Source organism: Prunus avium, chromosome 1, assembly GCF_965620075.1.
Source record: "Prunus avium chromosome 1, drPruAviu1.hap1.1, whole genome shotgun sequence".
NCBI lineage: Eukaryota > Viridiplantae > Streptophyta > Magnoliopsida > Rosales > Rosaceae > Prunus > Prunus avium.
The window spans coordinates 10,312,956-10,381,946 of record NC_142284.1 but is presented as its reverse complement, the minus strand read 5'-3'; the positions used below and the strand labels follow the sequence as shown (position 1 = coordinate 10,381,946).

Sequence of the window (68,991 nt, the reverse complement as noted above, 5' to 3'; positions counted from 1 at the left end):
GGCTGTGGCTGGTCAACACAAAAGGTCAGCAGGAGCGGCAGCTAGAGCTGTGGTAGTCTACGGTCATGTTCATACTTGTAACTACCGTAGCTTGCTGCCGACATTTCGAAAAAAGTAAGGACGTACGTTGGCAGATAGACATATTCTCCTGTCGTGTCACAACACTAGCCGTTGCTTGTCAAAACAATCCTAAATGTGGGTCCCATTTTATTTTTTCTATCCTATGCATCCACACACACCCAAATCTAAATTGCATCTTTGGTCCCAAAATGGTTTGATTAGAAATCGTAGATATTTTGGGATCACACTTACAACCCTCGTATTTGCGTTTGGCACAACACAAGAGCATCTAATTTTATGCTTAATGGGATTAACCAAAAAATAAAATGGTAAGTGAATTTCTAATAGCCTGGACAATATTCATGCACGGCCCATTAATATTCCTTTTTGTATCGTGTTGTGTACCATTTAAATGGACTGGGTTTGTGTCGTGCTAGGCCGGTCTGTCCCGTTTGACACTTCTAGACATCAATCATTTTCTTTTTCAAGTACTATGACTAAAAATCTCTATCTTCAGTCTAATGATTTATCTTTTCAATATTAAAAGAGGATTCAAATTTGAATTCACCATAAAAAGCAAAAAGCCGGACATAACGTGAGTTTCAACCTTACTCATTCTCCTGTTTCATAACGGGAAAATAGAGGAAACTGAACTAATTATTTTTTCCTTGACTAAGAAAGATAATTTTTTGGGGGGTATTAAAGAAAAGAAAAGGAAATGTAGTAAAAACATAATTAATAAAATATCTGCCACCAACTGAATTTAATTAAAAATAAAGTTTGCAACTGCCTGCCAAGTGTATGTATGGCCATTGACTCATGCAGCAAGGACAGCCGGATATGGTCATCAAAGCTCTTCTTAATTATACATTTGAAGTTTGAACCGACACCATGGAAATTGGAAGTAGTCTATGGTTGTTAACATATATATATATATATATATATATATATATATATATATATATATATTCTCTCTGAATTTATTTGTTTTATTTTATTTTAGAGCTTAATTTGTCAAAACTCAATATTTTAACAAAACAATAAATTAAAAAGAATAATTAAGGGAGTAGTAAGAACAGGGCACCTCATGTTCTTGGGCAGAGAAATAGTCTTCTCCTCTGTTGCAATCCGCCATCTTTAGCTCTCCTGCAAGATCATGAATCACACCAATCAAAATCATGGGACCAAAATTAAGAACTAGCAAAATAAAGGGTTTAGGGTACACAAAATTTGACATCATAATGGCAATTAAGACATGAAAATTAGAAAAAGAAACAGAGGAGCGGGGGGGCTAACAAGAACAATGCAGAAAGATAGCAGAAACCAAAAATGGGGCAGGAGGAGTTTAGAGTGGGTTAATAATATATATGGTTTGTGAATGGCTTTATATAAAGCCCAAAAAGAGAAAAGAGACTATTGGAGAAGGATAGAAAGGGATCTTGACATTACCTTGGGGAAGAGCAAAGTGAGAGATGCAACAGAAATGAGGACAAGTTGCGCTGCGAAAAGGAACCAAAAGAGAGAGAGAGAGAGAGAGAGAGAATGGGGGTTGAGTGAGAGAGAGGGTAAGATAAGAATGTATTTGTATTTATGCTTGTAAGTTGTATCTTAGTATTTAATTTTGATTTAGAGATGTATTTTTCAAACCAATAGAGTTTATCGACGAGGAGGGGGATACGAACTGGAGACATTTTAAACGCTAATAGAAACTTAAAATATATGGTAAGTAGATAAAAATTAGAAACTATATCTCTCCAATAAGGTCATACAAGATAGCGTGGTTGGCTTGGGGGTGAAGTTCATGGAAGTTGGACAAATTCAAATGGGGTAGGAGAGATTAGGAGACTGCAAATTTTGTGTACTAAAAAAATCATCATAAAATTTAGAAAATAACCAAAATAAAAATTATAGATATGGATAACTATCGGGCTTGTTGGGATATCACCATCGGTTGGTCCTTTCTAAATTTCTAACACACACACAAACTTTACTTACCGACAACCACTCTTGTATTTTATGAGTTTTTGTGTATTTTTTTTTGTTTTAATGCAAATTATGATTCATTGTCAAAAGTCCATAGCCCCAAAAAATAAGCACCAGTTTCTTCAAGAAATTTCAATATTTTAGATATCATAAGTTGTATTTTAAATTCAATTAATACTGCGGTAGTTCGATCGGATCTTTATTGAGTTTTGCGTTTATGTCTAAAACTACGTTATTTGGGCATATGTGAATGGTAAATAATTAAACTCAAAGCTCAAATTGCTTTAATCCTTACGCTTGAAGAAATAAGCACAATGTTCACACACAAGAAAGAAAGAATGAGTAGAAATCTTTATTTCCAGAAGATACCGATAAGGCCGTATATTACTTTACTCATCTGCCAGTTCTTATTTTCTTTTGACGGCAGCTCTGAATCTTTTCCAACACAAAACCCAAAAAAAATAAGGAATAAAATATCTGAACTTGATAGAACTTGTGGATGTTATGAACTCATGGGAAAGTCAAAACCCTCATGAGTTTACGGTTTATTTTTATTTTTGCAATCCATTGGAATTACGGTTTGAAATTGAAGCTAAAACAGTCAACCACTGCCTTTAATTTCTTAAGAAGTAAAAAAAGATCATGTTTACCTAATTTTGATTGTAACCGCAACTACCCTGCATTGTTGTTGGTATATATTAAGCAATTGTTTGTATAAAAAAAAAACACTTTGTCTTCTAATTTTAAACGATATCGAGGGACGGAGAATTCGAACTTCATGACTTCATGTGCAAAATAACCTTAGTCCCGTGCAAATTTATAATTAAACTTGCATATGGCAACCATTAACATATGATTCAAATGACTATTTTTATTAAAAACCTTACGGTTCATTAATAAATATTTCTTTCTTGGACCGTCTTTCCTTTATTTGTACAGTGGAAATTTGCTTTTCTATTTCCTATTCTGTAATTTTGAAAAAAGAAAGACTAGGGACTAAAATGCTAGCCATATAATATTGGGTGTCACTAACTTTTTTTTTTTTGGGTTTTTTGATAGCCCCTAAACCTTAATTTCTCCCAAATTGGCTTGAAGGGAGACTTGATGGCTGAGGTCACCGATTTGAAGCTTGTGTTCACCCAGTGGAATTCTTCGGATCCCAAACCGGTCCACAACGCTGAGGTGCTTGCACACATGAACCAGCAATCCTGACCCGTCTCTCCGACCCGACTCCTATATGGATCTTGTGAAAGCTCACCAGCTGCTTGCTGGCGGCCCATTTTCCATCTGGTGGGGTTGTGAACACTAGTAGAGTGTGGGTCCCCATCCATGGACCCAGTGTTTTTAACATCCACGTGTATGTCCAGCGGGGAGAGTGCATTGCAGTCCGCGTGGCTCACTCTCACAGCTTTGCTGAGCATGGTTGAGTTTGTGGTGGCTTTTAGGCTGGTGAGAGGCACAGAGACCGATGTGGGGCCATGTGCCAGATTGTGGGCAAAAGTTGTGTAGCTTAAACCCAGACCAAATGGGAAGACAACTGGGCCTCTGTAGAACCTGTAGGTCCTGCCAGGGTAGCCTCTTGCGGGGTCTGCCCTCATGGCCATATCTGTCATTGGCAAATGGGTTACATAGTTTTGGGGGTACCATGTCATGGGAAGCTTTCCTCCTGTACAAAACATATAATAATTAGTCAAACGACTATTTGGTCGGACACCATTAGTTTTCACTTTGCTGAAAGAGGTAAAAATATATGAGCGAGAGTTTGTTGTACTGTCGTTATTACTGGGTTTGTGGTACCAAATATAACATCAGCTATGGCAGTTCCTCCGGCTTGGCCAGGGTACCCAACCCAAATAATAGCGCTAATGCGTGGATCGTTCTTTGCGAACGTGACATCAATTGGGCCACCAGACATCAAGACCAAGATGGTTGGGCCTCTAGAGGCCCTGGCCACTCTGGACACTAGCTCTTGCTGGTGTCCGGGCAAAAGGAGACCGGCTCGGTCTACGAATTCGGCTTCAATTGATTGGTCAAGGCCCATTACCAAGACAGTTGCATCAGCCTGTCTTGCTGCAGCCTCAGCAGCACCAAATAGTTGGTTTCCATTGCAATGAACATCTGTGCACCCAGCTTGGTGTATGGTCCTTGTGTACCTCCCAATTCCTTGTAGGGGTGTAGTGTAACCACATGCAACACCTGCAGACAATTACAAAAATATCCATTGGTTTAAAAATTTAAATCACTGTCAAGAAAATTGAGCTGGAGTGACTAGTTTAAAATTTAAATAATTGCTGGACTTACCAGCATAATTTCCAATCATTGTGACAGTAACATCAGAATTGGGCCCAATTACTGCTACTGTCCTGTGGCTTCTGGGTGAGAGAGGAAGTGAACGCCCACGGTTCTCCAGTAGAACAATGCCTTGCCTAGCAGCTTCAAGGGCTAGCTGTTGGTGGGCCGGGGTGCACACGTCTCTTGGGCCTAGGTTTCCGTATTGCTGTGCCGATGGTTCACCGTCGAACATACCCAACCTCATCTGGACCGTCATCGTGTTTGCCAAGGCCCAGTTAACTTCAAGCTCGCTTACGAGTCCCCTTCTTACGGCCATCTCAGTATGGATTGCGAGGAACGGCCCACAGTCCAAGTCCAAACCTGCAATTTATAACAGTAAGACTCGTAGCCAAATAAATACGACGGAGATACAATAAGTTTCCCTTAAAAGGCAAATAAATAACCTGCTTTAATTGCGTCAGCGGCTGCTTCTTCTGGTGTCCTGGTGTAATGTTGCTCGTCATATAGAACACCAACTGAATCACAGTCCGACACAATATACCTATTGGACCCCAAAAGTTAATTAGAAAGAAACGAAGAGAAAAGTGTTTGGCCAATATTCATAGCTGTATGAATCAAAAAGACTCACCCATTAAGTCTCCATTGGGCGCGGATTGTGCCCTTGAGGAGATCAGGGTCAGCACAAGTAGGCTTCCCATTCACCTGGTTGTAGGAGCACATAACACTAGCAACATTCCCTTCCACCACACAGGCTTTGAAAGGCACGTTATATGTGTCCACCAAGTCCTGCTTGCTAACCTGCACATGTCCCACACTAAATCATCACTCCGAAATTTTGACACAATCTAACAACATAACATACTATTTATAATATATGACAAGACCGACTAGAGAGCTAAAAATTATGTTACCCTGGCATTGAAATGGAAGCGATCGACACCGTTCCAGTTGTCGAGATCATAGGCAGTGTAATGTTTGCAGCATGCAGCAACCTTAAGCCTATTGCCAGCTCCATCGCCTTGGAGCCCCTTGACATACCTAGCAGCATACTTAGCAGCCAAGACAGGGTCTTCACCAGGAGTCTCTTGGCCTCTGCCCCATCTCGGGTCACGAAATATGTTCACATTTGGGCTCCAATATGTCAAGCCAGCCATCCCTCCATTGTACATTGCCCTTGCCTCATCAGACACCACCTGCTCAGAAACCAAATATTTAAAAATAAAAAAATATTAATCCAATTATCATAAATTAATTTCCCTTCTTTCTTCTTCTTTTTCCCAGTGATCGAGACCGGGACCTTTTTTTATCCTGTAGTTGCCATAAATCGAAAGTGGTCCTGTTTTTAGTACATGTATAAAATCCCAGATAAAAATTTGAGAAGCTCACATGGGAAACAGAGAACCGAAAGTAAATTTTTGCACCAAATTAGGGATTGCAACTTGCCAAGTTGAGCTCATGAGGATGTCAAGATCGTTTTGGGTCGCTTGGCTCATGATCGTGATTTTTCTTTACAAGCAATATGATATTTTATAAAATAAAAAAAAAGATTCTTTTATGACGAATCAATGCACTCTTGATCACGATACTTATATTTTTCTTGGTCTATACTTATCGTTATTTAATCCGAAGCATCTATACGTTTAATTTTGATTGATACCCTTTCTATATGTATAGACCAAGAAGGTGGGTGGACCATTTTCAATAATGTCTTGAAAAGAAGTTAATAAACAAGAGCAACAACCACAATAATTAACCTACTGAAAATGTCGTTTATTTTGTTTGTTCATGGCATCATGGGTTTTAGGGACTAAAAATCTAGCTTTGCTATAGCTAGTCAAAGGTCATTATCATTGCCGCTGCTATCCAAACCATGAAGAGATGTTGAATTTAGGTAGCTCACGGAACTTCCAATGCAACCAGTAACACCCAAGTATCCATGCAAATTGTACTTCTATCTTTAGTATGTCATCACTTATAATTACTAATCCAAATTACGTGATGAAGTTGTTTTCGCCAACAGTCTGACATATCATATTATGACACAGTGAATTAAAACTATGAATTAGTCAAATTATATATCGTGTGATAACATAACATATCAAATCTAATATAATATGTATACAATATACCAATATTCGTCTACACCCCCATTAATTTAATATTATAGTGTAAAATATTGACAATTTTGATCACGTGATTGAGATAAAAGAGTTATTGGTTACGGAACCCAAAAATGATGGTAAATATATATTTTTATTTAAAGACTTTATTACCTGCTCTTCTTTTTGTAATTCTAAATTTTATACTAATCAGAAAAGATAAAGGAGCAAGAATAATCCTCACCCGTCCGATTTCCTGCCAGAGAGACTCGTTGAATGAAGCAGCGGTGGTGATGACTTGAGGGAAGCTGGTGGCCCCAGGGAAGGCCCCACCAAACTTGGTTCCAGGGCCCACATTGGATACACCATGAAGTGCCTCAGACCACCACTCGTAGCCCTGAATGCCAAGCCTGGGCACAGCAATAGCATTGTTCACCAGCAGCCTGATCTTCTCCTGCAATGTCAACCGTCCGATCAAGTCCTGAACCCTAACATGGATTGGCACCGTCACCCTGCAGAACTTCAGGCCTCTGGTTATTGGGTTGTGAGGGTCACAAGCAAAGGGTGGACGAGCATGGACAACTCCAATGGTGCAAAAAGAAAGACACAGAAGAAGAGAAACAAGTGAGAGAAGCCTAGTAATATTGTATGCCATATTAAAATGGAATAATGTGGGGAGTTTTTTTGTTCTTTTTCTTTGTTTTGCTCTATTGGGTTTTGTGTGTTTTGGCGAAAGCTTGGCGTAGGTATTTATACAGAGAGAATTATAAGAAGGTTGCGTTAGAAGGATGGCTATGATGTGGGAAAAATGAGCGGAGAGGTTTTTCATGATTGAGTTTCCACGTAGATGATGCGATTATAACTTTGAAGCTAACCAAAACAGAAAAAAGAAAGAAAAAGAGTGTGTATGAGAGAGAGAGAGAGAGAGAGAGAGAGAGAGCAAGTGGTGGAAGAGTGTGTGTCAGTGCAACACGCAGTTGGCAATGGATGGTCACTTAGGCTAAGGGGCTATAGCTATAGTTAAAAAAGTACATGAGCCATGACCAACCATATAGCAAAATGGGCAATAAAGGACATACATCAGACTAGGTCGTAAAAATTAAGAAATATTGGGATCACGGACTGGAGAATCTAATTTCTCTTTTGGTACATTCTCTGTCACATTGGTCTTTAAAATGTGTAAATAAAATCGAAGCATAGTTTGATAAAAAGAAAACAAAAATTTACAGGGATTGTGGAGAGAGAGAGAGAGAGAGAGAGAGAGAGAGAGAGAGAGAGAATGGTTATGCAATTTTTTCAACAGAATATCAGATAACTCTCCCAGATTTTATTGCCAAATGAAAGGACACTAAAATCTTGGGTCAGTTACTTGACTCAGTATATATATAATTTTTGCAGAAACAAACATGGAAAAATTTCAAATATATTTGGGGATAAAATGATAAAAAAAAGGACATATATTTTGTTTGACTGGCAGCTTTTCTGTGTTAATAATGCAGTGTTTAGTCTGCGTCGTCCTCCCACCATTGGAAACTGACTTTGGTTTATAATTATTTCACAAAAAGGGAGGAGGAGGAGGAGGAGGCAGAAGTTTTTCATGCTCGTGACTTTTTACCTGTACGCAGACTACACGAGAGACATTAGAAAGTCAATCTCGTGACTGTGGCTTCAAGTTTCTACCAGCGATGAAACAAAAACATTTGTCCTCTTGTATCTTTATTTTATTTTGATCATGTGAAGTATATAGTTACTTACTCCACCAAGAGCAAAATTTTTACAATTAATGTATATGCGTTTTATATACAAGCTCGTAAACATCTCGTCGATATCACTATGTATTTCGACTAAAAATATCGACAATGTATCAAGTACTTGCAATTATATATATATATATGTATATGTATATGATATGATATAATATTAGGATTGAAAGCTAACAGATAAGCTGAAGATTATTCTGTGGCGTGCTGTATGGATATGGAATGAGAATTATTTATTAGTGAGGACCCAAGTGTGAGATGAAGGAGAAGGAAATGGAACTAGCCTCCAGAGATAGGCCCATATACATAAGAGAGTGAGCTTCATACGCTATTGTCAGTCTTTATTTTACAACCTTATCCTTCAGTTTTGTCAATTGCTTTCTTTTCTTAATTAATTTCTTCTTTTTGATCTTTCATTTTCCAAAATTAAAATCCTCACCCAACAGTGTCATAGACTTTGTTCGAGATATTGTTTGATATACCAAATTCACGCTGATATATCTCTCAAGTAGTGGTCTTGGATTTAAGTCCTCATGATACCCGAGTATGTGAATTTTCCCCCTCTTTTTTCTATTAAGATATGAGAATATTATAAATACATTAATTCGTACAATAATCCATCGAATATAAACAGCTAATTCCACATATTTTTGTTGTTTCAGGATATTAAATTAGTTGCACATATGCATCATGCATGCGTAAAAGCAATTAATAAAGCCAATGATTTAGCTAAAAAAGAAGAAAAAAAATCGTTGTGCATCAAACCCTACCCCACCAAGGGGAAAAAAGAATGTCCAATGAACAAAGGAACAAAACAATAAGCTTTCAATGCAGGCAGTAGAGAATATATAACGAAAACGAACATTACAATTTTTTTCAGAGATAAAACTCGATCGATGCATGCATATTCTGTGGGACCTCAACATTTCAACAGAAACATTATGGTGGTGGATTTGATTTGATGTCACACCATGCTTTAATTTGGTTATAGCTTTTAAATATGGTTTTACATTTCATCTTTGTATGTATTTCTTTTAGAGCTTGAAAGCCTCTTAGGCCACGTGAAATGACGCAGTTTTGAGCCAATTGGCTAGTTGGCTTGCTATATATGCAAACGCCTTTGAATTCATCAAAAACCCTTTTTACACTAACCTCTTTTTTTTCTTTTAGTACACGCGATAATCTAAACTACAAGGGAGGAGGGATTTCTCACACACATACGTACACAACTAAAATGTCACGGGAATTCAAACATGAGACCTATAAAATGCAAGTCAATGTATTTTTTCTTCTTCATTTGTTGGATGAATTTGGTTATTTCTAACAGCTTTCTTCTCAACCAACCAAACGGGGCCTGAGGCTTTTTCTTGTTCCTTCTTTTTCTTCATCTTTAATTGTTGCTAGCTTAATTTACACTCTTTGTTTTTCCTTATCTAATCGCTGGCTTTGAATAATGTGGCTTGCATTGCATGCATGATTGGTTGGTTGGCTAAGGATTGGCCATTGGAGGAGACAAAGAATATGACCATAAATGAGAAGTTGAGAAAGAAAATATCATCGGTTAGAGATGTGGCCAAAAAAATTAGAGGGCCTAAGAAAACCTAACTTGATCATGAATCTAAACACATGGACCCACCCAACCCAACTTCTCCGCCCTATCTATCTCTGGATTTTTGACTACTTCAAGTTTCTAGATGAGAAGGAAAATAGACCCTTCAATGAATAAAAAATAAATAAATAAGTAGAAAGAAATAGTTCATGTTCATGCATGGATGAGACCATCCTTCGTGGATGGATATCATGGATGACAAAGCTGAGCTTTATGCTAAAACAGTAGCATGGGTGTGGATAGTGATTGCCCATTACATTCTTATCCTTAAAAAATCCCGTCAATCAGTGCAAACGCAAAGAGATAGCTTTGCCAAGTAGCTCTCCATATGAAGCTCAGAATGAGATGCTCTCTTCTTCCTTCTCCCCCTCCTGCTTATCCTCTTAATTTCAGTTGCCTACTGGTTTGGAGAATCTCTGTTGTCTTTTTCAAATATTTTTATTTATTTATAATCTTCATAAATGTATGTTAACTGTAAACTTGCGCGCCGCAAGATCCAAGCCGTAGTGGCCCAAAGTTGGTTGGTTTGCTCTTGTTTCTCTGGTAAGTTGTAATGAAAGCCTCTGGCTCTTGCCCACATTATTTTGAGTGAGTGTACATCAGGGGAATTCTTGGACTTCACTCCAAGCATTCGATTGATAATTTTAGAAAAGCAAGGGCAGAACTAGGAATTTTTCAATGGGCGGGCTAGCTAAATTTTTTAGCTTAAACTCTAATGATCTTTGTTTTTCATTGACTAATTTTCAATAAACTTTTTAAGACAAATACATATTAAATGTAATAAAAAAATACACTTTATCAAAATTAATGTGTTCAACAATATAATTGAAAGTATACCTATTCAAGTTTCTTGTTTCTTGGCATCAATCGAATAAGACAAATGCAAAGTGAACAAATATAAATAATTAAATTTCACATATATATTAGTTGTGAACACAAGAAGAATATAATTAGGTTACTGTTCCGTTTTTGAAAGTCTCTTCCCACCTGTGAGTTTTAATTACCTACTACCGTCTGTAATTATAGGTTGAAAGACTCGTGAGGGTTTTTATTGAGTACAATATTAAGAAGCTTTCCCTTTTTATTTTGGGGGGAAAACGATTATTGACTTTGCCAACAAAAGAAAAGAAAAGAAGCAAAAGGCCACATGCTTCGAGGGAAAAAAAACAAAACCAAGGCTGCTAAGTAATTGCACGATTCGGTCAATTTGATTGAAGGATTGGATCAAAGCAAAAGGCAAAAAACTTGGTGGGCCATATAGATGTAGGTAATTTTTTTTTCTTCAAAGCTTTCGTTCCGCCCTTGAGTATAAGACTGAATTAAGAGACGGAACATTTGAACTTGAGACATCTTCTAATAATACATGGAGTTTGTATCATGTTAAAATCAATGATTGAATCTTGAGACATCTCCTAATAATACATGGAGTTTGGATCATATTAAAATCAATGACCGAGTTGAGAAACGGAACATTTGAACTTGAGACATCTCCTAATAATGCATGGAGTTTGGATTCTGTTAAAATCAATGATGGTTAACTGTTATACTCATGATGTGTTTCTTGAAGATGGTTGTCTGTCTATTTTTAATTTGTAGTGTGTTTTTAATAGCGACTCAGCAGTTATCTTAATATGTTCAAGATGAAACCTAATTATGGCCCTTAAAAGGAATTGACCTGCCAAACTTTACATCGTATCATTTAGTAATGAAGTTCCACTGTCCACACGTCTTCTAAATGCTTTGTGGTAGTGCTTTTCTTTAACAATGTCCTCATCCAACAACGGCATTAGCGGCCCAATTAACAAATATTAAAACTGCATGATTTATACAATCACAACCGTTTATTTTCAATGAATTAGACATTTGAAAAAAGGGGATTAACCTGAGAGTTTGTCAATATAGACGACTAATAACTGGATAAGCCAACCACAAATCAAACTAGGAAAGAAATCTCAATCTAATTTCCTAGTTTATAGTCTGTATAAGACAAGTTTCAGTCACATCATTAATGCCAATAAGGACAGAAGAGTCTAATAATCCTAGCTCGGCACTAATTATAGTGCAATCTTTATTAGCGTTTTTGTAAAATGACCAACATCATACAGTTTTATAACTTACTCATCTTCAGAGGTCCCAGCTCTTTGGCCTTGGCCCTCAGCAAGTGCTTCTGTATCTTTCCGGTAGCTGTCTTTGGCAATGGTCCAAACACCACTGATCTGGGAACCCAATAAGCAGGTAGCTTGGACCGGCAGAAGTTAATTATATCTTCTGCCAGACGCTTTTCGTCAGACTTATCGACACCTGGCTTCAATGTCACAAAAGCACAAGGAGTTTCTCCCCACTTCTCATGTGGCCTTGCAACCACTGATACCTCAAATATGGCCGGGTGTTGATAAAGAGTATTCTCTACCTCAACACTACTGATGTTCTCACCTCCAGAGATGATAATGTCCTTTGATCTGTCTTTAATTTCTATGTACCCATCTGGATGCTTCACAGCAAGATCCCCAGTATGATACCATCCATTGGCAAAAACTTCCTCATTCACCTTTGGGTTCTTTAAATACCCTTTCATTACAATGTTTCCCCGCATCATTATCTCTCCCATGGTAGCTCCATCTGCGGGAACAGGTTGCATAGTCTGAGGGTTGAAAACATCTAAGCCCTCCAAACCAATGTAACGAACACCTTGACGTGCATTAAGTCGTGCTTGGGTTACAGGGGGAAGTGAGTCCCACTCAGGCTTCCAAGCACAAACTGTGGAGGGACCATAAGTTTCAGACAGACCATAAGTATGAGTGACTCGGAAGCCCTTTTGGGACATTGCAAGGAGAACAGAGGGTGGAGGGGCAGCACCAGCTGTCATTACGTGTACAACATGAGGGAGCGGCAGGATAGTCTCATCTGGTGGAGCATTGACTATGGTGTTTAGTACCACAGGTGCAGCACAAAAGTGAGTCGCACCATACTTGGCTATAGCTGAATAAACTGCCTTTGCTGTAACCTATGAAAATGCCAAAAGGAGAGTGTGTACATGAACATCTAAACCAAGCTACCATAGAAAGCTAAATGGAAAAAATGGCAAACATCTGCCCTGTATACTAAAATGATTAACCTCCAAATGTGCCCAGCATCCACGTAAACAGAGAAACAGAAGAACTTGAAAAATAAAATTTGAAGCTCAGTCCCAAAGCTTAAAAGGTTTACAACCAAACATCAAACGCTGCCTGAACATTATAGATCGATGGCACATGTAAAAATTTGGCACTACTGCAAGTGCAGCATGTTGCCACAGCACAGAAAGTCCACTACAAGCTCCAAGGAGCATTTTTATATTGGTTTCTGAATATTCAATCAGGGAATCAGGGTTTACTATCACACTTGGGATAATAGGTTGACTAAAAAGACTGATCAAATTGCACCAATCTATCTACATCAAATATAAGCTACAACACTATGACAAAATCACACAAGATCAGAAAGATTAATTCATATGCTGAATTAAACATCAATCATTTAAAATTACAAAATATTATTTACCTGTCGAAGGCATATGTTTGTCCCGCAAAGAGCTGCAAGTGACCAAGGAAAACACCAACCATTGCAATGGAACATGGGTAGAGTCCAGAGATATACAGCTCCTTCAGTCATCCCCCATACAAGAGGACCACTCAAAGCCATCAGATAAGCCCCACGGTGATGCAAAACCACCCCCTTAGGACTGGCTGTCGTGCCAGAAGTATAACCCAGAGAAATGCTCTGCCACTCATCCTCTGGTGGTTTCCAAGCATACTCAGGGTCACCACTTTCCAAGAATTTCTCATATTCAACGGCGCCTCTTCCCAAAGCACTTTTTAGTGCCTCGGGATCACAATTTTCGTCACCTATAACAATTAAGAGTGGAGGCTTGTAATGGCCTTTGCTTTGCTCTTCCCAAATTTTCAAAGCTTCCTCTGCCAAGGGAAAATATTCTTGATCCACCATGACAACTACAGACGATGAATGACCAAGAAGGAAAGCAATCGTTGGTGCATTTAGACGGACATTGACAGTATTTAACACAGCTCCTGCCATCGGAACTCCAAAATGAGCTTCATAGATGGCTGGGATATTTGGTGCAATTATTGACACCTGTTGTCAATATCAGAGAAGTAATATGTCAGTCAACAAGCTCCAACACAACAAAAGAAGCATATACAAAAGGTGATTATGAGACCCCACACAGGTATCTTAAAATTGATCCGAGATTTTAAAGAGGTGCGCATCATGGTTTCAGAGATTATTATGAATTCTTAAGAACAAGGATCCAGGTATTGCAGTACAATGAAAACAGAAAACCAATAGCCAAAAAAAAAAACTAACAAAAACCATTTTCCCATGCCAGTAGAAAGGAAATATGTCCATTAAAAGAATGACATTATGAATACTCAAGCATAAACTATCTGTTGATAGCATAAAGACAACTAGAAAAGAACTTCAAAAATCCCCCAAAACAAGCATGGTGCAGAGACAATGGTTATCAGCAAAGGAAGTGAAAAGAAAAACGGAAGCAAGACAATAAATAAAAAAGGCCATTATCTCAACAAAACTGAGCGTAAAACAGGAATGACCAAATTAAAAAGAACATTTTTTGGTGAAAATAATACCCGTCTGCATTTTAGAGGAAAAAGGAGATGTCACTGAAGCAATTCATTGCAAATGACCAGTGTCATGCTGCAATTGTTTCATAGCATGGTTCTTTGCATGCATATAGAAATAGGTGTTTTTCTACAGGAACACTGGTGACAGTGAGTTATTGTATCTTCAAAGTGTCTAATTGAAGTTGAAGACAGACAATATTAGCCGAATTCAGGACCTAGATCAAGGTGACATAATTGTAACTAGTTTTTCTTTCTTTCCCAACTGTATGTATCTATGTGAGAGCGTTTTTTTTTTCTCCTTACTTTCTAAGGAAAACCAATTGCATTTGGAAGGCTCGTTTTTGTTTCAATTAAATTACTTGAAATCCATAATGCAAAATATTTTCAAAAGTCTCTATAAGTTTCTTCTCTTTAACATTGGGTATTCAATGAGAAGAAGCATAAACCAGTAGAAAACTAAACTAAAAGCAAAGTCCTTTACAAACATGAAGCAGAAAGGGATAAATCCAAAGCAACCTACAAAGAAATCTAGCATTTGAATGTAATTTCATTTCCATAAATTTCAATTAAACATGCAAAAGAGCTTGCCTTTATTTTCCCTTTTTTTTTTCTTCTCTGGTGATACATACATATCCATCTTCACCATTAACAAAACTAAAGTATAATATTTGATGACATAAAAATAAAAAAAAATTTAAAATAATAAAACAAATTCAGCTAACGTCGTCGATGACGGAAAATTAAGGTAAGCTAATGAAGTACCGTGGTGCCGAGGCCGATGGAGCGCTTGGAAAGAGCGGAGGCCAAACGGCGGCAACGCTGGTAAGTCTGCTGCCACGTGTAGTGAAGAGATCCGTGGACCACCGATTTTCTGGTGGGATGCACCACAGCTGCTCTCTCCAGAAACCACAGCGGCGTTAATGCCGTGTAGTTCGCGTCGTTCTTCGGCAGATCGTCTATGTCTCGCTCCACCACCATCTCTACTGCACCTCCTCTAATTTCTCTCTCTCTCTCTCTCTCAGAAATTCAGAGTTATGAGCAAGAAGCTGACAAGAGGCTGGGAGTGGAACTGGGAGCTATATATATATATATATTACACGACTTTCGTCATTGCTTATCTAATTCCAAGCCTTTCTAAATACACGACACGTGTCAGTTGCTTTCGTTCCCACATATTTTCGGGCTGGTTTTTTTAACTTGGTATTTAGAGAAAATATTAAAGGACATATTGAATTTGGTATTTATTTACCAAAAGAGAAACTATTAAAGTTTTGTGCTATGCATAAACATTACAGCCACGGATTTTGGGATAAAGTGGTATTTGTAGCATCATCTTTTATTTCCTATTGCAACACTCTTATAACCATGTATTCAAACTTTTATTTTTCTTGCTTGTTGTTACTACGAGAATCGTTTTTGCTTTCTTTTTTATTGTTTCGATTTACCAAGTTCAAATGAAAATTTCAACATCTTTATTTATTTTCAATTACCCGAAGCATTTTATGACTCACTGCAACCCTTATTCTACTAATAAGATGTTTAGGATGCTTTGTTTGAACCACGCCATCAAATTTATTTAAGGCAAAAGACATTCCATAAAGGAACTATTAGGGAAGATCGCCATCCAAGTCCATGAATACTGAATAGAGATTATCCACACGTGCTATATAAGATAAAGAAATTGAAAGACAACCCCTAAGAAGCGTGTCTTTATAAGAAAAAAAAAATGTATTGCAAAATACACACATATTCATGTAATTGCTTTTTGAAAATATTCAACTAGTTGACAGATTAGGTCATCCTCAATGGTTGGGACTCTAAAAGAGGTCGATAAAGCCTCATTTAAAGCTCCGATAGAATCTTTTAGGCTCTAAAGGTATCTCTCCCATAATGGGAGGCTCAATTTATAATTTTTTTATGATGTAATTTTATTTATGTTTTTTTTTGTTAACTTATTTTATTTTAATGTATGCTTATATTATGTTTTTTTTTAATGAACATTTCAACCAAAAATAATTAAAATTTGTACAAGATTTATAAATAAATAAAAAGTGATTAGAGTAAAGTGAAAAAAACTAGCTATTTTGTTACCCAAAAAAAACTAGCTATTTATTTCCCCTAAAAAAGGACTTTCATTTGAAAAATAAATAAATAAAAGACCGGTAGAAGAAAAAAACAGTACAAGAAATAATCAAGTTTTGAATTCATTTTATATGCTAGCGGGCCCCGTGTGCAAGTGGTTTGGCAGTTGTCATGGCAAAAGGCCAATACTATTCATTTTTTTTGTTTTTTTACAAATTTTTTTACCTAAACAATTAATTTGGACACTATTTTAGGATAAGATGATAAATAAAAATACAATTTGGAAGTGAATAAAATGTTGAGTAAAAAGTGAATAATAGTAGAAGTAGAAGAAAATGTATGAGGATTTGGTAGGTATTTATGGAAAAAAAAATTCAGAATTTTTTAAATATTTTTTCGATATTTTTTCATTTTTTTATTGCTCAAAAATTGGCTGCCGTTGGATTGGAGGAAAAAATCAAATCGGAGAGGGGCTAGAGCAGCCACTATTCACATGAATAGTGGCTGCCCTTACAAAAAGCATTGTGTGTTTCCAGCAGTTGTCATGGCAAAAGGCAAATACTATTCATTTTTTTGTTTTTTTACAAATTTTTTTACGTAAACAATTAATTTGGACACTATTTTAGGATAAGATGATAAATAAAAATACAATTTGGAAGTGAATAAAATGTTGAGTAAAAAGCGAATAATAGTAGAAGTAGAAGAAAATGTATGAGGATTTGGTAGGTATTTATGGAAAAAAAAAATCAGAATTTTTTAAATATTTTTTCGATATTTTTTCATTTTTTTTATTGCTCAAAAATTGGCTGCCGTTGGATTGGAGGAAAAAATCAAATCGGAGAGCCCAGGCGCCGACACTTGGAAGCTAGCCGTTAGGGGTACTGTAGCGGGCGCGTCAATTTTTTTTAAAGTAAAAAATTTTGGACGCCAAGTCTGACGTCATCCCAAAACTCGAGCCAGCGCAAGGGCCAGCCTTGCCTGAGGGCCAACCCAGGTTGCTGGGTCCCACACTCTGCCCGGGACATTTTTTGTTGCTGGAAACAGATTTTGGCCCAAACCCCCCCCCCCCCCCCCCCCCCCCCCCCCCTAGCCTCCTTGTTGAAAGTGCTCTTAGAGCCCAAAATCTCTTTCATTGGGAATGCATTTTCAACCTTAGATTATATTATATTTTATATATATATAAGGGCTCTATGGTGGTTGAGTCTATATTTAGAGCACTTCCACCTATTTGTCATGGCAAAGGGCAAGGGTAAGGCAATGGTTGTTACTATTCATGTGAATAGTGGCAGCCATTGCAAAAGGCTTGTGGTGTTTTCACCCATTGCAATGGCAACCACTATTCACATGAGATATGAGGAGAGGAATTTGTATAGGGTTTTGGTGTGGAAAGTGAAAAATATGACTAAGTATTTATTTTTAAAAATTCTAAAATTTTTAGTATTTTTAAAGATTTTTTTTTCAATTTCTTTTTCATTACTAACGTCATCACTGACGTCAGCAAACCCAGGCTGTTCTTGCCTTCGGGCTTGCCCAGGCTTGTGGAGCCCAACAACTACCTGGGATGCATTTGTGCGCTGGAACCTCTGCCTAGGGCTTGGGCCCCCTCCTGCCCAGGCCACAACCTTCTGTTGTAAGTGCTCTTAGTAGTACCCTAAACTTTTACAAACCAAACACAAAAAGTTGTAATTGTTATATAACTAAGGGGAAATTGTAGAGAGAATTGGAAAGTAGAGGAAGACAATAGAAATTGTTCAATCAACTTGTATTTCTCATCTTGATAAGACCTCTTATTTATAGGCTTACAATGGTAAGAAGACATTAACAACTCATAAGTTACAAGCCCATAACTATGGTATTTAGTGTATAGGTTACATAGAATTAGAAAGGGTGAATGCTAAAAGGTATGGTGGTCATCCACCAACTCATGCATTTACAACACTCCCCCTTTGATGTCCACCATACAATTGACATAGTTGCCTCATTAAAAACCTTGCTAGGAAAACCCAGTGGGACAAAACCTAAGCAAAGGGAAAAAGAGTGCAACATTCTTCTGGATCATTGATATGGTGTTGGACGTGCTTATGCTGCCTTGTTAAAACCTTGATAGGAAAAACCCAGTGGGACAAAACCTAGTCCAAGGGAAAAGAGTACAGGGTACATATGTCCTATATGTAGAAAATTGTTGAATCCTCCCCATGATGAGGACAAACTTGAATTATTTGAAGATACAACACAAATGATATTGATTTCTCATTTTCCTCCGACAAAGCAAGCTTTGGTAATGCTTTGTATAAAAACTTCTTCAATGTCATCACCAGAGGATGTATGTGTGTCATTCCTTTGAATCCCTGTTGAGGTTAGAGTAATACCAAAAATATCTAGACTATTTTCACAAATCCTTTCACATTAACGATTCTTAAAATAACATCATATTCTATAATATCATAGTAATATAAGCAAACTCATACGTTACTATTACGAGGACAAGAGTATAAAATTGCATGATGTAATAAGCTATTCATATAAATTTTTGTATACTATGCTAGCATGTCATAGGCTCTTCAAGAGACCTAAATATTCTGATAACTTCTTTAAAAATCCGAATACATTGCAACGATATTGAATTTGATCTTGAACTCATAATTCAATCAAAGTACTCACTGAGGCAATTAGATCACTTTCATTTCATGATATTTGAATACATACATTGAGCTTCGGGCTCCTTAACTTCTTTAGAAATTTTCCTTCAATAATTTATATAATGTATGACATTTTACATCTCTCAGAATTTATTCCTATGTATTCTTCAAAAGATCGCTTCTTGCGATATGCTTAACTTCATAATCTTTTTAGATTTTTCATCTCAAATTCCTTGATCAAATCAAGAGAAGCCTTTGTAAACTCTTCAAGAGTTCTAACAAAATTCTTCATATATATACTGCAATGATGGTAAACTCATTTCCAAATTATTTATATATCATTTTTGTAATAGATATTCATTGAGACGATTATACCATATTCTTCCACAATACTTGATCCACACAAAGATTATTACAAGCCATCATATTTTAAATCATTTGCTTCAAGCATTCTGAATCCTTCGGGAATTTTTATACACATAAATTTTTCATAAAAATGCATAACATAGCTGCATATGTTTACCATCATAATCCCATGTCTTTATTGGGAAACGTTGTGCCATATCATCAAGTGATTTATTTCACTTCATCTTAAACACCAATTTGTAACATATACATTTTTATATCCTTTTGGTGTTTTAACTATAGGTTCAATCATTGCACTTTTTCCAGAAATATTCAACTTTATTGGACTGCCTCTTCCAGTTGGCCAATCTTTATTTACATTTGTCGACAATTATAACAAGTAGTGCAATATCATCATGTATAGCCCTTGATAACTTTAGTACGTACTATAAACCAATATATCATCAATTCATGATCCCACAATTCTCATGTGCATGCGCATGCATAATTTATAAGCATCTCATTGCTTTCATTATTTCTGGTACCAGTGCCACTTCAGAGGCTTTCATTGTCACTTCATGGACAAATATCTCTTCTAAGATGTATAATTTATAGAATGTGGATCATAACCTCTTCTAGAGTGTTATTTTGAGTAGGGCTTAAACTTTGCAATTAATCTCCTCTTCTGAGGAATTAAGTCTTTGGAACCTATAGATCTGTCATGCTTCAGGCATCCAACAGCTTTTATGGGGAGTTCAATTTTTGCAATCTATAAATTTGTCATGCTTCAGGCATGCAACAAATTGGTTATTAGTAGTCACTAACTTTGTGTCTGTATTTGCTTATGGTCATTTGACTTACAATCCTTTTTGTGTTTTAATATGCTTCTGGCATTTATCTTTTATACCAATTTGTTTGATGAGACAATAATAAATGTATTCCATAATCATTCACGTCGTTCTTTTGTTCTTTCAGGAACAACCAATTCTCCCCCTAACGACGGGAATTTTGGTCTCATCAAAATAATACCAAGAATGTCATAAGTATTGTCCTTTGGGGACCTTAATTCATGTCATAAGTATTGTCCTTCAAGAACGTTAATGCATTCGGCGTGCATAATATTAATATTGACATGTTAATGGGTTGTCCTTCTGGAACTTTAATCTATCCAGTGTATTATCAATGTATTCAACTTGCAATCTTCAGAATTTGCATTGTATTTAATCATTTAGAAATAGATACATATCAGGATGATTCAAGCCTTTCCTCTAGAATGGTCTTTTGTATATAATCCAAGTCATTCTTCTAGAATGATATTTTGTACATAATGCAAGTCGTTCTTCTAGAACACTCTTTTGTACATAAAACATGTCGTTCTTATGGAACGATTTCTTGCATGCCATTCTTCCGGAATGGTCTTATCTTTTCATTTTGTGCTTTGAACTACAGGTTCAAATTATATACAAAAATAATTAAAATTAAGAACCAAGGAACTTGAAAGTTCCAATTAGAATTTGGTTACAATATTTTGATTCTATTGTGGAAAACATGGTAAAGATAAAAGAAACAACGTTTGATTCTGAACTTCAGGTTCAATTAACATCTTATATATGTTATACCAGAACTGCATGTTCTTGACAGGATATTGTAGGGGTCTTTTTCTTCCGACAGCTCGACAGTGACTCTGTCAAATGTCAGAATAGCATGACAAAGGGGAAAGTTGAGGGAGGAGATGAACTAAGCACGAAAATTGCTGGGTTTTGCATGCAAGAGAGGAAGCTTGCTCTCTTGTTGTGTGTTGTTCTTTGTTGGGTAGAAGAGGCCCTATTTATAGGCGCTGGAAGCCATCTGTTTCCAAGAAACCCTAATGACTTCCTTCCTATTTTTCCAAGCTTTTCCCTTCCTTTCTCTCCTCATCCTTTCAATCATCTTCTTGTGGTGAAATCTACTCTGCTCATCTGCATAAAATCAGGGATTTTGGGAGCTCAAGGCCCCCTTTCCCACGGCTGCCTCTGTGAAGAATTCCTATTTTCATCCCTCTCCTTTTTCTTCTTTTCTCCTCTTTCCATGGCCAGATCTGATGAAGAAAAGAAATGGCTATGTATGCTGGTTCGAAAAGTGGCATCCTTCCCTGCGCACCAATATCCCTTGGTCCTTTGGATGTTGTAGCTTGGAACTTGTTCCTTCCTGCGCTGAAGCCTCTCAGTAGCTCTGCGCATGTGGTCCTCCCAATTTCCTTCGTGGCTTTCTGCTTCAGCCAAGTGCTGGAGCTTTGCAGCTCTTCTATTGTAATTGTATGGGCCAAGTTGGTTTATTGAGTAAGTGGGCTATCTCTTTCAAGCATTGGGCTTTTTATGGTTGAGTCAATATGCTATTTTGGTTGGGCTTATTTGGTTAGGATATTTTGGTTGGGATATTTTGGTTGGGATATTTTCTCTTTGTGCTCACCCACATGTTTGGGCCAAAGAAATGGGCATGAGTTCCGAGGCTCCCAAGCAACCCCGGGACTTCCACTTCTTGGCCCATCAATGGGCCTCATGTCAACTTATTACCATCCATACCACAACCCACTCAAGCAAGCCCCAGGCATCTTGCGTGGCTTGGGCCCACTTAAGCTTGTAGCGTGGCGTGTTACTTATTTGCTTGGCGTGGCATGTGTGCAAGCGCATATGACGAACTTTCACGTGCCCAAATCAAGTTTCTTCTCGGTAAGGTATTGCATTGGGCCGAGAATTTATTTGGGCCAAACCGTGACTTTTTTGGGCCTCAACAGATATGAACTACAGGTTCATATTAATATTAATCTCAATAAAAATGATAAACTTTGGATATATATTAACATATATCTGGAACTACATGTTCGAGTACATATATCAAATTTAAAAAGAATATTTGGTTTTGAACTTCAGGTCCAAATTTGTATTAATATGATATTTTTCAAGGTAATAAAATAAAACGATAATAATATATATATAAAATATAGAAAATCTGAAATCCAAACAATGTTGAAACTTCAAGTTCTTAACATGATTTATATTTTTCAACCCATATTCATAATACATATGCACTTGTTGAAATATCAATTTGGAGGTTGACACAATTAGAACTTCAGGTTCTAGAATTTACCTATTTTAATGCACATGTGGCCAAAACTTATAGTTTGGATTAGACTTAATAAGAACTTCGGGTCATATGAAGAACTTCACGTCCTTAAATATAAATTATTGAAATGAAAACAAATAACTGAATATAACAATAAAATAAAATAAATTGTCGGAACTTCTGGTTCCAAGTTAGGGTAAAATCAAAGAACTCCAAGTCTTGATTTACTTTCTAAGAATTGCAAAACTCCAAGTCCTTATATAGATATTATATGGATTGAGAACTAAGAGACTTCGGGTCTTTATTTAATTATATAATTTAGGGACTTCGGGTCCTTGCATAAAATAAAAATGAAACCAAAGAAAAAAACCAAGTAAAAGTAAAATACAACAAAAAAAATATTACAATAAAATAAATTGTTGAAACTTCTGGTTTCAATGAAAAAAAAAAATCAAAGAGCTTCAGGTCTTCATTTGTGTTTTAAAAATTGGGGAACTTCAAGTCCACAAATATTTATATTATAAGGATTGCCTTTTAAGAACTGGTCCTTACATATAAAATATTGGCAAAAATAAAATACAACAACCAAAGTAAGACAATAATTAAATTGCCGTAAAATAAATAGTTGAAACTTCTGGTTCAATAAAAGTGATTGAAGAACTTCTAGTCTTTTATGCCTTTTGAGAAAAATGAGGAACTTCAAGTCCACAAATAGTTTTTTTTTTTTTTTTTTTTTACAAGTATTAATATGGGAGATCTTCTTGTCCCAATTAATTGAAAATGAATTTAGGAATTGTTCACCCCTTTTTGTGTTTAGTACCTGTGATGGTAGGGTAAAGTTCCCCATTAATCCAAAGACCATGGTTGGTCAATAAATTAACTTTCTTTGTGTGTCGAGCGTGCCACCGTTAGCAATTTTTCAATTCTAACAGACTTGAGAGTAAAAAATAACTTGCGCCCCAAGCTATTGACTGTGAACAAACGATTGTGAATTTGGGTGAGGAATATCTCCCAAGTAAGTTCTTTTCTATGCCTTAGACTGGTAAGGACTTCATAATTTATCTAAATAAAACTGGGAAGTGAAGCAAAAATACATGTGTTTGAAAATAAAAACAAGTTCAAGGAGAACTGTTTGAAATACAGTAAATAAAAGGAACTGCTGAGTCCGGAAATACATCAAAATATTGGACTTCGAATTCTGCCTGAAATGCCATTTCTGAGGCTATTTTGGTCAGGCTGTACTGCACTGGATTGTGTGGCTGGACTGGATTGGCTGCACCTTCAGCTAAAAAATATTAGCTGGAAATCGATACCAATGTTGAAATTGGCAGAGCTATGATCAAGTTGAGTTGTGAGTGGCTGGGAATTCTGAGCAGAATCTCAAGGATAGCTTTGAAGGTCCTTGGTACCTTTGTTGGCTTTGCTTCTATTGAAGGCTAGAATGATCAGTGAACTGATTGTTTTGCCCTTGGCAGTTTTGATTGTTTGATTGGTTGATTCGGTGTCTTTGATGCGTTCACCCTCTCTTCATATTTATAGGAAATATTGAACGTGAGTGGGTGTGGGTGGCTTATTTTTGCCAGATCAATTCGGGCTGATGAGCACTCAGAAACCATCATTCTTCATCATTCCATTTCCCTGCTTTTTCTCCTATGGCCTGCGCATTTTGAGGAGAAAACATTATCTTTGAATATACAATCTCCTGGTGGTACCAAGTGGCAAGGCTTTTCCAGAAATGTCTTCTCTTTCTTCACGTACGCATGTCCCTGTTATCTTTTTGGTTGAATTTGCTGACTTTTCAAAAGGTGTTGCACATGGGTTCTAATCATTTTGTTTTGTTCCTTTTGAATTGTATAAACCAAAGGTTGGTTTTCCTGAAGCCCATTTCTATTCAGCTTGATCTTGATTCATTTCGGGTGGGGCTTCTTTGGATTTTGGGCTCTCGGGATCCGAAATCTCTTGGGCTTGATTTCTGTCTTTTCTTTTGGGCCTTAAATGACAGGCCCGATGTTTCTTGGCCCAATTTCCAAGAATGTTGATGATTGGCTTGAATGAAGAGTTTTGGCAAAAAAGTGCAAATTTTGGTACAAACAGGAATATGTAAACCTTAATTGACTATAAATATAATATAGTATGCACCAATAATTTCCTCATATCACTTAGAACTTTTGGTTCTATAATTATCACATTTGTTCAATATTTAAACTTCAGGTTTAAATTATTATGATATGGACTTCAGGTTCCAATATCTGAATTAACAAAATCCCTTTTTCATTCAGGTACATGGTGCTAAAGTTGTTCACAATAAATTGAACACATTACTGTACAGTGGGATTTACAGCTCAAACGAGACTACACACAGCTTATGAGTGTCTTCAAATTTATAAACCATAACAATGAGATAACCAACTAATATTTGGTATTGATCAACGTGGTTCACGTTAACATTTAATCACCTTTTCACTTTGTGAACCATAAAATTATATATGTACATACACATATATAAAAGGATTTTCTTGCCTTCTTAGATGTATAGAAATTGTAACTTCTAGCTCATTCCTTTATATGCATAGAATTTAGGATTTTGAAGTCCTTCGTTAAATATATTGAGGATTAAGATCTTCATACTCAAATCGATGTATATGCATTCGAAACTTCTGGTTTGGGTTCTTGACATATGTAGACCTCATGGAATTCTGATTTTGATTAATACAAAATCAAGGAGTTTCATGTCCTTATGTGCTCTTTAAATTCACGGAACTTCACAACCTCAATTATTTGGAATCAAAGAACTTCAGGTTTTGATTCAATCAAAAGGGCTCTATGTGCTAATCAAGTTATATTATGAGGATCGAGGAACTTCGGGCCCTGATCTTTTGTATAATACAAACTCATTATAATAATTAAGATCATACTTAAGATCAAATAAACAAACAAATAAAAAAAAAACATGGCATTATATTCATGTGTAATAAGAATAAGGATTTTTTTTTCTTAAACGAGCATGATGAAGTCTGATGGTGAGTACAAAGAAACTCTATACCATGTGATGACTCTAGCTCATATAAAAAGAAAGAAAATTCAGAGAAAGAAAACATACCAAGAGCAATGTCGTGCTGATAACGTGTTATATAACTAAGGGGAAATTGTAGAGAGAATTGGAAAGTAGAGGAAGACAATAGAAATTGTTCAATCAACTTGTATTTCTCATCTTGATAAGACCTCTTATTTATAGGCTTACAATGGTAATAAGACATGAACAACTCATAAGTTACAAGCCCATAACTATGGTATTTAGTGTATAGGTTAAATAGAATTAGAAAGGGTGAATGCTAAGAGGGACGGTGGTCATCCACCAACTCATACATTTACAACAGTAATCATGTCATATCAATTATATAATCATGACTTTTCTTTTTGCTCGTAGTATAATTTTGACTTTGCAGAACCAAAATACAAAGTGTCAAATCATCTCGCATGGCAATCAAAATATAAGGGTTATTGATCAAAATGGTCCCTCAACTATTGCTCCAGTATCATTTTGGTCCATCAACGAAATTTTTTATTTCAATGGTCCTTCAACTCTTCATTTGGTATCAAAACGGTCATATCGTTAAAGTATGTCAATTTTATTGTTAAATTGAGGGGTAAAAATGTCTCCATGAATTAAAATAGTAATATATAATTAAAAATTAAAGGAAATTATTATAAAACTTAGAAAATTTTAAAAAATTGAATCTCACCAGCCACATGGCTTTTTTTTATTGAGATTGACCTAACAATTAATAAAAGAGTTCTTTATTGTTTAAATTAATAAATACAAAAATAAAATAACAAATTTTTTAAAAGAGTAAACAAACCCAGATTTATACAAAAACACTGCCTCGCATCCCAACTCTGCAACCTCCCCCAACACACCCCTCTGCTTATTCTCCCTCACGACCTGACCACCTCATCACCAACTCTGCAACCTCCCCCAACACACCCCTCTGCTTATTCTCCCTCATGACCTGACCACCTCATCCCCACTCGCAACCCACAACCCCAGCCCCATCCCCAAGCCCCAAGATTCTAATTTGGGCAAAAAATTGAGGAAATGATCACCCAACTCAAGAGCGAGGTGTTGGTTTCTGCTTATATTATTGTAGATGAGAAAACACACAGAGGGGAGGTGGGGGAAGGGGGTGGAAGGAGAGAGCAGAGAGCTGAGATGGGGTTTAGTTATATGGACGGTTTTACCCCTCAATTTAACAATAAAATTGACAGACTTTGATAGTAGGACCGTTTTGATACCAAATGAAGAGTTGAAGGACCATTGAAATGAAAAATTTAGTTGGTAGACCAAAATGATACTGGAGCAATAATTAGGAGACCATTTCGGTCAATAACTCAAAATTTATTACAAGGTGCTGTAAAAATATATATATTTTAAAGATTTATAATTTCAAGGGGATGGCGTCAGCTTAATCTGTCTCATTGACTGCGTTGTTTTGTTTCTTTGGTTTGGTTGCTCATGTGGCCCAGGTCTAGTTCTTGGGCTACACGAAGAATTGGGCGCAGAAGATTTCACATTAGACATGGCTTTCGAGAAAGCTCTGGTGCCTAAACTAATTTTCAGTGTTATGTGCACACCCACCACCAAATTGATATCAAAACATGGGATAAAAAAATCTAACGGTCTAGTCAAGTGAAAATTAAGATTTCAGGTAGGTTCCAACTTTATAGGCGCATAACTTTGACAAAAAAATAATTAAAAAAGGGAGCAGAACAATCGTATACAATATCTAACGGTCTAGTCAAGTGAAAATTAAGATTTCAGGTTCCAACTTTATAGGCGCATAACTTTGACAAAAAAATAATTAAAAAAGGGAGCAGAACAATCGTATACAATAATTGCAGAAACCCAGGCATGCCTGATGAGGAACCCAAGTATGCCTGATAAGAAGAGGTTTTTGTGGTTGATGGCTACAACCATTAAAAAAAAAAAAAAAAAAAAAAAAAGAAAAAAAAAAGAAGTGGCTGTTTCAAAAATGGGATTGAAGTGTTTGGTATGTATACAATAGTAACATGGTTCATACAAATCAAATTGCATAATTGCATACAATATTTAGAACTTGTAAACCCAGAAATCACAAAATTTACACACAATATGCAGGCTTTTGCTGCAACTTCACACAAAAGATAAAAGAAGTTGAATATAATCTGTCTTCATTTCGCTTCCCCTCCCTTCCTTCCTCTTCAATGCAGATATTCTCAAAACAAATTACTTTCCTTCCTTATTAATACATGTATATTTTTTTTAAGGGTAGACTAATTAGCTCAACAAATTGATAGGCCCTATCGCCACCAAACCAAGTTCAAGAAGATGAAGATGATGAAGAAGAAGAAGAAGATGAAGGATCAAAAGCTTTCTGCTCAGCACAGCTGAGCACTTCATGAGGGCCTGCCTCTTCTCTGCCAACTCCAGTAAGATCAAGATAATACAAGTAATGGGAGACAATGTTGTCCATGGAGTCAACGTCACCTTGACCACAAACTTGGTCCCCATAAAGCAGATTGATGGTGGTGCCAAACCCAGGAGTTCGCTTGGCCAAAGTGTCGTTCTTAGACGGCTTCCATTTCCCAACAAAGACATCATGGGCTGAAGGAAGGTGCTTCTTCACTGGGTTCATCCATCTCCAGATTGCAGCCTGGAAGGCTAGGGTTGCATTTTGTTCTATGTATTCTGGATGGTTCAACAAGTCCACTTTCAGGGCATCCCCTGTTTCTCCATAGTTATAGTTCCTGCAAATCAAAGACACCCAAAATAAGCAGATGTGGGGTAAGGTCAGTTGGGAGGGCATTGAGTCCATCCCTCTGCACACTCAAGTTCAAGTCCCCCTCGCTGTAAATTAGATTAATTTAGACTATCGTTTGTTTAAAAAAAGAAAAAGAAAAAAAAAGAAACCCAAAATGAAATTTTGCATAAGAAAAAGAAAAATAGAATTGTAAATGGATTTAAAATGTGTTGTTTTGTACCAGTAGAGTGGCAAGGCACCACGACCATGGTATGAAGCACCAGGAGAGCAGGGATAAGTGTATTTGTAGTAGTCATCACAGTAGAACTGGCTAGGGCTCTCTTCCTTGTTGTAGCATAGACCCCAAGCCAATGGTCCTCCTGTGGCTACCCCATACCCACCTGAAAATTCAAACAAAAACCATCATCCATTGTTTCTTCATGTACAAGACTGCAAACAATCATTTTTAAACCTAGCTTGAAAAGCTATTTTACTCAAAACCCTTCAAGGAAAAGCATTGTGGATGAAATCATGGAATCCATAAGATCAAACAGAAACAATAAAATGCACAGCATTCCTAGATTTCTACGTTCTTTTTCCTTGGAGTCCTGAGGAGCTAATGAAAATCCATTTAAAAACAAGTACTAATTCAGAGCTGGAAAAGATCGTTTGGTACCGAATACCAAATGTTGTTGATATTTTTAGTTCAATATTTGACAATATCTATCAATTGGTACTCGCGACCAGCCAATCACTGTCATATATACGGAGAAAAATAGGTCCTAAAAGAAGTCCAACCAAATCAACCCACAAAACCCAAGATAGAAAAAACTTTAGACTTACATGAAGTTTTGCTGCCAACATGGCCAAGAAAAGCAGCAACTTCCTTCATTCCTTGGAGCTTGCCTCCTGTAGTACCAAAGCCATGAGGCTGGTACTCAGCGGCTGCAGTAATGAAAGAATGGTAGTCCCAGAAGCCCACTGCATGCGCCACGGGCGCGTTACGCTTAGAGAAGAGAGTCTCAAATTGGTAAGCTTGAAAATAATCAGAAATGGTCTGGTTACAACAATATACAGACCATCCCTTACACTCCCACCCTTTGTCACACAGCTTCTTGCCCTTCACTATCTTCACCAATGGCTTCACAGACGACTCTTCTTGACCATCCACAACATGAAGGGCCAGCATTGTAGCTGCCATTGAGAAAAACACCAACCATTTTGCCTCCATTTTTGCTTTGATTTACAGAACAATGGGGAATGCTTTGTGTTTGTGTTGGAATGAATTTTTATATGGATGGTTTAGAAAATTAGAGATCCATGCTTTGAGGGAGTGAAAGGGAAAGAAAATGAAGGTGCAACAAATGAGGTTAGGAGGGGACTGTCAGAGAAATTGAAGGTGCAACTTATTTAAAACTCAATGTGTAAACCACCCACCACCTTCTTTGCTTCTATTTTATTCCTTCTTTGAGTGCAAGGGAAGCAAAAACCCACGGTTTCAGCTTTTGCCTACCCTGCCCGTATTCACATACTGGCTTGAGACCATATGGGCTTTGCTATATTCTGGGTATGAATTTCAAAACTTCGTTGGGTTGTCATCAAACTTGGACATTCTTTGGGGCCTGATCCAGCTTGGACCTTAGGAATGGAATTCACTGTTTGAAAGGGGTCCACCTTGTTTATCTGTGGCCTAAAAGGATCCAAATAAGGTCTTTTGTTTTGTTGTCGAAGGATCCAAATAAGGTCTAAGATTCTTTAAGTTCAAATCAATCTAACTATTAGGGTTTTTAGGTTTAATGGTCCATGAATTTTGACCCGATTTGCATTTTGATTTCTCAATTTTCAAAATTGTTCTTGTGGTCCTTCAACTTTAGTTTCATTAGGACAAATGGTCCTACCGTTAGTTTTTTTAACTTTTTCTGTTAAATGTAGAGACAAAATGGTATTATTGTATTATTTATAGTTTCCACCATCTGAATATTCCAACATAGCCAACAAAGCCATGGACAACCTCCACTCGACACCGAGCCAATTAACCCACCACCTCGGTAACAACCAGTGGCGGATCTGTGTAAAGGGCAGGGTGGGCGCCCGCCCATCCAAAGCTTTTATTATTATTTAAAAACCTATATATGTTATAAGGGCAGCCCAAGTTTAAAAACTTAAAAGCTAACCCAATATATCCACATTGCCCATCCAACTTCAAAGTGGTCCAAGCTTTTGTCTTTTCTCTTTTGGCACACCAACTTTTGTCTCTTCTATTCTACAAACCCGACGAGAACAGCATCCCTTTTCCCTCTCTAATTTATGCATCTTCCTATTATATTGGCTGGGCAGTGGGCAATTTGGCAAAATCTTGTCCTCTCCTTTCTACAACAACAAGTAATTTCTAATTCTCTCATTTTCTATATATATTTAATTATAGTTTTAATTTAAAATTCAATATTCTAGGGTTTACTTAGAGATTGAATTATAATTTTGTGATTTGTTGAAATTAATTAGGGCTTTGATTTTAGGAATTTTGTTGAGATGTTTTAATGTTTGATTTTTTCTTTGTTGATATTGTTGAGATGCTATTATTATTAGAATTTTTTTGATTTTTTGTTGGTATGTTTGATTTAAATTATTTATTTTACATGTTATTCATAGGTTATTTTTTATTATGTCGGATCACAATCAAAATCCCCCCTGACTAGGTGTATCTTTTTATGATTACTAATGAAATTTACTCGTACCGTCGAGTTTAGTATGTAAGTTCCGCCCAATCAGCTTTCCAATCATGGATCCGTCACTGGTAACAACTGATGGCGCTCCACAAGACCCACACCTGCATCCAAACCATACCCACCCTCTCTGTGATGGCGAGGATAGGAAGAAGGTATTTTAGTTTTTATTTTTAATTTTTGAGTGAAATGAATATTCATATGGTGGAAATTAAAAATAATACCAAAATATCATTTTTCTCTATATTTAACAGAAAATATAACAAAATTGTCAACATGACTATTTGTCATAACGAAAGTGAAGTTGAAGGATCACGAGAACGATTTTGAAAATTAAGAGACCAAAATGCGAATCGAGTCAAAATTTAGGGACCATTAGACCTAAAATCCTAACTATTATTATTTTTTATTACTTTATAATCAAATATTCTAAAGTATGGGAATGAGGATCGAACTCGAATGAAAAGAGGTAGATACATTGCCCATATATGCTAACTATTATTAATACACATAAATTCGTAACGAACTAGTTCTTAGTTTTTTGGTAACTCAGTTCTTAAAATTTTTTCTCATTCCATCCACTTATTGAAGTATCATGTATATGGAGTAAGGGGATTTGCTAGGGGGCTAGCATTTCTTAAAGCATATTATATAAAGCTAGTGGTTAGCATATTGCTTAAAGAATGATATCTAAAGGTATCGGTTAGAAATGTCTATGTAAAATAAAATAATTCCATGATTGTGTTTTTTTTTTTTTTTGGGATCAAATTTCCATGATTGTGTTGGGTGTAATGAAAATACATAATAATTGAGAGCCATCAGTCCATATTGCTACTTGATTAATTTTCATGAGATTTTCTTTAGTAATCGGACAAATGAAAACGACCTAATTTTTGGACCCAAAAAATGCTATCAATGGCATGCTTTATCATCCTACTTTTGTTGACCAAACTCATCCTACTTTTCTTTGCAACTTCCACAATTTTGCTCTTGTGATGCTTGAATCCGGAAATCCTCCAACGTGTTGATCAATTCATGGGTGGCATTGTCCTATTTTGTCAAAATAGTTGGTTCGTGAATCATGCTCGCGTGATACATCAACATCTTCTATACAAAATTACACCACAATTGCTGAGCAACAGGTAACAAGGACGATGGAGAAAGATGGAGAAAGATGAATAAAGCTCATGACTAGTAAATCCAGTTTCGGTACGCTTGTCAACAAAAGAATGGATCCACGTTTGTACGTGTTTTATTTGAGTACTTTTTTATACAATTGATTTTCGAGGAGTTTTCGTTTTTTCATGTCAAAATGTTGCATCAATTGTGAGCCTTTTTCATTAAATATAAATGTACCTGTAGCCATTGCCGTGTGACACATGTTTGAGTATGAGGGCTATCTATCTAAACCTAGTACGAAGCTTGTCTAATGAATGCAACACCGGTGGGGCAAGTGTGGGGACTATGAAGGAGACATCAATAGTTGAGCCCAAGGTCTTAAATATCGATAGTTTCGGAAATATCGATGGAAATATCAGGAAAATATCGATATCGATAAAAATTGAATAAAAACCACGGAAATTGTGATAAATACATGGAAATTTTTAATGAAACTTTAGAAGAAGTTTATTTAGTCAATCATCTATTATTTTGATACAAAAAAATTAGAAGGAAATGTATTGTATAGTGGGTTTGAATGATTTAAGTTGATTATATTGCGAGCTGACAAACTCTGTGACTTAAAAAATCTGGAGTAATTAATGAAAGAGAATTAAACACCCCCTAATAATTTATTTATCATTTTTTAGTACAATATTTTACATGGTAAGATACATGAGTAACCTTATTTCACATTATTCACTAGACATGGTACACATTCTTATATTTATTATTTATCAAAAATTAAAAATAATTAAAGATGTAAACCAACTTGATTTTTCATGAAAATTAGGCACTTTACCATGCTTAAAAAATAATAGTGAGGATTGAAAATTAACTAAGAACATAAATAAATTTATCCAAGGAAGAATTAAATAGTAGATAAAGAAAATAATTATAGAGATTTAAGTAATTAAGCAACAATTTGAAGGGAAATTTAGTAATGTAAGTACTTATAATGAATAATAAAATAATCAATAATATTAAATGGATTAAAGATTCATTCTCATGTGAAAATTTGATTTTTGCAAAAAGAATTCAAAACAAAACAATATAAATATAAATATTTTAGCATATTATCACAAAAACATAAGTGATATAGTGGTTAAGGTGTTGGATGAGTAAAATGAGAGGGTTTCAAATTCCCTTTGTGTTTTTTTTCTCCCTTTTTTTCCTTTTTTTTTTTCCTTCTTTTTCCTTTTTTTTTCCTTTGCATTGATATTTTTGATATTTTCAATATTTTAGCGATATTGCACCGATATTTTGACAAAATATTGCTGAAGTGTGAGCGAAATTATCGACATCGATATTTTCCGATATTATCATCGATATTGTCGATATTTATACGATATGTACATGGATATGTTCCAAAATATCCGTGATTCAAAATATCCAAAATATCCTCGATATTTCGTCGATATTATCGATATTTATTTCATACTATGGTTGAGCCCACTGTTCTAACTATTCTTATGACTAGCCTCTCTCCGCACGCGTTTCCGCGCTTATGAGAGATTTTTTTATAAAAAAAAAAAAAAATTTATTTTATTTTAGAATTAAAAAAGATAATGAGTAGTTGTGTTCCATAAAAATAAGATTCATTATCTGATTTTTTAAATAATTTTTTTAACATGAAAAAAATGTGAATTTACCATATTATCCTCATTTAATTAATAATTTTAATTCTTAATGTTTGGATTAACCAATGGCATTTTCTGATATTTTGAATGTTTTCACCATTCTTTGCCTTTTGCTTTATATATACAGATTACATGGTGATCGTGTGCTGTAACATCTAGGAAAAAAATTAAAAATAAAAATAAAATAAAATAAAAGGATATTAATAAAATATATTTGGTTAACTTAATTATGAGTTATAAATAAATTTAATTTTAAAATAACATATTTATTATTTAAATAATTTTAAAAAAAATTATTTAAAAAAAAAAAAGGGAGGCAACGTGTAAGCAAGCCTTCTTCCCTCCTTCATTCCTTCCCCCTTCCCCCATACAATCCCTTCAAAAAAATCTGGTTTGATCTCAATTTGGTGAGTTGTAAACCTAGGATAGATGACTCACCTAGTCTAAGCTAAGAAAAAAATTAATTGCTAAACTAAGATAAATTTTCGGATGAAAGAAATGGAAGTTGGGGTGAGGAAGAAATGAGGAGATAGGAGGAAGAGAAGAAGAGAGTTTCTAAGGTGAGTTGATTTCGAAATTTCTGGTTTTAACCTTGTGGTTGTGTGATTTTAATCTCTTGGAGAATAATTTGAGTCAATTGTGCCAAAACATAGAGAATATTGAGAGTAGAGAGTGGAAAGTGTAGAGAGAATGAGAGAATGAAAGTTGTAGAATATTTTCTGATTTTTCACTTATGTTTCATTACTTACAATCAACACATATATATACAAATTCCTAAGACATTAGTCAAGCCCCCCAAGTTAAGCAACCAACCAAGTTAGGCAACCAACCTAGTCAAGCCCCCCAAATATTGTAGGTGCCAAACATAGTAGGTGCCAAACATTAATTGACTACATAATTAACACATTAATTGACTACATAATTAACACTCCCCCTCAAGTTGGTGCATAGATATCACCAATGCCCAACTTGCCAAGAGAGTTGTGGAAAGCTATAACAAGAGACTTCCTTCATTAATATGTCTGCATCGAGCTTCTTCTTAATAAACTGTCGATCCACTTCAACATGCCCCCTCACGTGGGACCACTACATGGTGGGCCACACGTGGAGCAAAGGCCACATTGAAGTTAATCATTTCGGTCTGTCGGTGGCAACACCAAATCCAAGTGCAGCCGGTTGGTCGGTAGATCACATAAACCATGCGAACAAGGCAAAGGCAAAGCAAAGAACACAGAAACCCTGTGAACACGGTAAGAACACAGAAACCCTGTGAACACGGCAAAGGTAAGGTAAAGGACACAGAAACCCTGTGAACACGGCAAGGACACAGAAACCCTGTGAACACGGCAAAGGTAAGGTAAAGAACACAGAAACCCTGTGAACACGGCAAGGACACAACCAAACCCTAAAATCGGGAAAGGCACGTCAAGGTAAAACCAAACCCTAAAAAGAAAGGGTAAGGCAAGGTAAGACAAATAAAGGCCAAGCAAAGGCAAGGTGTCAAGGCATGGCAAAGAAAGCCCAGATAGGGCAACAAAACCTTAAAGATAAGGTAAGGCACGACAAAGGCAAGGGCAAGGCAAACCAAACCCAAGCAAAGGCAAAGGCAACCAAACCCTAAAAAATAGGATAAGGCAAGGTACGGAAAGTCAAGAGCAAAGGTAAGGTCAACGGGCATAACCACATCGGAAACACACCGGTAAAGGCAAGAACACGGTAGAAGCAACAACAACACTGTCCTCAACAAGAGACAACAACACTGGCAGCAGCAAGAGCAACAATGGTACCAGCAAGAGCAATATAAGGCACTGGCACCAGCAAGACAAGGCAGGGCAGACAACTGTGGCAGTAGCAACAGCAGAGGCAACTTCTCTTCACTCCCCATCTCCCCCTGAAGAGAAGGGGTCGATGAAGCCATATGATCAGTGGTACTGGCACAAGTGAGAGAAATCTAAGACACTGGCACCAGCAAGAGCAATATAACTATCCCCAGCAACACTGTCCCCAACAAGAGTCATAACAGGTAGGAGCAACAATACTGTTAACAGCAAAGGGACACAAAAGGCAGCAGCAAAGGATATAGTAAGCAACAACAACAATACTAGCAACGTCACAAATACTTCCATTATTGCAGACACAACTTCTCTTCACTCCTCCTCTCCCCCTGAAGAGAAGGGATTGTCAGAACCATAAGAGCAGTGGCACTTGAGAAACAGAAGCTGACTGAAGCTCAGATGTAGAAGAATCAGTCATGGCAGATAGGTAACTGAATTGCAGGCAGCGGAATAGATGAGCAGCAGTGTCACTCCCCCTCAAATCCGACGACGTATGAGAGTCGAGATTTGGAGAAAGCAACACCGGTAATGACAATAAAGTTGCAGCACCCAAATAAAGTTGCATCTATCTCCCCCTCAAATCTGACACTGGTAGAGGGTCGAGATTTGGAAGAAGAGAAAATGAAATAATAGTAAAGAGACTCAAACATGCCAGTCTCGTGGTAGAAACAAATGCAAGGAAATGTGGAATGGAGATGGGCATCCGACAACTGGAGAAAAGGAATAAAAGATGGAAAAGAGTCTGCAACCCAAAAAGAAAGAAGGATTAAAAATGAATAAAGGTGGATGACGTGTATGCACACATAGAGAGAAAGGGATGAATATTGTATAGATAGGGTAGGTGATGTGGACAAGTGTAAGAGGTGTTGAAACGGAAGAGGCATATGGTGCAAAACAAGTCCAATAAAATAAAGGGAAAAGGAAGCCAAGTTATTGGCGTGAAAGAGAAGAGGTAGCAAAGAAAAGATTTTCATATATATATATATATATATGGGTAGACAGAAAACTTTGATACCCACCAAAACATTAGGCACAAATGTGGTGTGCATGAGAACGAAGAGATGAGGAGAAAACACCCGTGGGTAACACAGAGAAAAGTGAAAGGCAACAAGGGAGAAGAAATATATCAGACAAAAATGGGATGGAAATAGAGTGGAAGAAATAATTTAAGGAAATAAAGGGGAATAAAGTAAGAAGTATGTGATAGGTGGTGAGAAAAGAAACCATAAATAAGAAAACACAAGATGTTGGCGTGAGAGAGAGAAATAGTCAAATTGGAAAGGAAAAAAAAGGTAGACAAGATAGAAATAAGACAAGAAAATAAAACACCCTTGGGCCAACAAGTTGGCAAAAGCAAATAAAATCAATAAAGAAAAGAAGAGCAAATAGGGAAGAGAAATCCCAATGAGAGAAACTCAAACACAGAGAAGAGCTTATACGGGAGCTAAACAATGAGAGGGGTTGGAAAGAGAGAGTTGAAAGGAGAGCTCGTTAGAGAGCAAAGAGATGATGCAAACACCAGAGTGGCTGTGCAAAGGGAACATCGGCAATAGTGTAGCTGGGCAGGACAGAGACAAGGCCGAGTAGGAAAAGGCTCAGCGAGCGGTGACGAGGCTCGCGGAGGAAAGGAAATGGCTCGGTGAGCGATGACGAGGCTCACGGAGGAAAGAGATCATGGTGATCAAGAGACGTACTGCCCATAGGAAACAAATTAGGCCATCGTGGCCAAGGGACTTATTGCCCATACAAATAAAGAGAGGAAATTTAACAGAAACAAGAGAATTTACAGCAACATGAAAAAAACGCCAACGACTCTCAATTTGATAGAGGATCTTAAGGATTAGCCATAGGCTCTGATACCATGCTAAAACATAGAGAATATTGAGAGTAGAGAGTGGAAAGTGTAGAGAGAATGAGAGTTGTAGAATATTTTCTGATTTTTCACTTATGTTTCATTACTTACAATCAACACATATATATACAAATTCCTAAGACATTAGTCAAGCCCCCCAAGTTAGGCAACCAACCAAGTTAGGCAACCAACCTAGTCAAGCCCCCCAAATATTGTAGGTGCCAAACATAGTAGGTGCCAAACATTAATTGACTACATAATTAACACATTAATTGACTACATAATTAACAAATTGAATGTTAGGAAGATTGAATTGGAAGAGGTTGAATCTCTATTTTCGGATTGGGTGTATAGATCATTTTTTTCAACTATGGGTGTTGTTGATTTTGGTTTCATTTTGAGTTTTGATGAGTTCAAGTGATAGGTATGAAGTTAGAAGAGTTTTAGAAGCCTTAGGAACCACTTGGGGTGTTAGAATGGTTGAAAACAATTTTGAACAAAATCTGGAAAATGTTATTTTTCTGGAAATTTTCAGCCTGCGAGCCTCCCTTTGGATCTCTGTTTCTCCCAATATTTTGAGTGTTTGAGGAAGTCAATTGTTGGGTTTTAAACTAGACATGGCAAGGAACAAATAAAAATTAGTTTCGTCGAATTTGGTTGAGTTTTGATAGGTTGAACACTTGTGCAAAGTTTGGAAAAAAGTCTGTTTTCTGCAGAAAAACCAGTCATGAGCCTAATTTTGGAGCTGGTTTTCTCCTTCGTTTTAGATCCGTTTTCAGTTTGGTTTGTTGGGTTAGAAACTACAGATACTAAGCTTCAAAACCATATTGAGTTTGCTCATTTTCGTTGATGTTTGGTTGGACAAAAGGTCTCACAAAAATCTGGGATTAAAACTGGAAAAACAGGGGAAGTTGCAGGATTTTTGAAGACGATGAACAGTAACCGGAACAAGCCCACTCGCGGCTCCGGAAAGTGGCGGCGCGTGGCGGCTGTTCCGGCAGCCTCCGACGCCATATTTTTAGTCCATCCAACTCGATTTCTCGATCCGAGTCTGACGGTATAGGTTTCGGGACTTTTTGAGGGGTTTAGCTTGGAGAGTGGGGTGCACTCTCTATGTTGAGAAAGAAAAATGTTTTTATAAAAATTAGATTTTTCTAACTTAATTTATGTTATTTTATTTATTTATTTATTTATCCAAATCTAGGAACGGGAGAGAACCCGACCACCTCTGAAGGGTAATTTCGTCCTTTTAGCTTCTTGGATACGAGGTAGGGTCTCTAACTTTTCCCCAATGATTAGACTATATCACTGTTAATCTTGGTGTTTATATATAATATTAAATATGAATATCGTGTTGTTTTGCTTGGTGTGTATCTTTAAGTGAATGCTAATGTTGTTTTATGGATATTTATTGAATATTATATGATGTTTGATGAATATTACTATCCGTGTGAATAAATTTGAAATATTATTGTTTTTATTTGAATTGTCATCATTCCACAAACATTTGAGCTGCATTTACATATGGATCACAAATACAGTTGTGTTGGGTCTGTGCGTAGTTTAAGGTATATCTAAAGGGTGGGAGAAGACTTTAGATATATCAGGAAAAAAATGTGGAATATATTCGGGTGACGGGAGCAGAGCTTGAATATATTAAGGTGATGGGAGCAGGGCCTCTAACAAAAAGTGAAAGTTGAGAAATTCGTAAACAAAATGAACTTGGGGTAAGGGATGGATGGGCACTAATTTGTATTTTAGGGTATTCGGAGCCACAGTGGTAAAATGCATGGTATGGGACATGCAGGCTTGATGCTCTAAAGTATGAATTAGTGGGTTTAGAAGGGAGTGAGTTCATGACATCATCGCATATGCATGACTTATTTATTTTTGTAATTGTGTAATGCATGCCACTTTGGTTAGCAGTGATAGCTGGCTTTGAAGGGGGGGGGATGTTACAGTACTCTACTGGGCATTAAAATGCTCACACCCTAATAGATGTTGCAGGTTTCAATGCAAATCCCGAGGTAGGAGAAGTTCCACCAGAGGACTAGATCAGTGTTGTTAGATACTGTTTGTAAAATTATTAAGGAATAAATTGTGTGGAATATTACTGTGGTGTGTGTAACTAACTTTGAGCTACTGTGACTCTGACTTTGTACTTATTAAAATAAGTTTGTAATATTATTGGCTCTATTTATATCATATCATAGTTATCGGAGTTTGTTTTTATAACTATGGTATGATTCATGCCTTAATTCGGAGATAGTCCCTATTTTCGAATCGGGGCGTGACATGTGCTTTGGTTTCAAAGGACAATGAGAAAAAAAGTTGTGTCTTTAGACTAAGCTATAATGTGGTCAAAAATATACACAAGGTATGGCATCACCGGCAATTTAGCACCACACGTCGGTACGTTGAATTGAGACATATATGGTTGTGTCTTGGTCAGTTTTTAATGGTTGATAAGATGTCATGCTCCACATACATCATCAATAAGAAATTACTTACGTACTCATCAACAAGTCGTTGTAGCACATTTCAAAAACAATGTATGCATAACAATTAGTAAATATGCCAAAAACAAAGTGAATTTAAAAAAATACACATTGGACTTCAATGAGAATCTATAACAATAGGAATCGAACTTGAGGGCAATGCACACAATGCTCTAGCCAACTAGGCGTAACACATTTTGTCACCACCAGCGGAACCACACTACGGGCCAATGTGGTTTTTGAGGGAAAAAAACATCGAACTTATATATTTGACTTGTTTTAAATATTGCTCAATATATATTAACTTATTAAAGCCCAAAAAAGTCCAATTCTTCATGAATTTAGTTGCATGCAAGCAATAAAAATACACATTAAAATACGTATACTTTCAATTCTGTTGAATATATTTTCATTTCGATAATATGTGTTTTTCGGTTACATTTAATATGTATTTGTTTTATGATAATGCTTATTGGAAATTAGCCAATGAAGCTATGAACTAACGTGATTTTTTTTTTGGGTCATATAAACTAACGTGGTTTATAAGTTTTAAAAAAATGATAATTAGATTTTATGGATTTTTGTATAAATGTCACCTAAACTTATACACAAGTTTCAATTTGTCACCTTAAAGGAATATTTAAGAGAAATATCACCTTAATTTTTCAAAATTCATGATTTGTCATCTAACTTTAAGGCCATCCAATTTTCCATCCATTTTCAAGGGTATTTAGTCTTTCCAATTCATGATTTGTCATATATATATATATATATATAGTCCTCTTTTATTGAGGGACACCCTTACCATCTATTTTTTAAGTCTACATTCATAGATCATCCTTGCAAAAAATTAGACAAATTGGAAACCGTTTCGACATCCAATTGTGTCCTATAAAATCAATGAACACGGTGCTTCAAGAAACTACTAAAATTTCAATAACTCAATTGAGTGGTCAAATGATATCGGATTCAAGTGATCTTTTGTAAAGATGATCTTTGAATGATTATCTAAAAAATAGACGATTTGGATTAGTGAAATACAATGCGAAGTGAGCCATACAAAGGTATCCCTCAAATAAGTTAATTTAAGGGATTCCTTGATGGAATATATATAGAAAGCTATGTAAACCCTCTTTTAAGCTCTTTTTTGGCGAAGAAAAGGGAGTTAAAACCCCAAAAGCAAGACTTTTACTCCTAAACAACACTCAAACTTTATGGTCACAAATTTTTTTTAGGGAAATAATCAAAGGAACTAATTCAAATTTGAGAAAGAAATTGACAAAAGACATCATATGGAAATTGACATACAAAACAAAAGTTGCCAAAATGACTTCACAAAATAGGTTTAAAATGCGACCAAGTCTACAACTTGTACCAAGGCCACAAAGCTACATCACTTCAAAACATAATCCCAAATTGGAGGGTCCCAAGTAGAAAGAAAAGTTGTACCGTAGTTTGGAGGGTCCCAGTGACAATGTAGTGTAAAGTCGCCATCAATCCCAAAGTCACTGTAACTCGACAACTTGCAAAGATCCCTCAACAAAAAAAATTCGAAACCCGAAAGTTTGAGTGTTGTTCATGCATAAAAGTATTACTCTTGTCTTTTCTGATTTTTTTTTTGTTCGAAAAATGAGCTTCACAGAGGGTAGGGATGGCAATGGGTCGAATCGGGGGTGGGTATGTCATTCTCATCCCCATCCCTATTAAGCTTTTTTCCCCCATCTCTGCCTTCATACCCATAATATTCATATCAGGGATTCCTCATTCCCACCTTCATTGGAGAATGGGTTCCCCGACCTGTCCCATTACGGAAGAAAAAATCAATATATAACTACTTTGTTGAATTTTTTTTTTACTAAGGCAAGATAATGAATATATATATAATATACTTATAAGACAATATAAGAATGTTTATATATGTATTGGAAGTTAACTAAATAAATAAGTAGTGTGGCTTAAGATTTGAATAAATTATATAAGTATATAATAATATAAAAATATAAAACTTAGTCCGTACAATCACTTCAATAGCATATTTATACATACTATAATATATATATACCTCATCAAAAAATTAATATATATATATTCTAAATGGGGAGGGTTTGGGTCGGGGATTTAAATACCATCCCTACCCATCCCCGAACATCATACCCAAAAAGTTCCCCGTACCCATCCCCATACTTGTTTTTTGTCGTTCATACCCGACCCATTAGGATTGAATCCCCACGAAAACCCTTACATGTGGGAAAAATTGACATCCCTAACAGAGGGTTTACATATTGCAAAGACTAAAATACCCTTGAAAATGGATGAAAAATTGGCTGGCGTTAAAGTCATATGATAAATCATAGATTTTGAAAAATTAAGGTGGCATTTCTTTTAAATTTGTCTTTAAGGTGACAAATTGAAATTGGTGTATAAGTTTAGGTGCATTTCTACAAAAATCTCTATAGAAAGTTAATAACTTTAGCTAGCTCACCCGTTGGAAAATTTGTTGTTCCGTCCTTATTTGTCCTAGTCGGAATTCAGCCAAACCCAAACTTGTGAACTCAAAATTCACTTAAATAAACTAATAGTTCTTTGTCATCTATTTCTTATGCAAGACTACAATGTGATCTTAGGTTTGGGTTTGGCTGAATCCAGACTGTTCTGTGACACATTTGCTCAACGCATAGGAGTTAGGGAGGTTCGAACCCCACCTTCACTCGGAAAACCATGCATGGAATGGCACAATCGCCTAGATCAATATCTATCCAGCCATTGCCTTGTGAGTGTGCAACACGTATTTGACCTAAACCTAGTACACACCCTTCTAATGAAATGCACTGTCGGTGGGGCAAGCGTGGGGAACTAATATGATGAAGGAGAATTCAGTCAGTAGCTGAGAACATAGTTCTAACCATTATTATGATTATGGTGTGATCGTGTGCTTTGGTTTGAAAAGACAATAATATTAATGTGTTTCAGTCTAGTTTAAAAAGGTACGGCGCCACCAACAATTTAGCATCAAAGGTTGTTACGTTGTGTTCAGATGTATACATGGTGGTGTTCCGACAGACATCAGATCTCTAAATCAGATTTTACCAGCATCCATATTAAAAAAGAAAGCAAGCCAAGGCCCACAAACGACGACTAACGCTTTAGCCCGCATCAAAAAATTAAAAAAAAAAACGAGTAACGCTTAGCAGCACCCCTATGTAAAAAATCATGAATATTGCATGTCGAATTTCATATGAATTAACAGTTAGAAATCAGTTACGTATCATAGGACAATTCAAATACCTCGGTGAGATACTTTTTTACTTTCGAATGTCACAGTCTAAACTACTTTAATCAACGAAAAATTGATCGAGTTCGGGAAAAAAGAAAAAAAAAAAAACCATGCATGGAACAATTGTCTAAATAGTGGCTGAAGATCTGCCGCGTATGAATCAATGGACGGCCAATATCTACCTTGGCAGAATTGTTATCCTGCGACCCCCAGCAGAAGAAAACCCACCCGCATTGATGAGCAGCTGACCTGTCCTGTACATTTTTCTTTTATTGACCTGTTTCATTTTCTAAATCAGCAAAAGCCGAAAGGACCTGCCTTTTAGAATTGTTTATTAGTCAGCTTGCTTTCGACTGGTGCCTTTAATGTTATTAAAAAACTGACAATCATAGAAGGCTTCTGAGCTAGAAGAAGACTGTTTAGAGCTCCCGACGTTTCTCTTTCACTTGGATTTTGTTTAGGTAATTTCAGTTTGTTATTGTTTTGCTTTTGATCGTTTTTGTTTTGATTTTGAGAAATTATTGCTTAATTTTCTGTTGGGTTTAGGTTTTCATGGGTTTAAGCTTTTGAGTGAGAGAGAATTCTTCATTCTGGGGGTTGCGTGGTGGTTTTATTGACCATGGAAAAGCAGCTTGGGGGTTCAGAGATTCATGGATTCCATACAATGCAAGGTACGGACGAAGTTCCTTTTTTTTTTATTTTTTTAATTATTATTATTTTTCATTTTAAAAGATAAATTGTTATTTGGTTTTGTGTATGTATAATTTGGCCTATAATGGAAAGTTTTTTGGTTTGCTTGTTGAAGAAAGTGAATTTTGGCTTTGGATGATCATTTTTTTCAAAACTAATTTACGCGTTCAATGGAAGCAAGCAAGAGCATCGAGCTTGGATTTTCATTTAGGAAGTGCTTTTAGTGAATCCAGAAGCGAATTTGGCATGAGTAAGAGGTATCAAAAGTAGTTTTATGTGCTAATTAAAAGAGAGCAAGAAACGACGCATGTGAAATGCCTAAAAGGACAGAACCTCCTTTCTTGTCTTTATTGATAAGTAGTAGTAACAATTGCAAAGTTGCTGGGTGAGCTTGTAGAATGAAAGCTCAGGATGATTTGTTCCCAAGTCGCCAGCCTTGTGATGCCAAATAATCATGTGAAACTAGATTTTACTAGTGCAAAGTTGTGATAGTTTAAAGGCTTAAGAGTGACGTTGCCCTGGGAGCAAAGGATAAGACGAGGACAGATAGAATGACATAGATAAGGTATCATGTCGGTACAGTTCAGATGGTTGGATCGGACTTTGTTTTCCTGTGTTAAGTTTTTCTAGTCACTACGTGCCTGTATTGGTTCTTATTGCTATTCTGATTATGACTGTGGATTGTTGATCGGATTGTAAAATTTCACATGGTTTTTTTTCTTATTGGGGGTTCTTGTTTCATGCACAGATTTGGATGTTGGGACTATTATGGAGGAAGCCAAATCAAGATGGCTCCGCCCAAATGAAATTCATGCAATACTCTACAATTACAAGTATTTCACCATCTATGTCAAGCCAGTGAACTTGCCCAAAAGTAAATATCTGTTACAGTTGTAAGAAAATTATATCATGTGGTTGAATTATTGTTCCCCCACTGCAACTTCATCCCCATCTGATTTCACCAACTATTCCTATTGTTAACTCATGATGAAACTTGCAACTTTATTTGCAGTAGCTTTCTCGTATTCTCTTGAAAATGTTTCTACAGATAACTTACGGTATAAGTTTTCTTATAAGTGGGAGTATTAAATGCTGTCCTCGTGAAACTTGATGAATTAAGAATTCACCATTTATGTGTGTATGATGAGATGAAAACAATTTGCATATGAGGTCAGACATATATAAAACTGTTATTTTGTCAAGACACAGTCATTATCATGAAATAATACTTCCATTGCCTAAGGCAGTTTTGCACACAGCATACAGCTTCTGCCAGTTTTAACTTTGACAGGAGATATGTAAATACTGAAACTGTTGTGTTGTACATTTTGGTAATTTTTCTAAATGTCACAGGTGGCACTATTGTATTGTTTGACCGTAAGATGCTTAGAAACTTCAGGAAAGATGGTCATAACTGGAAGAAGAAAAAGGATGGGAAGACAGTTAAAGAAGCTCATGAACACTTAAAAGTGAGTGTTCCCTGTTCATTTTCTTTTCCCCTCTCTAAGGTGTTACTTGTGGCATCAACTATATTTCTGTGACTAATTTTTTCTCAGTGAATTTGTGGTGTTTTCCCAACACTTCCAGCCTTATCTTCTAAGTTTTGTAATTTTCATGATAACATCAAATGTTTTCTGTGACTATACTAGACTGGAAATTATAATTCTTGGAGAAATAATATGTCCTAACTAAATAAAAGAGATGGCCCCGCATAATGTTTGGGATTCCCCAAGTTATTAATAGAAGACAGGACTCGAAGAATTGAAGAATTTGAATATCAGTATTGTTTTAACTAGCCCACAAAGTTGGGATTGGGATTGATTATTGAAAAGGTTACATTGAAACTTGTCTGATGGAAATTTTCCTTTTCCATGGACATGCAGAAGAGAAATGCTATCACCACTCGGACCATGGGGTGCTTGATGGTTTAAAAATTACAAGTAGTTTTATCAACTGCAAAATCTCATTAATCAAAACTTGGTTGAATTTTTTTTTTTTTTGCACCATACTCCAACCTCCTACAAATGGCCTCATGTCTATGGATTTTTTTCCTTTATTGTAAATACTGTATTTTTTTTTGTGGTTAATTTGCTGCTAAAATGGTCACTGTTTTGATTGAGAGACAAAAGTAACAAAGTGGCAGGGTGTAAGGAAAAGGTGTCTTTGTCCTATATGTACCAAATGATGCTGTCTGTTTCAACATATTCTTTGTACACCTTTCACCATGATTGTTATAGCTTATTTTGTTATGGAATTATTATTTTCAGTTGACTCAGTTCATCAAATCTTGTCATTTTTTGTGTGGTGCAGGTTGGTTATGAAGAAAGGATTCATGTATACTATGCACATGGCGAAGATAGCCCAACCTTTGTCCGGAGGTGTTATTGGCTGCTTGATAAGTATGTAATAATTACAGTTTATCTGGATCCATTGATGACCTTATTGTTTTATAACTGTATCTCCTAAAATACGACTCCTGAAAGTTTTGTTGCATAAGAGCAGTCTTACTGAAAGTTTTGTTGTATTCCTGTTGCAGGAGTCTAGAACATATAGTCCTTGTTCATTACCGTGAAACCCAAGAGGTGGTTTTTCTAAAGCTCTTTTAATTAAATGTGCTTCGAGATTAAGCACAATCAGAATGTTGATGCTCCTTTTCATAGCATGAATTATTGAGTTTGCAGTCTTAGAATATTGAAATGCGTATTGTTTTCTTAATTTTCAGCAATTTTCAGTTTAAACTTGTTCGAAAAGCCATTAGGTGTGATGCAAACATTTAATCCTAATTTTATACACTGTACACTCTGTGGCTTCTGTCAAATTGCATGAGGCACTCTTCGATTTCTTATTCTTATGATAAAACAAAGAGCTTGGTAATACCTTCATGCATAAGTGGTATAACTTGGCAATATCTGGAACCAATTCTTTGTGCCATTTTTTCAATAACCAACTAGATCTTCTAACCTTGTATTTTGCTGTTGTTTGCTTTCCATGCAGTTGCAGGGTTCTCCAGTCACACCTGTGAATTCAAATAATTCTAGTTCTGTCTCTGACCCATCGGCTCCTTGGCTTTTATCAGAAGAACTTGATTCTGGGGCTAACAAGGCATATTGTGCTGGTGAAAATGAACTTTCAGGTGACTGCATATGAACTTTCTGCAAGATGACTTTTATAAATTATGTTATATATAGAAACACCCTTGTAGGCCCCACCAAATAAGCTTGTTTGAGGGACACCCTTGTAGGCCCCACCATGCATTGTATTTCAGTAATCCGAACTGTCTAGTTTTTAGATATTCCATCAAAGATCATCTCTGCAAAAAATCATTTCAATCCGAAACCATTTGACCACCCAATTAGATGGTTGTTATTATAGTCTTTTCTTGAAGCATCGTGTTCGCCTATTTTGGTCCCAATTAAATGCCTTAATGATTTTCAATTTGCAAGATTTTTTTTGAAAGGATGGTCTATGAATGAAGATTTGAAAAATAGACGGATTGGATCGTTGAAAAAACAATCGTAGGGTACCCTAAAGGGTGTCCCTCAAATAATTTTATTTGAGGAATACCTCAATTATCATGATATGTATTTGTTTTGGGAATAGTCTCTGTCATTTCAGCAAACCACAACAGAATTTGGAGCTTCGTGATGTTAGAAGATAAATTACTTATCATGATAAGAATTTTTTTTTCATTCTTCTTGATGTTTTACTAATTTTTTTTTCCTTGTTTAGTTAAGTTACTATTTCCTTCTGCTATTTTTATTGAAAATGGATATACAAGGTTCTTACCCTTGGTTCTTTTATGATCAACAGAGCCTGGTGATGGTTTGACTGTTAAGAATCATGAAAAGAGGCTCCATGATATCAATACACTTGAATGGGAGGAACTTCTGATTACAAATGATTCTAAAGGAGGTAAGTGACCAGATAACAGTTATTGCTAGAGCAGAACCCAAAATGATGAAATTATTAACCATTATTCTCTCTGTGGTGGGCTTTTGGGGTGCCAGACATAGGCTCATGCTATGACCAGCAGAATCAAGTCGTAGGAAATGGCTTCATAAGTGGTGTAAGTAGAATCATTCATAATTCTAAATTTATGCTCTCTATCTATTTTAGTCCTTCCACATTGGCAATTTATTCTTTCTTATACACATTTGGCATTTTATTAGTTCTTATATTTTTCATGTGTTGTATGTTGTTGCACATTGTTCTGCTGCAACTCATTTGCATAAATGGTTTGTCTTTGCAGGGAGCCAGCGTTATATCAGCTGAAATGTCTGCTTTTGGTAATTTAACCAATCCAACTTTGAGTTGTGATAACATTCAATTCAATCTTCCAGACAGTCCGTATGTTCCGACAGTGGGGTATGATGTGAATTCAAATGTCCAGATAAGGGATTCTATTGCCAAGACCACCTGTGATTCCTTGGACGTTTTGGTTAATGATGGATTACATAGTCAGGACAGTTTTGGAAGGTGGATAAACCAGGTCATGGCAGACCCTCCAGGCTCAGTGGAAGACCCAGCACTTGAATCCTCATCTTTAGCTGCTCAAAATTCATTTGCTTCTCCTTCAGCTGATCATCTTCAATCTTCTGTTCCTCAGCAAATATTTAATATAACTGATCTGTCACCTGCATGGGCCTTTTCAAACGAAAAAACAAAGGTTTTCCTCTTTGCTTAACACCCCATATTATTGTTTATGTTATTCATTGACTGTTGATGGCCACCTTTTGTTCTTCATGAATAAAGTTGAAATCTTGTTCTTGAAATTCCAATGGGAAATCTTTAACAACTCATATTTAAGTGTTTAAGAAGGGACATTCATCCTTTAATTGTGCTGACAATGATAAGTTATTTCATATTAGTTGAAAAAAAAAAATATTCAAGCATATCAAATCATGTGATATACCTAACATCATGGTGACATATTGAAATATTAAAATATCAAAGCAAATTTTAACAAAATAAATGATTCTTATGTGACAGGGAAATTGAATTATTTGGAATCTGATCAATGTACATGTTCATTAGTACAGGAATATGCTTTTAGAACTAAATCCAAATGAGCTACATATTTTATTTAGTGCATCAATAAGAACAAATAAAGCCCTTGGGCCTTGGCTCGGGTGACATTGGGATCGGGTGGGCAGGGTAAGGATTATACCGTAGGTTCTAGTCCTTCTGTAAAGAAAAAAATAAATAAATATTATAAAGTCAATAGGCAAATACATGAAACTGGATCTTGACTTTTGGTGGAGGATGAACTTCTGTTGTTTTTCATTTTTGGAAAAGAATATAAGGTTGAAAAAAGTGGCCCTCATAATTGTTTCTCAGGCCTCTAGCTTGGCATGACAAATGTTGATCTGTCCTGATTTTGAATGACCCTCCTTTTATATGTTTTAATTAACCTGAATATTCAGGTTGTACTGCTCAACATAAATTTTATCATCTAGCTAATCCCTTTGCAGATTCTAATCACTGGCTTCTTTCACCAAGAGTATTTACATCTTGCAAAGTCCGATCTACTCTGTATTTGTGGCGATGTATGTCTTCGTGCAGAAATTGTTCAGGCTGGGGTGTATCGCTGTTTTGTACCACCACATTTACCCAGAGTAGTAAACCTTTTTATGAGTATTGATGGCCATAAACCCATCAGCCTAGTACTAAACTTCGAATATCGGGCTCCTGTTTTGAGTGATCCAATTATTTCTTTGGAAGAGAACAAAAGGGAAGAGTTCCAAGCACAGATGCGGCTTGCTTATTTACTTTTCTCTTCATCTAAGAGCCTTAACATTATATCTAATAAAGTATCACCGAATGCCCTGAAAGAAGCCAAGAAGTTTTCCCACAGAACCTCGCACATATCTAATAGCTGGGCATATTTGATGAAGGCAGTTGAAGACAACAAAACTCCCTTACCACTGGCAAAGGATGGTCTGTTCGAACTCATTTTGAAGAACAGATTAAAGGATTGGCTGTTGGAGAAAGTTGTTGACAGCTCTACAACCAAAGAATATGATGCTCATGGCCAAGGAGTAATCCATTTATGTGCTATTTTAGAATATGCATGGGCTGTTCGCTTGTTTTCATGGTCAGGCTTGTCATTAGACTTTCGTGATAGACGTGGATGGACAGCCCTTCATTGGGCAGCATATTGTGGAAGGTATGACGTTATTTCTTTTTAATATTTTATTTATTTATAACCTTTCATTCTAATTATTGTGGAAGGTATGGTTTTATCATTTGCTTATTAATTTAAATTGTATTTTTCTCAAAAATATCTTCTACATTGCTACTTAGGTTTGCTGTGTTCTATTTAACTTTTAATACTTGTATGGTAGAACTTTTCCAACTCTATATCCTCTGCTCATGCAGGATAGCTTGAGCTTTATGTCAACAATTTTTATCCTCTTGCTCGTATTGATTTTGTGATGTTTGTTTTACATGCATCTGAAATTGATTTACGTGGAGTAAAATTGTTTAAATGCATTCTGTGACGAGATTGGAATTATATCTTCTGAGATTTTCTTAATGCTAAAAGTCTCCATGTGTAGGGAGAAAATGGTTGCCGTTCTTTTATCTGCAGGGGCAAAGCCAAACTTGGTCACAGACCCCAGTTCAGAAAACCCTGGTGGATGCACTGCTGCTGATCTTGCAGCCCTGAAGGGGTATGATGGCTTAGCAGCTTATCTGTCAGAGAAGGCTTTGGTAGAACAATTCAAGGATATGAGCATAGCTGGAAATGCTAGTGGTTCCCTTCAAACTAGCTCAAACTATGCAGGGAACTCTGAGAACCTCAGTGAGGACGAGATATATCTGAAGGATACTTTGACAGCGTATCGGACAGCTGCTGATGCTGCAGCACGAATACAGGCTGCCTTCAGGGAGAACTCACTAAAATTAAAGGCTAAAGCGGTTCAGTATTCCACTCCAGAGGCTGAAGCACGTGGTATAATTGCAGCATTGAAAATTCAACATGCCTTTCGCAACTTTGATACACGAAAAAAGATCAAAGCTGCTGCCCACATTCAATATAGGTTTCGTACCTGGAAGATGCGCCAAGAATTCCTTAGTTTGCGCCGTCAAGCTATCAAAATTCAAGTAAAGCCTCTTCCCTTCTTTCTGGCATAGTTGACAAGTGAATACGGCTAGTATGAACCACACAGTGACATAAACCAAATCCTTTTGGAAAATCAAATTTAAATAGGGCATTTTGAGTCAATTCACATAGGGTCAATCAGTTTTACATTTGATTGGTCAAATTGCAACCTTCATTTGTATCCCCCCCCCCCCACCACCACCACCCCAAAGGCGCTCCATTCTAATTGTTGGTGTATGATTTTTGTTTGGTCGTGAATTCTTGGTGCATGATATCATTGTGACTGTTAATGAATTATATATTTTTTAAAATTTGGTGATTAATACATGCAGTAACAGTGATGGATTAACTCTTGAGAGTCCAGGAAAAATTGGTTGATTGCACTTTCATTTTATGCAGGCTGCTTTTCGGGGATTCCAAGTGCGAAAGCAGTACCGTAAAGTTCTTTGGTCAGTTGGAGTGCTTGAGAAAGCTGTTTTGCGGTGGCGTTTGAAAAGAAGAGGGCTTCGTGGGCTTAATGTGGCCCCAGTTGAAGTCGATTTAGATCAGAAGCAGGAAAGTGATACAGAAGAAGACTTCTACCGGGCCAGCCGGAAACAAGCTGAAGAGCGCATTGAGAGATCTGTTGTACGGGTTCAGGCCATGTTCCGCTCAAAGAAAGCACAAGAAGAATATAGTCGGATGAAGTTGACCCACATTGAAGCAAAGGTGAGTGATCTGGTTAGAATTCATCTTTCAATGTTACAGTACAATTCTGCCGATACATTAACCAATCAAATCTTTATCTTCTGCAGCTGGAATTCGAAGAGCTTCTGGACCCTGACTCTAACATGGATAATTGAAGAAATTCCTGAGGTCTAGACAGGCAAATGAAAAAACTGGGGGTGGAGCTCTCTGTAGTTGTGTAGCCTGTATAACTTGTAAATGCCTAGAACAAATAGTTTTGCGATTTTGACCCTTTCAGACCGTTTTAGGATTGTTGGGAGGAGGGTTCTAGTCTCAGTGACCGTATCATAATGGGTCAGTCGTGATGTGCTTCTTGGTTTTTAGTGTTCTTGTGGAAGTACCACATCTTGTTCATATTTGTGTGTGTAATCTGCTTCCCCACCATACTATTTGGTCAATGTTCTAATCAATGAAGAACCTCAGCACTACCTTTTGGTAGTTGAAGTTGTAGCCTTGGTGGTTAGGTCCACATTTGATCACTTGCAGGTCATAGATAAAGGAACAGTGGAAAGTGGGAGACCCTACTTAGTGAATGGTAGCTTGTCACTTGTGAGAGTGGTCACCAATACTACTTGTGAGAGTGGTCACCAATACTACTTATTGAATGGTAGCTTGTCACTTGCGAGAGTGGTCACCAATACTACTTGGCAAGGTAGAAAAACAGGAAGCATCAAGGCAGAGTAGGCATTCTGTAAATATTTATTGGTTCTGCAATCTAATTACCAATACATGGTAAGAAAACTAACACAACTAATCTATCCTGAACATAAAAAAACATTATAGAAGAAATAGTAAGAAAATGCACACTGGGTTTCGAAGCTAAAATTGAAGAGCAAAAACCTGCTATGCATCTAAAGATAACATATCCACTTTACAGAAGCATCTATGCTTAGAAATTGAGAACATCAAATCTAATGGAGAGTCCAAAAGCGGCAGCAAAACTACCATATCCTGTGGCACAGCTGCTTCTCCATTGTTCCGCCTAATTGATGTATTGAGAGAGCCACTTGAAGCCTTCGCCGTACCCCATCTTACGGACAATGCTGCACATGAACACCTCAAGGGGGCGAACATTGGAATCGGCCAGATTCACCTTCCCTTTACCTGTGGTGAAGTTTGTCAGGCCCATATGGTGACGCAGCTCATCCTCTGAGGCAGCATAAGGTATGTCAATCTTGTTTCCCAAGATAAGAAATGGGACAGTTGCAAGCGACTCGTCGGAGAGAAGAGCATCGAGCTCCTTCTTTGACTCTGCAAATCTCTCCTTGTCATAAGCATCAACCAGGTAGACTACAGCATCCACCTAAACAATAAAAAAGGTGGCACATCATCTATGAATATATGCTCATCAAATAAAGACAAATCATGGGCTAAGCCCCATTCTGCGAAAATTACCCGTTAGAACCCAAAACTAATTTGACAAAAACCATCAATTGGCATTATAATAATCACAACGACCAAACTCTTGACTGCAACCCTGCACCTATAACTTCAAGTTCAAGGACTAGGAATAAAATAACATGAAATTCACTGCATGTGATTCACACCCATGGATGTGACTACAAAAACAAGGGATGGCTTAAAAATTCATTTAGTCACTACCAAGGTTCTGTTCTTTCTTTATTCCAATAGGGTTCCATTCCATTGCATATACACACACAAACATACCATACACACGCATGTATATGCTAAACTTTTCATTTTTTATCCAACATCTATAACATGCAACCACAATTTCTAAGAACGAATCAAATCAAACTCTAAATTACCATATCAAAAATCAAAGAACTTGAATTAGTATTTTGGGTAAAATTTAAACCTTGGCGTAATAGTCCTTCCAGACTCTGCGAGCGATCTGATGGCCACCCAAATCAAAGGCCTTGAACTTAATCTGCCCTATACTCAGTTCCTCCGAGGTCGGATACTGGGTCGGTTGGTGTTGAACTAATCTCTGCAACCAAAAAAACCCTAACTTGTTCAACTCAAAACGAAACAGCAATCGTCCCAAATAAGAAATTCAAATAAAGACAGAGAACGAGAGAGACTCGGCACCTCATCTTTGAGCATGTGAAGCAAGGTGGTCTTTCCGGCATTATCAAGCCCTAAGAACAAGATCTTCGCCTCTTTCTGCCATAGCCCTAGCGACGCCAGAACCCCATAGAACCAATCCACCAGAAACATATTTTGATTCTCTTATTATCCGAAGAGAAATTGAAAGCAAAGAGATTTTCAAATTCCACTGAAACAAAAATTTAACCCAGACTCCGAAAGAAGAAGGTTAAGGAAAAGTGACGTAAAATCCTAATTTTCTGTTTTGGTTGGTATTTTGAAAGATTTTCCGGGAAATTATATAATTTTACGGACAGTCAAAGAGTGCGAAAGCTGGACAGTGTTGACTGCTTTGGTAGGTAAGCGGAGAGGTTTGGTGAGAGAAGGGTGATGACGTGGATCCGGTGGATACGTATGGTGACCGTAAAATGCCGGTTTGGGGAGTGCGGATCCTACGTGGAGCGATGTGATTGGGTGGTACGCGTCATTGCGTTGTGCTTAGCCATCGAGTTGGAAACTGGTAGAGTGGAGGGAAGGAGCCTTGACAAAAATGCATGCGTGGAGTCATCTCAGGGCATGCTGAGCTTAGGGTGATTATCCGGTACAATGCCAGTGCCAGATCATCACTTTTTTTATTTCCCTAAAATTTTAAAGTTGTGTTTGTCAATCACTTGAAGGTATTTTGGGATCTACACAAACATTCATTAGGTATTTGGGGATTTCGAACTTCTGCTTGCATAGATGAATATGAAAGAGCTCAACCACCGGAGCTTAAGAATTTCTTTTTAATTAACCTTCCCTTCTTTTACGAGATTTGAGCTCATTGTTATTGTAACATTCTGTGCTTTAAGGTGTCAGTCCTTGTATCCGATTCACATTTTGGCATTGAATTTGCAAGATAACTGCCGTAGTCCCTCATCTCCACTTTTGTTTCTTTTCATGTCATATTCATGCTCCCATCACTCCTACGGTACCAGCTCCACAGCTCTGCACCCAAATCCTCCATTCCCACCACCACTAGCGAAGAATGTCTCATGACCCCATCGTCATCAATTTCAATGAGGGAAGGTCCCAACCCAACACCGACAAGGAACCACCCCTACCCCTCCTTGGCCAAGCTGAAAAACCCACATTCAATCTCACATCAACATCAATAAACGCCAGCCAAAAATCCCAACCCGAACAAGAAAACACATACAACACACACACACACTCCTCGTGTTCTCCCAACCCAACAGCTCTTCGTGTTAAATCTTACAGATTTGTTAGGAAATTAAAGTTTCACTTTTCACAGTCAGTTCCAGAGAGACATAGACAAAGGGACATCGATGGTGTTGTGTGTGCTGGAGAAGTGGGTGGTTGACGGCTGAGGATGTGTGGGGAGGGGGTTGGGGTCGAGGCTGCTAGGAAGAGGGTTGGGGGTTGCTCATTAGAAAGAACATGCCAAAACCAGCACAACCAGAGAAATGATCAGTGCTACAAAAGTGTAGGGTACAACACATCACTAGAAGGGAAATATAGTTCAAACAATTAAGAATTTCAAAAGAAAAAAGGAACATGAAACTATTCAACCAAAAACAATGCTTTAAAATAGTAAATAGTTCATCAGAAAAGAATCACACTGAATCTGGTTCAAGAAGCCCATATTTAAAATCGAACATTGCAACAAATTGATATATTATGATGAGGGTGTTTAATCCTTCAATCTGATAAAAATCAAATAAGAAAATCCTCTTCCATTATAATTGTGGTCAGATACTACAAATTCGCAGGAAAAAAGTACCACACAAATACTACACGCCAAAAAGGATCCCCCCCTACTCTACTCTCTATTTGATATATTGGGAGACCCACTTGAAGCCATCCCCGTACCCCATCTTGCGGACGATACTGCACATGAAAACCTCTAGGGGGCGGACGGTGGTGTCCGTAAGATTCACTTTTCCCTTCCCAGTAGTGAAGTTAGTCAGTCCTAGATGATATCGCAGCTCATCTTCTGAAGCAGCATAGGGGATGTCAATCTTGTTGCCCAGCACAAGAAATGGAACAGTTGCCAGGCTTTCATCTGAAAGGAGTGCATCCAGCTCCTTCTTTGATTCTGCAAAACGATCCTTGTCGTATGCATCAACCAGGTAAACCACTGCATCCACCTGTTCACAACAGAGAAAAAAAAAGTTGAATTAAAAACTTGCAGCATTTATTTACTTTGGCACACTCCAAATAAGTACTAGATAACTCAAATTCACTAACAGGAAAGAAGGAATCACAAACTTGAGCAATAAAGGAATTATAGCACTTTATATATTTGATAAAGTAGAGCTTGCTGCAGGAAAAAAACTAAGAATTTGATATGCAATCATGAAAACCGTGAGAGGGCAGAGATGATATATAGACTGTACTTGGTATGTGTAAGGGAGACCAAACTGAATGCAAGAAGGTAAATACTAAGCATTTACTTTGAGAGGTCCTCAAGTCTAATTCAAAATATAATCACCACACAAATTGGCACCCCTGTGAAGAGAAGCAACCTCAATTAAATCTTCAAATGTCTGGAATAGCTCATAAGTCATAAACCCACTTTCCACTTTTCATAAATCTCTTACGGTTGTCTTCTCTTTTTCACTCTTCTGACTTCTCCACTAGGAAATATGGAGTAGGTCTACAAAGTTATTTATTAGAAAGGGAAAAAGAACTAGGAAGCATGTGCGTGAATACATGTAAGTTGATGCTGTGATTTTTGAAAAGCTAGGACAGAATGGCAACAATAAGTTATTTTTGCGAATTAAAGGTCTCAAACATATAAAATTGACTTCAAACATTTTCCCATACGTCAGGAATAAACAGGAAAAGAAAGACAGAAAAGCATGGTTTAAGGTGTTGAACCATACTCTATGTTGTTTTCTAAAACTACAAAATACTTAGCGTCAAGTTAATCCACAGAATAAAACTTTGAGACCCAGGTTTTCTTAATGGAAGAATAGGTCATCAACTCTAGCCCAAACCACATTCAGGAATCATGATAGCTTTTATAGGACACCATGTATGGAAAGACACAAGTAAAACACCTCCAGAAAGACGGAAAACCAAAAAGGTGCTCTCAGCAAAATCTCCATTGTAAATATTTGCCTCCCATGAATCAGATAACCAAAAGGAAATTTTAGCTGGGATTATGATGGCAAAACATGCGAACCAGCAATAGCAAACAAATCATGACTACTTTCAGCTTTCCCATCTACTGAGATCAACCGAATAGTTGGATTAAAACATGATGTAGACAAGCAACAAAAGCTACAATCATCCAAAAAAATTTGAAAACAAAGAAAGAAATCGAAATATATAAATAAATGAAAGTTAGAAACAATCTGTACTGCGTAGGAATCCTTCCCAAATCTGATAAACTGTACCATTGTATGAGATTTTTAACCCAGAAACATAATTTACCACCCAAATAAAACAAAAGATTATGATTCACGTATTAGTAGCAGCCATCGTTATAGTGCAAGCACGAAATTCATAGCAAGCAATGTGCAGATCATGTTTCAGCTGAAAACTATAATCAATCAAATCTTAGAACAACTAAGTATTACAAATCTAATACTGGGGGAGAGTCTAAACACCTTAGCATAGTAATCCTTCCAGACTCTGCGAGCGATCTGGTGGCCACCCAAATCAAAAGCCTTGAATTTAATCTTACCAATGCTCAATTCCTCCGAAGTTGGGTGCTGGGTCGGCTGATGCTGCACTAGTCTCTGCAACAACCCATCACCACATACATACATATTTATCAAAATCAAGAAACACCCAACAAAAATAAGCCATGATAATGATAAAAGAGAAAGAGAGAAACCTCATCCTTCAACATGTGGAGGAGGGTGGTCTTGCCGGCGTTGTCGAGGCCCAAAAACAGAATCTTGGCCTCCTTCTGCCATAGGCCCAGAGAGGCAAGGACGCCATAGAACCAGTCGACCAGGAACATGGCTTCTTCTCAAGGACCAGATCGGTGGGTTAGCGAGAGAAATACCAAATACCCACAACAAATCAAGCGCAGAGACTACAGAGATCGAATCAGACTAATGAAATAATGACGAAATAAAGAAAATTTATTTAAATGGGTGTAAAGTGTTGTCGTTTGTGTGCCAGTTCAGCGTTACAACTGGAGCCGGTGGATTTCTGGGCTCTGCAAGCAAGTGATGGTGGTGATTTTGGTGAATTATGTGAGATTAATTTTCACCCTATTGGGGTGGATATAAATACTCACCTAACTCTGATTAAATATGTAAGGGAAATATTATGTCATTTGGAAAATAATTTTTATATACTTACCTAAATCTGATTGGCTTGCTTTCTTGTTTTGTAATTGCATTTGCCTCTCTGTCGTTTTGACTTTGTACCGTTAATTTACTTTTCCTCTTTACAAAATAAAGATGAAATACATCCCTTTTTTGCAATATAGAAAGGAAATGATGATACTTTGGTAGTGCACGTGAGAAATATCTCTTTTTTATAATTTTTTTTATAAAAATAATTCTACTTTAATCTAATCTAAATTACGGGTATGAGATTCGAATTCGGGTGCATAGTGGAGAAACACATCAACTACTTTAATCTAATTTAAGCTCACGTCTATTTTTTTCTTGTAGTTTATATTATCGCTTTGTATTCAAAAAAGAAAAATAGAAAATGCATCTACCTTTCATTAGTTGACTGAAATACCAAATCTTTTCTTTTTCAAATTCCATCGAACACAATGTCCATTTATTTACAACACAACATAACGTTATATATTATATAACCCTTTGTTCAAACACAACACAACACAACACAATTGATTTGATTAATAATTGTTAACAATCCTTTTTTTTTTTTTTCAATTTTATTTTATTCATAATTCTTTAATTTCTCCCCACAACTTCTCCTATTGTTTTTATATTTTATTTTAGCAAGACCCTTGTGTGAAATCCGCAAGTCAGAAGGGAAAGAAAGAGGAATTGGGTTTTCGATGATACCAACAAAGTCCAATCCTATCACGACTGGGCTCTTAAACGAGCCAGCCCAACCAAGCACAAACCGAATTTTTATTCCAATCGGCAATGGATGGGCACTTTCGTCATTATAAAAATACAAGAGCCGGAAGCTAGGGTTTTTCCAGGAGCTCACATATAAAGCCCGACTTCTCATTTCGCTGCGTCAAAAGAGAACCCTAACAGCCAAGTGACGTCGCTGATAGATCCCTCGTTCTCTTTCTGGTTCGTGCCGTCTTCTCCTTCTCTCGACTAGAAAAGGCTCTTGCTTCAATCCTCTATCTCGATTCTCAGCTCATTTCTGCTACTAATTACTTGTGTTTGTATTTGGGTTTTTGGGTTTGTGATTGCAGAGATGGCCAAGTCGAAGAACCACACCGCTCACAACCAGTCCCGCAAGGCTCACAGGAACGGCATCAAGAAGCCTCAGAGGCATCGCCACACTTCAACCAAAGGGGTACTGATTTCAACTTACATCCCTTGATTAATTTTGATTTTGATTTTGATTTTGCTTTGTATTTGGGGGTGTTTTTTTTGCCATAACAATTGGATTTTGGGTTTAGATGGACCCCAAGTTCCTGAGGAACCAAAGGTACGCCAGGAAGCACAACAACACCAAGAACGAATCAGCCACCGAGGAAGAATAGAGTGGGAGCTGACCTCAAATCATGGCTCTGTTTGGGGTTTTCCCTGATTAGGGTTATTTTGGTTTTGATGTCATTTTTATGCTTAATTTGTCATTAGTAACATAGTAGTTTGATGTTACTTTAGTGGATTTCATTTCAATTTACATGTACGAGCAGCAGTCCTGAAATGCTACTTTTGTTATGGATATAAGTTTTTGACTTAATTCTATTGCTCTTTATGTTTTCTTTCTTTGATTGGAATGGATGAGTTTTCCTATATTTCAGCACAAGAAGTTCATTTATTTGAATTACATGGGAATTTCAATTTCCTGCGGTTGCTTATATGGTAGTTATGTGGTTGATATATGTTTTAGGTTGTCTATGCTCATGCTAGCTTCTCTGATGTTTCACTAGCATATCAGGTAAGCAGAAATGTTTATGAATGATGTTAGGATCACATATCTGGGTTTTTGTGAAGATTGTTGTTCATCGGGGGTTTCACTGAGTTTAATTTTTGGGATGTTGTCTAGTATGCATTGATGTGTTTTCCAGATTAAATTTTGGGTTCACAACTTTAATTTGTAGCCTTCGGACTGTTGTAGATATGTTTTTCTGCAGATTTACTAGGGATATAAACGGAGATTGTGGTTGCAGTTAAGATATGATGTATTGTTTTTTGTTTGTTTTTGTTAATGGGGTTGATTTTCGGGTTAGAATAATCATCATGGATGGCTTATGGTAGTTTTGGTTGTTAGAATTGAATGGATTGAAATGAATGCAACCAAAGAGTTTGATCAAATAACTGAGGAATGTAGGAGCTCAGATTATATCATCCCCTTTAATCATGTTGTTGATTTCATGCCACCCTCATTACAACGAGGCAGCAGGAGCTCAGATTGCATGCCTATCTCATTTCAATGAGGCAGTAGGAGCTCAGATTGCATGCCAATCTCATTCTAGTGTGTCATCATGCTCCTGGGATGATTTTTTTTAAAACCGTTTTTTTTTGGGTTTATATCTCTTTTGTGATGAAAGGCTATTCCTTTCATCGCGGTGTTATATATAGCGTTTCATGCTCCGAGTTCAAAATTCTGAAGGACGACCCTCCATATTAAAATCTGTTGTTTAACAGCAGAACAACAGAGCTTTACCCTTTGTTCTTGTGTCAAATGTCCCTCGACCGGATGCCACTAGTCTCTCTCTCAAGAGTGATCCACTAGTGTCTCCAGTTCGGCCTGTTTACCAAAATAAAATTAAAATTAGGTATTTGCCAAAAATCTTTTCCTTTCAAATGTAGAATATATTGTAATATGTAATTATATTTTAGGGAGTTTATATTTTTGTAACTTACCAAAGTTTAAATGTTCCCATTCCACCATCCATCCTTACAAAAGAAAGAGGAGAAAAGACCTATTGCTTGATTTAAGCTTTATTTTAAGCTTAAAATCTTTCAATGGATGGTTTTATTAAGCTTTGGATGAAAAAGAAGGGGCTATTAACAACTGAAATAGCAATGTAGAAACTTTTTCTTTCCTCAAAATGAAACGTAGATATAGGGCCGATACTTTTTTTATACGGATAGCCCAGCCTTTATTATAATAAATTTTAGTAAGTCCTTTAAAACCGGATGCACAATCGATCTCAGACAGCTCGACTAGACCTGGAATTTCAAACAAGAAAACGTAGTATCCTAGCCGGGGAGTGGATGATGTGGCAATTGGACTCACCTTCACATAAAGATAAAAAAAATACATAGTGAAATATTCTAAATAATTACATAAGGAAAAAAGAAAAAAACAAAATTTTACCCCGCACTATCCACTTTGCTCTTTCCTAGATTACTAATTTTCAACTTAAACATTTACATGCAAAGTAACTAACGTCAGCTAAAGCATAGCATTAACACTAAATCTTACCCAACTAGAACAATGCTACGAGTTTGTGTTAACATACCATTAGTTGAGTCTTGACCTTATACAAATGCTCACTCAATTCTTGATGACGTGATAATTAATCAGAAGTTAGTATCCTTATTTGTAGACCGTTACTGATCTAATATATACACGAAAAATGCATGTCATATATGTCAAAAATTGGAATTTTTAGACCGTTGTTGATTGCTGACTTTATACATATGCCAAAAATTGGAAAAATTTAAATATCTTCTATGAGATATTGTCGAAATTTTTATAATCTCAACAAGAAGTTGACCAAATTCAACGTTTGAGTGATTAGAAATATCACCTCAATAAATTTGCCAAAAAAATTATATGAAAATATTGAGGAAAAAATCGATGTAACTACGATAAAATACCTAACATAGTATTATCTGGTTGATCAAAATCAGATGTTGTATTTGTGACAATGATGTGAGCATGTGTTAAAAGAGGAGAATGTAAAGACTTTTAGTGGTTTTTTTTATTTTTTATACAAGCGATCTTGGAGGATGAAGAACTTAAACGCAGTATCTCGGGTGAGGGGTAACTACACTAAATATTTGACTTAATGCTATTGGTCTTTATGGTTTCTTAATATTTTTATTTGATTGGAATGTATGAGTTTTCCTATATTATTAGCACAAGAAGTTAATTTATTAGAAGTTAGTTTGCTTGTATAGTTATGTGGTTGATGATATTGTTTAGGCTGTCTGTGCTCATGCTAGCTTCTCTGATGTTTCACGAGCATTTTAGGTAAGCAGAAATTTTTGTTAAGGTTGCTAGGATCCATCTGGGTTTTTGTGAAGATTGTTGTTCGTGGGGTTTCGTTGAGTTCAATTTTTGCAATGCTCTCTAGTATTGCTAGCATTGATGGATTTACTGGATTAGAATTTGTATCAAATAATGTCTTTTATCCTGTTGATAATTTTTGTCAATCAAACCATAGAGTGATTTCACGGTAATCTCATTTCAATGAGGCAGCAGGTGCTCAGATTGTATGTCAATCTCATTCCAATGAGTCATCATGCTCATCAAATAATTTCTGCTATTAGTATTATATATAGCCATGTTTCATACTCGGAGTTCAAAATTCAGACGAGATCTTTTCCCAACCGGGGAAGGGAGGGAGAGTACAATTTTGCGGGTTATGTTTCATCTTGAGATGTTGGAGCTAACCAAAATGCGCTGGAGGAGGGCACGTCAAATAACCGGTCTTGTTTAAGTAAAACAATAGCTCAACCAATCCAGCCCTATCTCGGTACAGCTATAACTCAAGCAAAATTTTAGGGGAAAAAATTAAAATTAGGTACCAGTCTAGACCAAGATTCACCCTCGAGCCAACTGAACAAAAGATGTACAAATACAATTGGACAAAACGACATGTCGTACATTCTAACGTCCAATAGGCTTCTCGCCCTCCACATGAAAGGGTCAACACTCAAGACTCAAAATCAACTCTTTGCCCTTGAGGCTAGATGTGTCAAACAAGCCGTGTCGGGCCGGCCTGTCCCATTTAAACTCGTGCTTTTAACATTTTCGTGCTGAGTCGGGCCGGCCCATTTAATTTATCGGACCGTGCCGTGCCATGCTGGCTCATTTAATAAATTCATTGATTCCGGCCCAGCCCAAAGCCCATGTCCACATTGAAACGGGCCGGGCGGGGCTCGTGCTCGTGCCATACTCGGGCCCAAGAACCAACCCATTTAATTTGAATTTTTTTCACTTGATTTTTTTTTTCCACTAGATAATTCAAATTATAAACATTAAAAATATAATTAGAGGCACATAGAAAATTGCCTCTGAGTTACTGTAGCAAAGTTGAAAAAGCTCTCGAGCTCGAAACCCAAAACTCCTTCGCATGGAGGAGGGCTCCCCAGGGGCTGTGTTGAACACTAATCGCTTCAGCAAGAGAAGCAGAGTTACTGAAGATGGTGACATGGAGAGGGAAATGGTCTCTGAATTTGACCCTCATCAGATGATTGCTCCTGGGCAAAATCAGGTACTGACCTCTCCTCTTGGCTATGAAAGTTTCAGAGATAAGTTAATGAAGAAAGTTAATTTGGCTAAAAACGTCGGAATTGATGTGAATCACCTTAATGATGCTTATGATGATCTGAACGATGAAGATGATGTGGTGATCTCTAAAGGGGAAAAGGGACCAAGCATACAATTTTCAGAGCGTGCTATGTCGCGTCTCTGTAAACCTTAGCAGAATGCTCTGATCATCAAACTCTTGGGTCGTTCTCACACGCATAATTACCTTCATGCTAGATTGCAGCAGAAGTGGAGCTTAAAGGGTGGTTGGAAACTGGTTGATTTAATCAATGATTACTTTGTGGTTAAGTTCGAACTTGAGGAGGATCTCAACTTTGTCCTGACTGGAGGTCCATGGATTATTAGAGGCCAATATTTGATTATGCAAAATTGGAGGCCTGGGTTCTGTCCAGCTACTGCCCAAATCACTCGAATGGCAGCTTGGATTCGGGTGTCAGCCCTCCAACTAGAGTGCTTTGATACCTGGGCATTAAAAAGAATTGGGAATCTGTTGGGAAAGCTTTTGAAGATTGATACCCTCACAACCTCCCAAAACAGGGGCAAGTTTGCTCGGCTTTGTGTGGAGCTAGATTTAACCAAGCCCCTGGAGGCCTTTGTTCAAATCAACCAGGTGTGGTACAACATTGAATATGAAGGTCTCCCAGAAATATGTTATATGTGTGGCCATTATGGTCATAAAAAGGAAAACTGTGATTTGTTCAAGAATATGCCTGCTGAGAAGGCTGGTGAAGGCTCAGATACAGGAGCCAACGAGACTTTAGGAGGTGGGATGGTGATGGGCACAGAGGGCATGGATATTAGTGTTGAGAACCTGAGGGGACCATGGATGAATGTTCCACCTAGAAGAAAACCCAAAAGTGGTTTTAAAGATGGAGGAAATAAGGGAGCTGGAGGTACCAACATGGGTACTCGATTCGATGCACTCAACAAAGTAAGTGATGACTTTGGCAGAAATAGTGAATTTGTGGCTGGAAGGGGTAACCAATTTGGGTCCAACCATGTGGGTACATCTAAACGAGGTGAGGAAAGTGGGAAAAAAACTTGGACTAAATCTAATGCAAACAAAGGTAGTGCTCGACCTGTGCTGAATGATATTTCCAACAAGTCTACCAAGGAGACTGTGAAGTTACCGGGTGATTCCAAGAATACCCGTGGCCCAGGCAACCCTCCCCAAGAAACTTTGTCTACAAAAGGAAAATCAGTGATTGGTGGACAAACAATGCTTAAGCAAATCTCCTTGAATGAGCAACTAGCTTTCTGGGCCAATGGTCACAAGACTTACAGTACCAAGGGTGTCTATCACTTTGGGCATCAACCTCCTAATATTGTTAGTTCTGGTGCGGATCAGATGGAGGTTGTTGAAAGTGGCACTTCCAACAACTCTATGGGACACCCTGCTCAAGGTGAACTGTCCCCAACAGAGAGAATGGAAATGGCTGAAGACCACATAAATCTCCCAAATGGGGCCACGGCTACCAGTACCTCCAATGCTACGGGAGGTATAAACTCTGGGACTTAAAGGGTCTGGCCCTGCAGTACTTACCTTCTTCATACCAGTTTATATGTCGATTTTATGTTGGAATGATAGAGGTGCAGCCTGCACCAAATTTCGAAATACTATGCAAGATTTGATTAGAAGCCACCACATGGAAATTCTTTTTGTCTGTGAGCCTCGTATAAGTGGGTTGAAAGCTGTTTCTATGGTTAAAACCCTTGGCTTTCCGTGTTTTGAAATCGTGGATCCTATTGGTTTCTCTGGAGGTCTTTGGCTGATGTGGGATGACAGCAGGGTAAAGGTGGAAATTATTGGTACTCATGATCAAGCCATTTCTGCTTGTATTTCCTGGCCTGGCCAAACTCCCTGGATTTTTACTGCAGTCTATGATAAACCTTGTGGCTTTAAAAGGGACAAGCTTTGGGAGTACCTCTCATTTGTTGAGGGGTGTCATAATCTGCCTTGGTTACTTGCTGGGGACTTTAATGATATGTTGAATAAAAGTGATAAATCAGGAGGTGCTCCTATACGTCGGTTAAGAGGTTTTAAACCTTGGTTTGACCAACATGCGATGTGTGACTTAGGTTTCTCTGGGCCTAAATATACTTGGACTAATAAGAAGGTGCTTGAAAGGATTGATAGAGCTGTTTGCAACACTCAGTGGAGGAGTCTCTTTGCTGATGCTCATGTCATCCACCTGCCAAGGACTAAGTCTGACCACAGTCCCCTCAAAATCTGTTTTAAGTCTAAATTCTCTTCTTCCCCCCTCAACAGACCCTTCAGGTTCGAAGCCATGTGGTTGAAGCATGAGAACTTCCAAGAGTTTATTGCTCAGAACTGGGAGCTCTCCTCTGGCTCTGCCTTGGATAAATCTTGTGCCTTAGTGGAACCCCTCAAGCAATGGAATTTATCTGTGTTTGGTCATCTCAAGCAAAAGAAAGCCAGAATTTTAGCTCGCTTGGCTGGCCTCCAAAAGGCCTTACACCAAGGGCCGAATACTTTTCTTATTAATCTGGAATCTGTTCTTGTTGCAGATTTTAATTATATTCTTGACCAAGAGGCTATGTTTTGGCGCCAAAAATCAAGGGTCAAATGGCTTCAAGAGGGCGATCGAAATACTAAGTTCTTCCATTTGTCCACAATTATTAGAAGGCGTAGGAATAAAATTGACAGACTCAAGAATGATGCTGGTTGTTGGGTGGAAGAGGCGGATGGTATCAAGAATTTGGCTATGCAATATTTTTCAGAGTTGTTCTCCCCTGCCCCGGTGGCCACCAACAGCTTTACAATTCCTAATATGTTCCCCAGCATTGACTCTGAAGCTTTGGAATCCTTGGTGGCTGATGTTGATATGGAAGAAGTTAAGGTGAATCTCTTTAGCATTGGGGGTCTTAAAGCCCCTGGAGTTGATGGCTTCCCGGCTTGTTTCTATCAGAAACAGTGGAACACTTGTGCTAATGATATCCTTGTTTTGGTCCATCAAAGTCTTCAGGATTGTAGGATTCCTGGAGGGCTTAATTCCACTCTGATCACTCTGGTGCCTAAACTGGAAAACCGCAGCTCTATGATACATTTTAGACCTATAAGCCTGTGTTGCACTCTCTACAAAGTAATCTCAAAGATCTTGGTTGCTCGCCTGAGGCCTATTTTGCCTAGTCTGATTAGTCCTAACCAGGTTAGCTTTGTCCCTGGTAGACATATCACTGACAACATCCTCATCGCTCAAGAACTTATGCATAAATTCAGGATTTCTAAGGGAAAGAAAGGGTTTATGGCATGGAAGATTGACTTATCCAAGGCCTATGACAGATTGAATTGGGTTTTTATTGAAAGGGTGCTTCGGGAATTGAACCTTCCTACGCCTTTTGTTCAACTGGTTATGAGCTGTGTTTCAACTGTACAATATCAAGTTTGTGTCAATGGTGAATTAACTGATCCGTTCAGCCCAAAAAGTGGCATTAGACAGGGAGATCCTTTATCTCCCTACCTTTTTGTCTTATGCATCGAGAAACTGTCACACATTATTGCAGACTCTGTTTGCAAGAAGCAGTGGAAGCCAGTTAGATCTTCTCAATCTGGTCCTTGTGTCTCCCACCTATTTTTTGCAGATGACTTGGTGCTCTTCGCGGAGGAGGGCAAAAAGTGTCCAACTCCACAAAGTCCACTTCAACTTTTCATCTTTAAACAACTTATTATTTTATATATAATGTATTGCTTTGATTATAAGAGAAGCGTATATGTTATTGTAGGGGCTTTTTCATTTCGGCAGCTACTGCGGGCCTGGGCTACCATAAGGAGAAAACTAAAGAAAATATCCCCCTTGTGTCTGAGTTCAAATATCAGACCCCAAAATGTTTCGAAAGGGTTGTAAAGCCTTAAGAAACACCTTGGTTACCTTCACCAACGAAAATAATGGCCGATTACAGATAAATTCTTGGCTTGGCATGAGAAGCTTGTGGCATGGGAGCAAAATCAACATGAGTTTAGCATCGATGAGAAAATTATGCGTACTTGGAGGAAAATGGGAGTGTTAAGGTAAGAAATGGAAGGTTTGCAAGAAGATTTGGCTGAAAAAGGAGGGAGAGAAATGGATGAGTGACTTGATTGTTTCTTCCGGCAGCTTGACAGAAACTCTGTCAAGTGTTGGAACAATCTGCCAGAAGAAGAAAAATGGGGGAGATGGGCAAGCAAAACACGAAATTACTGAGTTTTGCAGGTGAGAGAGGAAGCTTGCTCTTCATATGTGTCTTGTGATAATGAGTAGGAAATGCCTCTTTTTATAGGCGCTGGAAGCTACCCTTTTCAAGAAACCCTAATGGCGTCTATCCAATTTGGCCAAGTCTTTCCCTTCCTTTCTCCCCTCATCCCTTCAATCATCCTATTTTAGTGAAATCCACTCTGCCCATTTGCACAAAATCAGGAATTTTTGGGAGCTCAAGACCATTTCCCGCAGCTGCCTTAGAACTCCCATTTTCAGCAATCTCCTTCCTTTCCTTTCTTCCTTTTTTTTATGGCCAGGTCTGATGAGGGAAAGAGAATGGGTATGCATGCTGGTTCAAATGGTGATCTGCGCTCCAATATCCCTTGGTTATTTGGATGTTTTTATTTGAAACTTGTTCCTCTCATGTGCTGGAACTTCCCAGCAGCTCTGCATAGTGGACCTCCAGACTTCCCTTCGTGGCTTTGTTCTTCAGCCAGGTGCTGGAGCTTTGCAGCTCTTCTATTGTAATTGTATAGGCCAAGTTGGTTTATTGAGTAAGTGGGCTATCTCTATCAAGCATTGGGCTTTTTTGGTTGAGTCAATAGGCTATTTTGGTTGAGATGTTTTCTCTTTTGTGCTCACCCACATGTTTGGGCCTAAGAAATGGGCCTAAGTTCCGAGGCTCCCAAGAAACCCCGGGACTTCCATTTCTTGGCCCATTAATGGGCCTCATGTCAACTTATTACCATCCATACCACAACCCACTCAAGCAAGCCCCAGGCATCTTGCGTGGCTTTGGCCCACTTAAGCTTGTAGTGTGGCGTGTTGCTTATTTGCTTGGCGTGGCATGTGTGCAAGTGTATATAATGAACTTTCGCGTGCCCAAATCGGGTTTCTTCTCGATAAGGTATTGCATTGGGCCGAGAATTTATTTGGGCCGAACCGTGGATTTTTTAGGCCTCAACAGTTATATGTATTGATTAGATATCAAGTCCAAAGTTGTTTAATTAATTTGTAGTTGATATGTTTAATTAATTAAGGACCCAAGTAATTCCCCTAAAATGAAAGACATCAAATATATGTTTATGATTAAAAAAAAAACATATAAACAATGACATTAGATGTCAAATTATTGCATTTTGACTTTTTGAGAAGAAAAAAAAAAAGCTAAATGGGCTGGGCTTGGGCCATGCTTGAAGTGGGCTTGAGCTCGTACCGTGC

At 37.2% G+C, this 68,991-nt stretch overlaps 8 protein-coding genes, 1 long non-coding RNA gene and 1 other non-coding gene across 13 annotated transcripts in view; 3 read left to right on the top strand and 7 right to left on the bottom strand.

The window, feature by feature from the left end:
• LOC110763737 (cAMP-regulated phosphoprotein 19-related protein) overlaps positions 1-7,689 on the bottom strand; it is an 8,925-nt gene extending 1,236 nt beyond the window's left edge. Inside the window, exons 1-3 of one of the 3 annotated variants that reach the window (XM_088245939.1) lie at positions 7,671-7,689; positions 1,510-1,577; positions 1,145-1,206 (exon numbers count right to left, since the gene is read on the bottom strand). In XM_088245939.1, the coding sequence (XP_088102065.1) occupies positions 1,145-1,195 (51 nt within the window). In that variant the 5' untranslated portion in view covers positions 1,196-1,206; positions 1,510-1,577; positions 7,671-7,689. The other 2 variants (XM_021966576.2, XM_088245936.1) reach the window with 2 other exon arrangements.
• BXL1 (beta-xylosidase 1) lies at positions 2,903-7,360 on the bottom strand. The gene is given in 9 exon segments (XM_088245942.1): positions 2,903-3,243; positions 3,245-3,367; positions 3,369-3,712; positions 3,829-4,239; positions 4,345-4,695; positions 4,779-4,876; positions 4,964-5,133; positions 5,247-5,528; positions 6,679-7,360. Coding segments are annotated over 9 exon segments (2,502 nt in total). The 5' UTR covers positions 7,264-7,360; the 3' UTR covers positions 2,903-3,105.
• A 3,887-nt stretch (positions 7,690-11,576) lies between the features above and the next one.
• Positions 11,577-15,494, bottom strand: AAE7 (acyl-activating enzyme 7). Its single transcript, XM_021966579.2, has 3 exons — positions 15,206-15,494; positions 13,344-13,934; positions 11,577-12,807 (listed from the first exon to the last, which is right to left on the bottom strand). Exons 1-3 carry the CDS (start codon positions 15,419-15,421, stop codon positions 11,911-11,913), a joined length of 1,704 nt encoding a protein of 567 aa, XP_021822271.2. The 5' UTR covers positions 15,422-15,494; the 3' UTR covers positions 11,577-11,910.
• Positions 15,495-27,633: 12,139 nt separating this feature from the next.
• On the bottom strand, positions 27,634-29,743 carry CTL2 (chitinase-like protein). The gene is made up of 3 exons (XM_021966574.2): positions 29,232-29,743; positions 28,630-28,789; positions 27,634-28,395 (listed from the first exon to the last, which is right to left on the bottom strand). The coding sequence occupies exons 1-3, from the start codon at positions 29,617-29,619 to the stop codon at positions 27,969-27,971; spliced, it is 975 nt and encodes a 324-aa protein (XP_021822266.1). The 5' UTR covers positions 29,620-29,743; the 3' UTR covers positions 27,634-27,968.
• Positions 29,744-34,232: 4,489 nt separating this feature from the next.
• Positions 34,233-39,819, top strand: LOC110763932 (uncharacterized). Its single transcript, XR_015833112.1, has 3 exons — positions 34,233-34,469; positions 38,801-38,864; positions 39,595-39,819. It is a non-coding gene; the product is annotated as an uncharacterized LOC110763932 (long non-coding RNA).
• A 3,816-nt stretch (positions 39,820-43,635) lies between these two features.
• On the top strand, positions 43,636-52,336 carry LOC110763916 (calmodulin-binding transcription activator). 2 transcript variants are annotated; one of them, XM_021966813.2, is made up of 14 exons: positions 43,636-43,829; positions 43,915-44,039; positions 44,807-44,932; positions 45,412-45,527; positions 46,369-46,457; positions 46,595-46,640; positions 47,059-47,191; positions 47,869-47,970; positions 48,066-48,124; positions 48,308-48,724; positions 49,530-50,224; positions 50,616-51,162; positions 51,560-51,868; positions 51,955-52,336. In XM_021966813.2, exons 2-14 carry the CDS (start codon positions 43,988-43,990, stop codon positions 52,000-52,002), a joined length of 2,739 nt encoding a protein of 912 aa, XP_021822505.1. In that variant the 5' UTR covers positions 43,636-43,829; positions 43,915-43,987; the 3' UTR covers positions 52,003-52,336. The 2 variants fall into 2 exon arrangements, with proteins under 2 accessions (XP_021822505.1, XP_021822504.1); XM_021966812.2 differs by having other exon boundaries at positions 43,638-43,829; positions 47,053-47,191.
• Positions 52,337-52,545: 209 nt separating this feature from the next.
• On the bottom strand, positions 52,546-54,222 carry LOC110763918 (small COPII coat GTPase SAR1A). The gene is made up of 3 exons (XM_021966817.2): positions 53,939-54,222; positions 53,706-53,837; positions 52,546-53,189 (listed from the first exon to the last, which is right to left on the bottom strand). The coding sequence occupies exons 1-3, from the start codon at positions 54,065-54,067 to the stop codon at positions 52,869-52,871; spliced, it is 582 nt and encodes a 193-aa protein (XP_021822509.1). The 5' UTR covers positions 54,068-54,222; the 3' UTR covers positions 52,546-52,868.
• Positions 54,223-55,581: 1,359 nt separating this feature from the next.
• On the bottom strand, positions 55,582-58,170 carry LOC110763917 (small COPII coat GTPase SAR1A). The gene is made up of 3 exons (XM_021966816.2): positions 57,783-58,170; positions 57,553-57,684; positions 55,582-56,085 (listed from the first exon to the last, which is right to left on the bottom strand). Exons 1-3 carry the CDS (start codon positions 57,909-57,911, stop codon positions 55,765-55,767), a joined length of 582 nt encoding a protein of 193 aa, XP_021822508.1. The 5' UTR covers positions 57,912-58,170; the 3' UTR covers positions 55,582-55,764.
• On the bottom strand, positions 56,972-57,103 carry LOC148297275 (small nucleolar RNA snoR83). Its single transcript, XR_015833363.1, has one exon. It is a non-coding gene; the product is annotated as a small nucleolar RNA snoR83 (small nucleolar RNA).
• An 853-nt stretch (positions 58,171-59,023) lies between the features above and the next one.
• LOC110763919 (large ribosomal subunit protein eL29z) lies at positions 59,024-59,832 on the top strand. Its single transcript, XM_021966818.2, has 3 exons — positions 59,024-59,181; positions 59,310-59,413; positions 59,520-59,832. The coding sequence occupies exons 2-3, from the start codon at positions 59,312-59,314 to the stop codon at positions 59,601-59,603; spliced, it is 186 nt and encodes a 61-aa protein (XP_021822510.1). The 5' UTR covers positions 59,024-59,181; positions 59,310-59,311; the 3' UTR covers positions 59,604-59,832.
• Positions 59,833-68,991: the final 9,159 nt, after the last annotated feature.

What these genes read in the sequence shown, in the direction of transcription:
- AAE7 (XM_021966579.2), bottom strand. Translation starts at nt 15,421, where the DNA reads ATGGTGGTGGAGCGAGACATAGACGATCTGCCGAAGAACGACGCGAAC. An exon ending in CCATCGGCCTCGGCACCACG is followed by an intron (nt 13,935 to 15,205) that starts GTACTTCATTAG and finishes TATTGACAACAG; the next exon opens with GTGTCAATAATTGCACCAAA. An exon ending in CAAACATATGCCTTCGACAG is followed by an intron (nt 12,808 to 13,343) that starts GTAAATAATATT and finishes GCATTTTCATAG; the next exon opens with GTTACAGCAAAGGCAGTTTA.
- CTL2 (XM_021966574.2), bottom strand. Translation starts at nt 29,619, where the DNA reads ATGGAGGCAAAATGGTTGGTGTTTTTCTCAATGGCAGCTACAATGCTG. An exon ending in TGTTGGCAGCAAAACTTCAT is followed by an intron (nt 28,790 to 29,231) that starts GTAAGTCTAAAG and finishes TTGAATTTTCAG; the next exon opens with GTGGGTATGGGGTAGCCACA. An exon ending in GGTGCCTTGCCACTCTACTG is followed by an intron (nt 28,396 to 28,629) that starts GTACAAAACAAC and finishes TTTGATTTGCAG; the next exon opens with GAACTATAACTATGGAGAAA.
- LOC110763916 (XM_021966812.2), top strand. Translation starts at nt 43,988, where the DNA reads ATGGAAAAGCAGCTTGGGGGTTCAGAGATTCATGGATTCCATACAATG. An exon ending in TGGATTCCATACAATGCAAG is followed by an intron (nt 44,040 to 44,806) that starts GTACGGACGAAG and finishes TTTCATGCACAG; the next exon opens with ATTTGGATGTTGGGACTATT. An exon ending in TTTCAAACGAAAAAACAAAG is followed by an intron (nt 48,725 to 49,529) that starts GTTTTCCTCTTT and finishes ATCCCTTTGCAG; the next exon opens with ATTCTAATCACTGGCTTCTT.
- LOC110763918 (XM_021966817.2), bottom strand. Translation starts at nt 54,067, where the DNA reads ATGTTTCTGGTGGATTGGTTCTATGGGGTTCTGGCGTCGCTAGGGCTA. An exon ending in TTCACATGCTCAAAGATGAG is followed by an intron (nt 53,838 to 53,938) that starts GTGCCGAGTCTC and finishes TTTTGGTTGCAG; the next exon opens with AGATTAGTTCAACACCAACC. An exon ending in GGAAGGACTATTACGCCAAG is followed by an intron (nt 53,190 to 53,705) that starts GTTTAAATTTTA and finishes TTTATTGTTTAG; the next exon opens with GTGGATGCTGTAGTCTACCT.
- LOC110763917 (XM_021966816.2), bottom strand. Translation starts at nt 57,911, where the DNA reads ATGTTCCTGGTCGACTGGTTCTATGGCGTCCTTGCCTCTCTGGGCCTA. An exon ending in TCCACATGTTGAAGGATGAG is followed by an intron (nt 57,685 to 57,782) that starts GTTTCTCTCTTT and finishes GGGTTGTTGCAG; the next exon opens with AGACTAGTGCAGCATCAGCC. An exon ending in GGAAGGATTACTATGCTAAG is followed by an intron (nt 56,086 to 57,552) that starts GTGTTTAGACTC and finishes TGTTGTGAACAG; the next exon opens with GTGGATGCAGTGGTTTACCT.
- LOC110763919 (XM_021966818.2), top strand. Translation starts at nt 59,312, where the DNA reads ATGGCCAAGTCGAAGAACCACACCGCTCACAACCAGTCCCGCAAGGCT. An exon ending in GCCACACTTCAACCAAAGGG is followed by an intron (nt 59,414 to 59,519) that starts GTACTGATTTCA and finishes TTTTGGGTTTAG; the next exon opens with ATGGACCCCAAGTTCCTGAG.